This window comes from Phragmites australis, chromosome 22 (assembly GCF_958298935.1).
Source record: "Phragmites australis chromosome 22, lpPhrAust1.1, whole genome shotgun sequence".
NCBI lineage: Eukaryota > Viridiplantae > Streptophyta > Magnoliopsida > Poales > Poaceae > Phragmites > Phragmites australis.
Genome location: NC_084942.1, coordinates 13,005,173 through 13,077,261, shown reverse-complemented (window position 1 = coordinate 13,077,261; position 72,089 = coordinate 13,005,173). Strand labels below are relative to the sequence as shown.

General features: G+C 45.2%; 4 protein-coding genes across 5 annotated transcripts; all 4 read right to left on the bottom strand.

Moving 5' to 3' along the window:
- Positions 1–10,425: 10,425 nt before the first annotated feature.
- On the bottom strand, positions 10,426–11,745 carry LOC133905329 (uncharacterized). Its single transcript, XM_062347097.1, has 2 exons — positions 11,480–11,745; positions 10,426–11,404 (listed from the first exon to the last, which is right to left on the bottom strand). Exon 2 carries the CDS (start codon positions 11,384–11,386, stop codon positions 10,565–10,567), a length of 822 nt encoding a protein of 273 aa, XP_062203081.1. The 5' UTR covers positions 11,387–11,404; positions 11,480–11,745; the 3' UTR covers positions 10,426–10,564.
- A 555-nt stretch (positions 11,746–12,300) lies between these two features.
- Positions 12,301–12,979, bottom strand: LOC133904308 (protein MAIN-LIKE 1-like). Its single transcript, XM_062345773.1, has 2 exons — positions 12,654–12,979; positions 12,301–12,578 (listed from the first exon to the last, which is right to left on the bottom strand). Exons 1-2 carry the CDS (start codon positions 12,764–12,766, stop codon positions 12,329–12,331), a joined length of 363 nt encoding a protein of 120 aa, XP_062201757.1. The 5' UTR covers positions 12,767–12,979; the 3' UTR covers positions 12,301–12,328.
- Positions 12,980–16,957: 3,978 nt separating this feature from the next.
- Positions 16,958–32,145, bottom strand: LOC133904835 (E3 ubiquitin-protein ligase UPL1-like). The gene is made up of 17 exons (XM_062346418.1): positions 31,930–32,145; positions 31,647–31,773; positions 29,893–29,988; positions 29,606–29,809; positions 23,007–29,502; positions 21,753–22,834; positions 21,365–21,661; positions 21,062–21,269; positions 20,686–20,939; positions 20,323–20,597; positions 18,882–19,992; positions 18,655–18,801; positions 18,477–18,557; positions 18,170–18,395; positions 17,943–18,082; positions 17,634–17,740; positions 16,958–17,519 (listed from the first exon to the last, which is right to left on the bottom strand). The coding sequence occupies exons 2-17, from the start codon at positions 31,740–31,742 to the stop codon at positions 17,417–17,419; spliced, it is 10,923 nt and encodes a 3,640-aa protein (XP_062202402.1). The 5' UTR covers positions 31,743–31,773; positions 31,930–32,145; the 3' UTR covers positions 16,958–17,416.
- A 20,940-nt stretch (positions 32,146–53,085) lies between these two features.
- LOC133904787 (autophagy-related protein 101-like) lies at positions 53,086–58,710 on the bottom strand. 2 transcript variants are annotated; one of them, XM_062346337.1, is made up of 8 exons: positions 58,369–58,710; positions 58,203–58,247; positions 58,051–58,087; positions 57,399–57,484; positions 54,059–54,154; positions 53,790–53,949; positions 53,542–53,695; positions 53,086–53,428 (listed from the first exon to the last, which is right to left on the bottom strand). In XM_062346337.1, exons 2-8 carry the CDS (start codon positions 58,233–58,235, stop codon positions 53,425–53,427), a joined length of 570 nt encoding a protein of 189 aa, XP_062202321.1. In that variant the 5' UTR covers positions 58,236–58,247; positions 58,369–58,710; the 3' UTR covers positions 53,086–53,424. The 2 variants fall into 2 exon arrangements, with proteins under 2 accessions (XP_062202321.1, XP_062202320.1); XM_062346336.1 differs by having other exon boundaries at positions 53,086–53,398.
- Between the last annotated feature and the right edge of the window lie 13,379 nt (positions 58,711–72,089).

The window sequence follows — 72,089 nt, the reverse complement described above, 5'->3', positions numbered from 1 at the left end:
GATTTTGGGGTCAGTTCCATGTTTAACATTTCAGATTTGAAGCCATATTTGGAAGTAGATGAGCTTGAGTCGAGGACGACTCCAATTCAAGAGGGGGAAGATGATGAGCCCATGGCTCCTTCGTATACGATCAATACCACCAATAATTCTCAAATCATACAAGGTCCAATTATAAGAGCACGTGCACGACAATTAGACCATTAGGTGAACTCGTTCCTTGCTGTTCATGTTTCTTTGGATGGATTACTACTAAATTCTTGTGATATTTTATTGCATAGGAACATGGGAGAAGCACCACAACCTTACTCGAATGTCACTCCTCGTAGGCCAAGTCTACTCGGACTCAAGGATGAGCTCTGGTCATGGTCGTGGTTGTGGTCAAAGTTGTGGTTGTGGTCGAAGTCGAGTTCCAAGACAGCACGTCAGTAAAACGGGCATAACTCTCTCATACTAAGTCCGTTTTAGACAATCTTGGATATTCTGGAAAGCTTACGACGAACCCTTTCCAATGGATATGAGCTTGACCAGATATCTCTTATAATTTAGTCAGAGTCAAAGGAATAAGGTGTTACATCACCGTTTTGAATCCTACTGGGTTTTGTAATCGTGTTGGAGTCGGAGATTAGGTTGTGCATGCCTCTCTACATGGTTGCACAATCCTAGGTCGACCTCCTCACGCCCCCCTATATATACACAGTAGCCGTCGTAGTATAGGCTTAGGTTTTAATACAGTTTCATCGTTTATCGGTTTGTTGAACCCCAAACTTGAGTACTTCATTGGTAATTAGCAATATTCAGATTGCATCTACCTGTTCTTGCTTGTGTTCTCGATTCGCTTGTAGGAAAAGCCTTCTTGGCAAGGTCAACCACATCTTGGCACGGTTGGTAACCACGGAGTAGTGGTGTAGTGGTTGCGAGGGTTCTTGATCTATTCTAATCGGAGAATTTGGATCATCAACGTCGAAACTCCACTAATCGACTTATCATATTACCTTCGGAAGATCGGGAAAATGTGCATAACAGTACCAACGAAAGATGCCTGCAATTGTTACTTTTAAAACTATTTTTAAAAGCTTTGTTACATTTATTTAAAACGGATAAAAGTGGATAATATAACTGGATACTTGCATAAAACCTGCTTTACGCTCAAAACTATATCGTAAAGCCTTATCTTGAAATATTTATTATAAATCTATCAACCCTTTGAAGTAATATAGGACTTGTTGGGTACCTTCCGTACTCAGTCTTGTTTCTTTTAGATTGTTGAGATGGAGATCACTTAACCCAGATGATGTCAAAGAGAAGAAGTCTAAGGTCGCGTCCGCACCCGAGTTGTCTGTGGTATTAGGTTGCATCGTCGTTTCGCTCTGTTGTGCTGTAGGCTCTTCTGCCTGGCTTGGTCTGCTGTGGATTCTTATCCACCAGACCATCTTTTTCGCTTTTCAGGTATTTATTTTACTTTGTTCTATTCGAAGTATGTATTTGATATCATTCTATTGAATTCTGTGCATATCAGCTACTTGATCCAGGGACTGATACAGGAGGCACAGGGGAACCCGGGTTTGGGGTCCTAACATGGAGATGTGGTGGAGGAGGGAAGCTTACAAACGCCGCGAATACGAGTGACATCAGGAGGAACTACGGATGAAGCGGCATGAGGAGGAGCGCATCAGGAACATCGCGAAGGAGAGCGCCGCGGCTCAAACACGCGAAGTAGAGAGGGAAAGGAAATGAGAGAGGGCCTGTCACGCTAAGGCAGAGGGCTCTGATGCCCTGAGAAAGGGCAAATATCCTAGTTGCACTCGGTAGAGAGCATCTATTGTAATCTGGTCTATTTTCATTCATTAAGGCATGTTAGGTTTAACAGCGGCACGCTATTAGGTTAGTCTTTAGGTTTACCGTACATGCCAACATTTATTGTTGTCATTTCTTTATGGTTATGGTCCATTCGCGCAACGACGATAAACCCATATTCCATGTAATGTTACCTGCGTATGTAACCTCCGTGCTGGATACTATGATAATTATGCATCACAACTATTATTGTTCAAAAATTTAGATTTTGTATTCTCTCAATGCTACTTTACTAAAGAAATTACTCACATAATTTTACATCAACTAAATAAAAAAATATCAACAAAATTACATCAAATCAATATTAGAAAATAATGAACCACTCTGTGATGCCGTTTAGACAACTCTTTGAACAACAAACATTTTCGGTCGTTCAACAACAGCGCGTATCATTGCCTCAACCTATGTGTAGCCTTTAATTGCTATTTTCAAAAAACATAACTTTTTTTATAGGATGCATATTGAGTTTTAGTTGTGCATCATTAAATACATGATATTCTCCTTATTATTAATAAAAATCTTTCATTAAATACATGATATTCTCCTAATTATTAATAAAATTTAATTAAAAGAGGTAGTTGCCGCCTGTCGGCACACCTTTATCGGTGTCTACCCAGATACATGTCAGCACGCAGAATACTGATAGACCTTTCGTCTGCATTCCGCGTGCCGACAGGCCTCCGAGCCTAGTGCCACGTAGGCTGTCGACATGTAGATTCCACGTGTCGACAAGCATCTATTCTTGTAATTTTTTTAATTTAGATATTAGTTTTGCAATTTTTCAATAAATTAATATTATTAAAAAATTCATAGACCACCAGGGGAACATATCAGGTGCAAATGCATCAAAAGTTAGAAATGTAAAAAGTCCAATCTTAGCCATTGAATCATACACCTACGCTCAGGATGCAGTCCAATCCCCTCCCATCATGTGCACAGTACTTTGTACGTTGCCCTGGAACTGTCAGACTGTTTTGCAGATAACCCCCATAACGTTCTTTTCTCTTGGACTTTTGGACTGAAGCATACTGATCACAGTATACCTTGGAACTTGACTCATGCTGATTATATTCTGTACAAACATACGGACACTGTACAACATTGTCAGGTATTTTTTTTCTCATGGAATGCACTTTATAATCTTTCAAGTATTGCACTGTACAAAAAATCTCAGGTCTGCTAAACAATAGTATCGTGTATTGTAATGTAGAAATATGCATACACGTTGTATACATCAAACCATGGAAAATTTGGGAATTTAGACAATATACACGACCGTATTTGCGAAACTAGACAACATGTCGACGTATTTGTAAATCTAGCACTCGTATTCGGTAACTCAAATTCCAAAACGTTGTTTACGGTAACTCAAATTCCGAAAACACTGAATTCGGCAACTGAGGTGCCGAATACGGCACTGTGGGCCGTATTTGTGATGAACCGTCCAAACAGTATTCTAATTAATCATTAGGAGGATCATTATTCATAATCACAAACTCAGTGATTAACCAGAATACCATTCCGGTAGTCCCGGCACGTGTTTATGCCCAAGATCGGAACACATGCCTTTCCAACAAGCATACCACAACATAGCTTAAGAAAGAGCGAGTAATTAAAGTTATATTACAAGTTCTTAAGTATGCAACCATTTGCAACAGTTTACACAAATGGAAACTACGCAGCGGAAAAAGAAACCTTAGCAACAACAAAAGGAGAGTGGAACCATATGCCCTTAGGCTCCACCTCAAAAGCTACGCCTCACCAGAGTAGGATGGACTACTCTTGCCCACCACCTGCATCGGCGGGCACGAAGTAGCCAAACAACGCATCACCCTCACCAGCAGAACCTGAAAGCGCAGGCATGAGTACGAAGGTACTCGCAAGACTTAATCCATATAGAGCACATATACTTAGCTCGACTCCAAGGATTATGCATTGAGCTGTTAGCAAGAGTAGGCCACAAAGTTAAGTAAAACATATGCGGTAAGCAACCTAGACACATATGTGTGAGCAGCTATACTTAACTCCAAGAACAACTACCTGTCTACTCTGTAGACCACAACTTGAACATGTATGTATAGTAACCATGGTACCTCATCGACAAACCACCAACCAAAACCATCATACCATAACCTTATCCCACATTCGTAAACTCTACGACCGATACAAATGAAATAATAGCATGCTCATGACCGAGAGCGCGGCAATTCGAATTGTTCTTACATCCTGCAGGGGGGGTACAACTTTACCCACACGACTTGAGGACCATTCGGCTTGTGCTACTCACGAAAGCACACACAAGGGGGTACTCGAGTCAACCTTTCTCATACCCGGAACCACCCACTTGCAATGCCCCTATGGCACCGGGGTTACCGCGAACGTGTCCCGGACACCTCCAGCTCCCCGCCACCTTGCTTCTCCTTTTCTTTTTCTCTTACGCGTCATAGAGCCGCAAGGCAAGTGTCGGCACGGCATAAGATAATCGGCTTACCTTACCATTAGATCAGCATGTGGTGAGTACGGTAAGTGCTAGAGCCAACTGTACCGACGGACGGCCTTAAACGATACAAGCGGTCTATGGCATCCGGGTTCCTCTCCCGAACTACCCAGAGGACTCCTCCTGGGCAGAAGATACCCCTAACACCGCCCACATCTCGTCTCAATCTCACATCTCAACCATTCATCTTAACCTTATCTTTGCATCTGTAAACAGTGATTGAGCCCTAAGCTCGCGAACAACGGCAGCACCGTCGCTCGACTTCTACCGAGGACCTAAGCTTTGCTAAGCATTTCGAATAAACCTTGAAGCTAGACACCGACTATATCATCAAGGCTACAAGGATAAGGATTTATCAAAAAGTCAAGGTAGAGATAATGCATCAACATAGGTTCTACCCATATTAATCCGACACTGGACTCAACACATGCAAACATATATAAAGCATAATTTATCAATTTTAGACTCCATTTAATTTGAACAAAGGGTGCAGTATGCTTAGATGCTTGCCTTTCTGCTCTGGAGTTCGCCTGATACTTCCCGAACAGAACTCGCAGAAGTGGGGTGCCTCTGTGTTACCTTCGATCACACTCGCGTCACGCTCCGATTCTTCGTTCACTACTGAAGAACGCATGCAATGATGAGCACGAATGACATGCAATGAAGGATGCTCCACAGTGCATGACAAGGTGGAGATGAATTGCATCATGACATGAGTTCAAAGCCTCAAGATTTTCTTCACTTGGATTAATGTTAAGCATCTACTCATTTCCTGGATTAATTAAGCCTAACACAAAGCTTAACCCTAATTAGGTATTTAATCATGTCTAACACGAGGGTGATTATTTTTAATGAGCAGGGAATCAATTAATAAGATTTACCAAATTGATTTCATCAATTTTGGAGTTACCAATATTTAGTTATGAATTAATGAGGCTTTAAACACATTACCTTAATTAAGGAAATTCCAGCACATATTTCATGGTCACTAATAATTTTAACATGTAGAGCATGAGCATATAAAGCTAACAAAATTTGTTTCACAATTTTTGGAGCAGTATTTATTTTTCTACACATTAAACAATGTCTCAGCCGATTTATCAACTGAACAACAAATCTATTTCGCGATTTTTGAATTAACCGGATTATTAAATGCTCTAAATCTTTTTTTTTTTTACCCACGGTGAGCTAGCCACAGCCATAACTAGTGGGGTCGGACTAGTTGACTCCGGTCAATCATGACCTTTAGGCCATGGCGCACGGCCGACTAGCTCGGCTGGCTTCGCCGGCGGCGAATGGCGGCGCTATCGGCTGGCCGAGGACTCCAACACGACCAACGCGTGATGACGAATCTGATTGGATAAGGCTCGGCTAGTGGGCTCGTCGGAGCATGGCCGGCGGCGAGAGGCCACGGGCGGCGGCGCTCGGTCCGCGCGGACTGCCACGTTGTAAACAGGCCAACCATGAACTAGCGCGGGCAAAAGTGCAAGGAGGGTCCCAAGAAGCTCACCGTGCTCTCGGTTGGCTGGGGGATGCACTGCGGTGGCGGATCGACATGCGACCGAATCTTGCTTGCCGGAGTTGGAGAAGATGACGGCGGTTCGGGCTCACATAGGCGATGGAGGAGCTCTGCTGCGGCACTGGGCTATGGGAAGAAGGTCTCTAGTCCAGGCTGCACGCATTGGCTTGAGAGGAGGAGCGGCAGCGAAGCTCTCTGTGTTGATGCCGGGCGCGGGGAAGACGAGCGCACGCGCGGTGGTTGCGGAGCTGCGCGCCGAGGCCTGGGCGTCAGAGCTAGACGGGAGCATGGACGTGAGGGAGCCGTAGGTGCTGCTCTAAGCTTAGCTAATGGAGGAGCAGAAGCTCTGCTGCTACTGGTTGGATGAGAGAGAGCACGAGAGAGTGAGCTATGGCTGCTGCTGCTGCTGCTGCTCTCTGTGCTGTGCTCGGCTAAGAAGAGAGAGAGATAGCATGCTGCACATGCTGTGCAAGAAAACATGAGAGAGAGAGAGAGAGAGATATCCGGCAGCCGGCTGGGCTTAAAGTCAAGGAAAACGGCACCGTCCATGAGGTGGCCGAATCCACTGGAAGGAAGGTCAGTGGCAGCCGGGATGAAGTCGCTCGAAGAACAGCCGTAGCCATGAACAGTAACCAAGAAAGAAGAAAGCTAGCAAAGTTTTGTGTTAGTTTGTACTAGTGTCTTCATTTTCTCATTTGTTTTCTCGAATTTCTCTAATGGCCGAAAAGTCATTGTAAAATTCGAGGATCAATTTTGCTGGATTCTATAATTCATGTGCAACCCATTTTAACTTGTTTAACCCATAATGCCTGAGCCAATTTCAAACTAAAATTCCCCAAACATGCTAGCTTTTCTAACTTGTGTTAATTTTCATGCCTTCAAAATAATTCCCAAAAATTTGGGAAAATTCATTTATATTCTTCGCATACCATGGAATAATTTCTAAAATTATTTCCAGCTCTATGTTGTATAGTAATATTGTGAGTTCCTTAACAATGCACCAATTAACATTGATTTTCACAATTATGTTTAACTGAAAATGCAAGCTCATAAATCACCAAAACAATTAAGCATGATGCCAATGATGTTTATGATGCTTAATGACATGATTAAGTCTTTTGGGCTGTTACAGTATTCGGCACCTCAGTTGCCGAATTCAGTGCATCATGTCACGTCACGTCGTGTCGATACTTTCGGTGTGTGCGTGCCAGCGGGGGTTGATGCTGCTTTTACGCTTAATAAAATGCCCTGGCTCGCAGAAGAGAGAAGGGAGAAGAGAGAAGAGAGCAGCAGAGGAGAGAAGGGAGAAGAGAAGAGAGCAGGAGTGGAGAGAAGAGAGCAGCAGCGGAGCAACGCTAGGAGAAGCAGCTCGAGCAGAGGGGGCAGCCGGAGAGGATCAACGTGAGCAGCAGCCACGCTCAATTTCCTTAAGGTAAGTTCTTAGATTACGTAGTTAATTAGTAATTGTAATTAGATTTTTCTTAGTTCGTTCAGAAGTATATTAGTCATTTCGTCAGTATATTGATAAATTCATTCAAGTACATTTGATTAATTATATTATTTTGATAAATTAGAGTATTCAAATTATGATTTAGTTGGGTTATATAAATTTTATTAGTAAGTGTGATTAGATTCTTTACTTAATATAGTAACATGAATTTACATGATTTAATCTAGGTAATTAGTTTTATTACAGTAATATAATTAATCAATTAACTTGATTAATTAGTTTAATCACTTAGGTTTGGTAGAACCGTAGAAGATAGTGTCCAGTAGCAACAAAGATGCATATTAGTTGTATATTGCACTATTTAATTAGTATTATTTTTGTACTTATTATTTATTACATGTACATTTATTTAGGAGATACGGTATGATTTTCCATATTTATTATGGAGAATGTCCCACAGTTTTGCACGGGAGACTTGTAACAATTCAGAACTGCCAGCACATAGAGAGTTCGGTTGAGGTACCTATTGATCTAAATGGCATGAAATCACATGTTATGCGCCTTTTGCGTGTGAACCAGCAGTCCCATACTGTTGTCCTAGAGGGTGTACGGCCGCGGCTTGTTCCAAATAGATCGGTCGTTGTCCATACGTTGTTCAAGATGAGTAGGAACAACGCATGGGCTTTGTACTCACGCAAGGCATTGGAGGAGAACTTTGATATGGCGGTGTACGTAAACATAGTGTCACGACTGGTGCAAGGTGATGCAGTGACCACTGTGGAAGGCTCAATCCAGCAGGTGATGCATGAAGAGGATGGAGGGCATGTCGGGGAGGGCAGTTCCAGTAGAGAGGGAGGTAGAGTGGACCCTTGTGAGGTCGATGCAGGATGCATGGATAATGAAGACGGTGGTAGCGGGGATGAAGAAGCTGCTGACAATGATGACCCGGTCCCGGTGATCCAGTACTTTCGTGGTACTGGGCTCCTGGAGTGTGTCGTCGTTGAGTATAACACCTTATCTAACTGGGGATACCAGAATAGCGACATTCAGGTCGGGCAACAGTTTCGTAACAGAGGGGAGGTCATCCACTTTATTAGCAACTATGCTGTAATAACAAAAAGGGACCACAAGTGCGCCCGGTCTAACCCTACGGAGTATGAGGTAAGGTGTACCAAGCACCCGAATTGCCCTTACTTCATACGAGCACATCAGCCGAAATATGATAACTATTTTGTGATCAGTAGACACACCCCACATACATGCAGCGAAGAGGCTATTAGGAATGTGAGCCACGCCGTTGATGCGAGGTTCGTAGCCCAACTCCTCATCACGCTTATTGGCACGGAAATTTGTTTGTCGCCAAAATCGATTATGGGGGAGGTGCACACTAAGACTGGTATGCTTATCAATTACCACACCGCGTGGCGAGCGAAGCAGAAGGCGTTGAAGATGCTGTTTGGAAGCTTCGAAGAGTCATACAACAATGCTCCGAGGCTGCTGCAGAAGATTGCCATGACGAATCCAGGGACTCAGTGGGCCAGGGCGGATGAGCCGATCAGGCTAGATGATGGGTCATATAGCACCACTGACCGATACCTCATTAGGTTATTCTGGTCCTTTGGACAATGCATCGAAGCATTCAGGCATTGCAGGCCGGTTGTATGCATGGATGCCACATTTCTGAGCGGCAAGTTCCATGGTACCCTTATGACAGCAATGGCGGCGGATGCAAATAATCAGATCATTCCTCTCACCTTTGCAATGGTTGAGAGTGAAAACAATGATAGTTGGCTGTGGTTCCTCACCTTGGTGAGGACACATGTCATGGGAAATAGGGAACGAGTTTACGTCATCTCAGAAATGGTTTGTATTGTAAAATATTATTCACCCGTTAGTTGTACTACTTATTTTGCATTATGTGGTTTGCACTGTACCGCTTTAGACAAGAAGTGACCACACGGCTCTGCTTGAACTATGAAATGACAACACCTCTAGCAACAACCATTGTATTGTAAATGTAATTTTATTTATTTATTTCGTGTTTCTTAAATATTCATGGATCCGTGTTTTGATGCAGAGACAGAGCGTTATAGTCAGTGAGCAATAAATCTATGGCAGGATCCTCTAGTACAGGCTTTCCATGGACACCTTCAACGATCGCTATAGCACTTAATGCCTCCTTACAGGTTGTGCGTGAAGGAAACGATGATCCCTTAAAGGAGAACAACATAATCCAAGCCGTGGCAAAATTGCATGCAAGACCCATATGTTCCAGGTTAACCGCGCCGCTCCAATGTGTAACCACCGAGGACCTTAGGGCCCTCTTGTATCACCGGCGTCAAATGTATCTGAGGGTCCGTGAACTGGCCAACCATCCTTCTGTGATAGGTTTCTCTAGGAGGCACAGAACGATAGTAATGTCGTCGGACCAGTATGCATCCCATATTCAGGTATGTCATATAAACATTTGGTCACCCTACTTATCTTATTTCCGTTGATTCGAATGGTCCTCTTCTGCGTCAGGCTTTCCCGGAAGACGAACAGTTGATCAACAAAGAAATCTCACACTTCTTGGCGATGTATATGCTCTTCGGCGGGGGTGTGATGTCTGGTTCGCGTAGAAGACGACGACAGTCAGCGAACCAAAGGGGTACAGAGGCGACCTCTACGAATCATCCAGATAATGACGAGGACGAAGACAATGACGATTTCATGCCCCCCATGCCTAGACGTTCCAACAAAAATACAGGAGAAGGTTCTAGGAACACTGCAAGAGGACGTTCACGCACAACATCGAGATGCCATACTTCAGAGAAACCTCAAGATGATGATGACGACGACGATTTCATGCCACAACGACCCCGCCCTCCGAGGCTTCCATCTCCGGAGGACACCGATGACCCTGAAAATGATGATGGATTTGCTCGTACTCATTTTTACAACTTCCCAGAACCACCTCGGAGACGACAACCATCTTACCCAGATAGCTTTGACCATCACACCTGGCATTCTTACGCTAATTTGCGTCGCCACTTTCCTTCGCCCTAAGCATCTATTGTAACCCTGTATATTTTATTCCCTTAAGGCATGTACCGGGTTCCATGCTACTTATGCTTTACAACTACTATTGTTTCCTCTGTACTGAGAATTTCTTACATTAACAATACAGTGAATAGGACATAATCGGGATGACCTCGACATTAAAATCAATAATACATGTGTCATGACAAATTGCACTGGCTACTCAACGGCGACGATGCCTCACACAATCCCCAGGAGTGTAAGCGTCTGGCGGGTGTGTGGCTCTCATCCCAGCAGCCTGCGCAGGCCCCTGCCTTGCGTGCCCTTGGTCGTCTTCATCATCATCTGCATGCCCTATGGGAACCCCACCGAACGTGTATCCCGCCCCGCTAACTCGGCCCTGCATGTACCATGCCGAAGGATCCTCGTGCGGAAGTGTGGACGGCCCTAGAACATGCTCAGATGGAGTCCAGTGGGCCGAAGGCTCGCCATGCTGGTACCAATGTGACCTTCCAGGTTCATCGAGATCTTGGGAGGACTGTCCGCCGAGTAGATCAGTGAAGGTGGCGGACGCTTGCATTGCACCAGCCCAGTCAAAAGCATTAGTGTCGCTCCAGCAAGGGGTCTGCTGCGTGCAGTCAACGACGTCCTCCTGATGAGTAGATGCTGCAGCCGGAGGTGTCATCGTAGCCGGAGGTGCTAGTGAACCCAGTGTAAACTGCTCAGGCGCAGGAGGCTGCGTGCACTCCTCGGCCTCATCACCGGAACATGACACATGACGCGCCGAAGCTGAAGATCTATGTAGTGATTGTGACCAGACAGGTTCGTCACGGGCACTGGATGAGCGCCTGCTGTGGGAGGCACGGGATGGGTCCATGGCAGGTTGTTCGTACCCCCTCCATTGCGGGGCACACCCACCTAGACCACGTATAGCATTTAGGAAGCGGGATCCTCTAGTCCTCATGTACTCCCAGAGAGGGTTACGATCCCTCTGCGATGATGACCTGGTTGGTTCCCCACAGGCTTGATCCGCTTGCGTATGCATCACATACGCCTCTTCAATCTGTATAAGATGACAGACATGTCAGTAATACATAGATTTTCCAAAGAAAACCATTATAAGTAACGTATCACTTACCACAACATGAAGTAGGCGGGCACGATCCTCGGGGAAGGGTCTGGGGCCCGGCTGTACAGGTCCGTTGAGTAAAGTGGCACGCGTGCGGGGACGGTACCAAGCAAGGTAGTCCCAGTACGTGGCCTCAACGTATTGTCCAGCAGTAATGATGACATCAACCGCAGCTGACTCCGTCCACCTCCGTATGTACTCGGCATTCTTGGATGCCCAGTCCTGCGTGCCTCCGCCCCCCTGTGAGCTCCTCCTGTACGTGACATAAACAGTTATAATTTGTTAACATGGATAACCAATGTACTAAGGCAACATACAATAACACACTTACTCGTGCGCTCGTCTGGCGTCTCGTGGTGCTGGAACTGGCACCACCTGTCGGTACCCGAACTGCCTCTGTACACGTTCTGGAGAATATACTTTCACGCAGTTCATGTACAACAAGAAGCATGTGGTCAACCATAAGTCTGCGTCACGGCTACAAGAGGATGCTAGGAGTCCACCATCTGCAATTTCTTTTACTCGTGCCATACGCCATGGATCCCAATCCACTAGATCAGTGCTGAGGACGTCCAGGTCACTTATCACCCTGGAGTAGTTACCATGGTCTTGCTGCTGACTCCATCTTAGCCTGGCATGAATCCACCGATACCCCATCGTTGGCCTTATGTCATCTGCAATGCCATCAGAGATGTGGACTGGGTAGTAGCACTTGAGGACCCAAGGTCTGGAAATCGGGAGGTACTCCCAACTCCATAGCTGTAAGAGATGTAAGCACCCTGTAATAGTTGCCTTCATCTTTGTTCGTTGGGTTGCATCACACAATCCTCTGTAGGTTGCAGCCAACACTGCAGATCCTCAACTGTAAGATGTAGGCTCATAAGGATGTGACGCGAGGTGGGCTGCTAACCATACAATATGTGGGACGACATAATCGCCTGCCGTGTTGCAGAACATGATGCCTCCGAGCAGGACGTATAAGTACACCTTATAGTGTTGCATAAGTGTATTCTCGTCCGCATCCAGTGGGCATGGACCGAACTGTGTCAGCCCATGAACCCAGGACATGGAGAGGCCAGCATCCTTCCTGTCGTATTGCACACCAAACCTATAAGATGCAGATGGTCAATGACGCTTTAATAGCACTGTAATATTTTAAGTGCATTACATAACAAATAATTACCTATCCGCAACATAACCCTTCCACTGCTCCCTTGCGGGTCGCGAAACTATTAACGGGGCACCCCTGATTGGCAGCCCGGTCAGCATGGCCACGTCCCTCAGTGTTACTGCCATCTCACCAAAAGGAAAGTGGAAAGTGTGCACCTCAGGACGCTAGCGGTCGACGAGAACTGTGAGCAGTGCCTCATCAATTGCCGGCAGAGGTGTCCTACCACCGACCTCCATGGGAGCTCCGGCCATCATGAGAGCGAAAGGTAGTAGTCCCGCCCGTGCGAGTGGCTCGTGGAATCGAGGGTCCAACTCCTTAATCTTGTGCACACTCCGGGCTCGTAACGGACCAACTGCATGAGTTATCCAATACATGTACAGCGTTAGTTCAAAATTATCGTAGCAATGAAATAGCACATATAAACGTGGTACCTGCTGTCCCGTGAATATCATCCTTCCCCTATGGTTCTCGTCGTACCGCTGCTGAAGAAGCTCGGGAAGACCACCATGAGCCATGATAATGATTTAAAGCTTCATGGTTCAACAAATAGGTGAACAACAGATTAGAATAAACTAAGTACTCTAATTAAACAAACTAAGTACTCTAATAAAATAATCTAAGTAATCTAATAACGTAATTAAATAATCTAATTTGTATAATCTAAGTACTCTAATTAAATAAACTAAGTACTCTAATTAAATAATCTAAGTAATATAATAACATAATTAAATAATCTAATTTGTATAATCTAAGTACTCTAATTAAATAAACTAAGTACTCTAATTAAATAATCTAAGTAATATAATAACGTAATTAAATAATCTAATTTGTATAATCTAAGTACTCTAATTAAATAAACTAATATAATTAAATAAATGTAATTGAACGGATTAAACAATCTACTTCCGAAAGAACTAATCTACTTCGAAACGGACTAACCAAATAAGCTAATTACTCTAAATACTATTACTAACCTAAGTATTAAATAGGTAATCTAATAACTAACCGGTACGAAAGTGAGTGCTCTCGAAGTATTAAACTGCCGCTGCTGCTGCTCGCGTTGCTCCTCTTCTGCTGCTTTCTATACTCGAGCTGCTGCTCCTCTGCCGCTCCTCGCATTCCTCCTCTGCTGCTCCCTTCTCTGCTCTGCTGCTGCTCTCTTCTCCTCTAGCGACCTCAATTTATTCACCTCTCCGCGGGCCGCGCTAAAACATGCATGCATCAATAATTCACCGGCCGAACGTATCACGGGATGGAAAAAATGAATGACGTGACGTGAAAATGATTGATGTGACGCAGCAAAAAGAAGGATGGGATGCTGGCCGGCTGCTTTCGGCAACTTAGGTGCCGAATACGGCACTGTGCACCGTATTCGGCACCTCAGTTGCCGAATACAGGGTGTTTTCGGCAACTGAGGTGCCGAATGCGGTGCACAGTGCCGTATTCGGCACCTGAGTTGCCGAAATAAGTGGGCCCGGGGTGTTTTCGGAATTTGAGTTACCGAATACGAGTGCTAGATTTACAAATACGCCAACATGTTGTCTAATTTCGCAAATACGGTCGCGTATATTGTCTAAATTCCCAAATTTGCCACAAACCATCCAAGTATAAATGGGTACCTACATACACACGAAAAACAGACGGCAGATTTTACAGCAAGGAGCGATCTTATCTTTATAACCGAAACCTGAACAGAAAACTCAGCCTGCATTATGCCACGTCAGCAAAAAAGGGCGCCGGCCATGAGATCAAGCTGGTGAGGGAGGAAAACCATCCGTTCGTAAACAGTGAGCCGCCTTCAGAGTGTTCCGCCCGCAGCCCTGGTCCTTCCTCCTCTCTGCAAAACCAACCTTCTCGATTTCCCTTTCCCTGTCGATGTCGTCTCCTCTCTATTCCCGGAGCACACTCGTCGCAACAGCCACCTCTGCTCCACTCATCCCCGCCATCGCACCGCCTCTGGCATAGCAACTTCGCAGTCGCCGCCACCACCACTATCGTATTGGACCAGAGTCTCCTGATTCTTCTCCTCTTAGCTCCTCTGGAACCACAAAGCGCCACACCCTACCGAAGTCGATTCTACGCCCCTAAGCTCTAAAAGGCCTCGAGACCATCCCCCTAGCACTACAAGTGCCCCCGCCTCATTTCCCCCCTCTCTCTCTCTCTCGAGCCAGAGCACCACCCAACAGCTCTATCGCCAAGCTCCATCCGCCGTCATGCCCCATCACCGTTGCCAGGTCACCTCTCTGCTCTCCGTCGCCAACACGTCCCTCAAACGGTATTGCCATCACACCAGGATATTTTCCCATCACTCATCGTTGACCACCGAGCAGCACATCGTCGTCTCCGCCTCTTTCCAATGATCCTCCGCAGCCCTTAGCCAGCGCTAAGCCACTCCAAGCTGCCCTGACGTTGACATGTACACCCAATGAACTCGCCGTACCGTAGCCCTGGGGCGCTCTACCACTACTCGCAGGACCTCCTCTACCACTGCGATGAGCTTTTTCGCCAACTCCGGCGAGCGCGCCACCGCGGGAATCGCCACCATCATCGTCGAGCCGCCGAAGAAGAGTTACGAATAACCCCTGTCGTCCGATCTCACAGCAATGGCTAGGATTAAATCGTGAATACCCCTTTGGACGAAGCCCAGTCAGCGTCTCCTAATCCATGTCAGCGCACCACATGGACATTTTTGTATAGCCATGTCAGCACCACCAGCCAAGTTAGCACCACGTGAGCTTTTCTTTTCCTATTTTTCTTTCAATTCCTCTGCTGACATCAGCTGCACAATAATTCCCTTTTTCTTTAGGACAATAAATCATAAAATCTAAAAAAGCTTTTTATTTATAAGTGAAATTAGGAAAAAAAAACTTTATTAATTCTATTAATCTTTTATATATAATTTCCAATAATAAAAAATAGTTCACATATGATTTAGGGTTAAAAATAATAAATAAAATTGTAGAAAATGTTTTAATAAATATTTTAATGTTTAAAAATGTTTCTTCAATTTTAATTCTGGAAAAATAGAAAAATAATTATATAAAAACAATAAATGAGTTTTAATTCCCAACAAATGCTAACAAATCTAGAAAAATCCCTGAAAATACCAATAACCTCCAGAAAATCCCATAAAAATTCCTACGCTCTTCTTTCACCCTTCAAATATTTATTTTTATTATTAAATAATGTTTTAATAAAACTAACTAAGTTTTTATATCTATAAAAATAGGAAATAATTAATATAATTTAGAAAATAAGTTTTTTAGTTGTAAAATAATTTCTAATACTCTGTTTAAATTATTTAATTTTTTCTTTAATTAAGAAAAACCTTTTTAATTCCTAAAATATGCTAGAAAATCCTAGAAATTCCCATAAAATACCAGGAGCCTCCAGAAAATCCCAAGAAAATTTCGTCGCCTTACTTTCACCCTTTCCAATCCATATCTCCATCGTCGCAACTCCGATCTAATCGTTTACTTCACCAAAAATATAAATAATAAATCAAATATGAAATTGCACTTCTATATTTTGATTCCTTTGTTGCAACTAGCAAAGCTACAAGGAATATGGTGATGGGTTGTCTAATTTCTTAGCATTGGTCAGGACTATCAAAAAAATACAGCACATGTTCTTAGATGATGTTGACTACCTTGTAGGAGGAAACGATAGATGATGTATACTTATATTCTGAGCTGGATATGGAATCTTTGAAAGGCCACTTTTGAGGATAATTTCGAAGAGTAAGATATTCAAAAGGCAGCTTATGGGAAAATGGCAGAACAATAAACTCAAGTTTGGAACAAATTGCTTAGTTTGATAAGGGTGCTAAAATAGAATCAGATAGAGATGATAGTAACTAATGAGAAAACCAGGTGAATCTTCTGTGAAGCATGGTAAATTAGTTCATAGTTATTTGTTAATTTTGTGTGATTCATGGTCTACAATCATCTTTTAAAGCTTCCTTAGACAATGAAAAGTGTGATGTGGTGTTTTACATAGAAGATTGTCATGTGCAACAACTATCTAGTTCTAAACTTTCGTCCAAAGATGCAAAGTTGCCCTACGTAAAAAGCCGAGTGTCCGGTGAAATCGACCATGTAATATGCCATAACAAAAATATCAATTTCTTGATTTGTATCATGATTTATAATTGAATCGTATTGATTTGCTAGGTCCACAAGCACCAAATATTTCAGAAGGCTCGCTTCTATATTTGTTATCTCAACAAATGGATCCTACTACCTATAACAACAATAATAACGCTGGCCATCTCCGTCAGCATGCACTCGTGCTATGGCGTCAACGACGCACCAGTCTTCTAATTCTCACCCAATAAAGGCGCATCGATTTGACAGAAAACTTGCATTCTACATAATCTTCAGTTACACCTGTCTATGCCCCCAAGACAAACTTGAAAATAACAAGGTATAACAAAAATCCTTAGGAGCCAAGTCCAATGTAACATGGTGAAAACTATTAATGGGGCAACGGCCGGAAACGACCAAAAAGGGAAAATCAATATTATCAACATCAATAGTTGCCATCTTTCGACACTGCAGCGCCCCCCCGCATATATTTCAATCCTCGGCGTGTTCCATCACGGACGTTTCTCAACAATTGTAAGAGCCGCGGGGCCAGAGCCAACGCTTCGTGTTGGTAGCCAGTGGAATCCAGAACATGGAAAAGGTCAGCGCACTTCCTGCTCGCCAATTGCAACTCTCACAGTATCTGTACAGACTCCCCAACAGGGCATGCACAAGCGCAAGAATGGCCGATTAACCAAATCCAAAACCTTCATTTGCTTCATGAATAGCCAATAGTAACCTCTCCTGGAGCTGCTCTTTGGATGTGTACTCAGGCAAGTCAAGTTGGTTAAAGCTGCAGTAAGAGATGAACATAACAGAGCTGATGTCAGTAAACTAGATAAATTATGGTGCCTGCCGAGTATCTTTCATATTAAAGTGGAACGAAGCAAAAGAGCAGATTGGTTACCAAGTATGAGCTGAAGGCAGGTGGTTGGTGCTGCCGTAGGCCTTGTGTATCTGAAACCGTTGTGGCCCAGAGATTCCTTGGAGTGCACTGAAACCCTCAAGAGGTACCTACAGTTCAACTCAAGCGTAAGCAACAACATGGATGCAGGACCAAAGATTCCAAACATCACGTTTATACTTCTGTTTGGTACTTAAAATATTGGGCAGTCCAGAAGTCATAAGTCAAACTAGAGGTGCAGACTGGAGGGTTATCCAGAAATTGCATTAGAACCGAACAGGTAAGGAATCAGGGACTTGCTATCAGCAATACCTTTGAAGTGCCAGTCACAAACTGGAGGAATCGAGCTTTGTCTTCCTTGCTGAACCCTTGGACGATTTCCCAGAACCACTGAATGACCGGAGAAGCTATGCTGTAGCCAGAATATTCTGTATTTGCTTTTAAATCATCCACTGAACGAAAAACATACAAAAAGGTAAATTAGGTCCAATACAAAACTACATTATTCAACAACCCTGAATCATATTTGTAAAACTCACAGTCAATATCTGGAAGACCACTGATTAGAAGTTCAAGCTCTTTGTCGTTAAAGATAGATATCAGCTCCCTTGGAACTAGTTCATCAAATCCTTCCATGAATGCATTAATCTGAGGCCTAATTGCAGTGGTCAAACGATGTTCTGCTACCCGGTTCACATATTCGTGCTTATTCTCCTCGGTTACCCTGATGTTACGCCCTCCAGGAATCAACTCACAATCAGTGACCTGCAAAGATGACCTAGGACTTAGATTAAAGAAAAGAGTGGCACGGGCGCAACACGCACACACACACACAGAGGCCAATACCTCTGCCTTCTCATACAATATCCGCTTCTCTTCGTCTGCATCCATGGTGAAGTTGACATCCAAAACATCACTTATGTCATTCTGTACACAGAAGACATAGAACAGGTCACATCTGAATGATTAACTGTCGATAAGAAACAAGCTAAATAATAACCAGGGTACGCAGAGAAAAGCATACCTCAAGCATCCATTTCAAATTCTTGTAGTACGCAGGATCAATGGCTTCAATGTCATGGTATGTAACCTTGACACCAAGTATGTGTTTGTAGAAAGATCTAGTAAAATGGGCATCCAAAAGCTGACAATCGAAGAGAGCTTTGCCAACCTAGTGGAAAATAAATTTTAGAAACAAGACAATATACACATAAAGTAATAAGCGTATAACTAGGAGCATCATCAACTAACCACTCGTCCAACAAATTTGAAGTAAGAGAGGTGCTCAGTTTGATATACAGAGTTAGGATTCGGTTGAAATGTCAAATCATTCCCCACCGTTGTAAATAGAAGGGCACCCTTGTCGAAAATCACTCGTGATAGCAACTGATACCACTCTCTTGTGAGCCCACCAGCATCAATTCCTTCTTCTCCTTGAAAATGAACAGTGAGCCTACCCTTCAACTCCTGAGGTGAGCGCATCCTAAGCTGATTATAGGAGTCCTCAAGAATGTATGCACGGCGCACAGAAATTCTCATAGGACTATGATGATGATGATCATGTTGATGCTTGATTTTAGACCGGAAATATGCACGTTTGTTGTCAAAATCAATCAGGCGAGGGATTTTCAACATTAGTGAGAATGACTTTTCCAGCAACCCAGGGTTTTGGCGGATGAATGCGTTCAACAGTCTTCTGTGTTTCTCTGAGAATTTTACAAAAGCATTGTGCTTCTCATCAAGACTGGCTTGACCACCAGATGATCTCTGCCCACCACTAGATGTTGAAGCATCTTCCATATCAGAAGTTGAAGCCTCTTGTACAGCATCAGGTTGTCCAGGACGCAACTTCTCACATGTCACGAAAAATGATTCTATATATGGTAATATGTTCTGGGTTCCAGCGGGCAATGGAGGTGCTACACCTGTTGTTAAGGAAGCTGCATTTGCAGAAGTGGGACTTAGATTTAACATGTATTCCGAAGAGCTTTCTATTTTGCTTATGCAGTTGCTCAGCTCCAACCACAAATCATCCAATGCTGTGTTAATTTCAGAGATCTGGGAAACTGCATCTGAATGGTCCTTTTCAGCAGGAAGTTCTGGATCCTTTTTCACTTGAAGAGTGGTGACAAGAGAACTCAAAGCCTGCACAACTCTAAGAATTGCAGTTCCATTGGCCGATGAAGAGCTAAGAAGAGCCTTTTCAGAATTCTCGTACAAGCGAAGCTCCTTCATTGCACAAAGTGTCAAATTTTGCATTGAACGTGCAAGCTCATTTATGAAATGGCAACAGAAGAAAGGGGCCAGAGCTACAATCTTTTTCAAAACTTCTGCTACAAGGAGATATGCATTGTCTGACAATCTGAAAAGACAAAATGGCAATCCATTACCACGTTAGATAATAAATAAAGATTACAAGGAAAAAAAGAACTGATACAGTATATAGTTACTGGTTATCCAAGAAAAGCAGGTTAAAAGAACATAAGAAAGTGTACAGCTAGCAGCATAGTTCTCATATTTTTCAGGAACGGCGTAAAGGAAGTAGAATGGTAGTATAGCAGCCAGTAAGGAAAAGAAAGAATTCTATGGACCACTGAAGAAATTCACCAAAGTTAGATTATGACAATATAGCAGCCAACAAGGAAAAGAACTAATTGTATGAATCACTGAAGAAATTCGCCAAAGTACATACCCATCATGTGCAAGCAATGAACATAGCAATCGAAGCTCTGGTTGGGGAAGACTTTGCAAAACGGCTTGCAGGTTATTTTCGTTATCAACAATAGGGGCTTTAATACTATCCTCAGCATTTGAATTTGATCCAGATGATCCAGAAACGTTGGCATCATCTTGGGCATCTTGTACTGCATTCTCAGGTCCAGATGGTTTCTCAGATGATGCTTCCAACTTAGCTTGATTAATTTCATTCTCGGCATTAAGCATAACAACTTCAAGAAGGTTTAGTAACTGCACAGGTTACAAAAGGCTAAGGAAAGTGAGGGTAGAAAAAATAAATTAAATATACACGACGAAAAACCAAGAAAAAATTGCTCGCCTGTTCAAGATGCGCTACACTCCTCATATAAAGTGGCTGATTCAACAGAGTTAACAGCAGAACAAGAGCAAAGGCCTTCTGTCCTTCACCTTCTATAAGAACAGCCTTGCCGGGCCTCTGATCAAGTGCTTCAATATGACATCTTGATGGACAAGGGAATTCGAGAAACAGCAAGAGTTTAGCAACATTTGGATGACTTCTTGCCAAGTATGTCAAAGTTTCAAGCACACGACGTGAGACTAATGGAGGCACACCTATTTGCAGCAACAAAGAGAATCCATTTAATATACAATCAAATGCCTTTTAAACTCAGAAATTTAGCACATATCAAGAACACCAACTGCCTAAAAAACTGAAAAAAGGTTAATTTATTTACCATCTGAAGATTGAGGACGTGAATATGTGATATTTGCACGGCACCCATATAACCTAAAAGGCGGCTCAGTTGCATCTATTGATTTCTTTGAAGAACCCTGCAGATCAAGCATAAGCATGTCCACCAGAATTTTAACCAATGACTTTCTGCTTTCCCGGTGAGCACAAAGGTTCAAGAGAAGCCTCTGCAGTTGACCCTTGTATAGAGGCTGTAAATAATAAGAAGAAGAGCGAAGACCATTACATGAAGTGTTCCCAGCACACCAAAACAATATAGAACTCACAGAAGAAACAGTGATATTACCTGAACAACTCGAAGCAAACGAATAAGAGCTTTAAGGGCATCCTCGTCAACTAGTGATGCACCTTCAGTCTCAATTGGCTTGCTAGTTGATCGGGAGGAATCACCACCATTTCTATCAAGGCCTGCTCCCATGATTTCACCACGTCGGGAGGACTCACCTCTCCTGCTCCTGGAGTTCATGCCAAAAAGTGAGCCACTATGGTACCGATGAGCAAATCTCTCCCTCAACATGTTGGCTTCAGCAACTAGAGCAGGTGTCAGTGTAGCTAGTAGAGTGTCCGGAGATGTCAAAAGCACCTGCAATTAGAATCAATATGTAAAGAGAATGAGAAACAGTTAGAGCAAAACGTTCAGAAATGAGAGAGAGAGAGATCAAAACCAACTATACCTCTTCACGAATTTCTGAGGGAAACGTCGCAATAATTGAAACAGCATCCATTTCAACTGGCTGTCCTTCTAGTTCATGTGATTGTTGCAACCTTTGGGCACGTTGTTGAGCTAGAACCTCTTCTCGTATATCAGGGGGAAGTGCAGCAAGGAATTCAGGATCAATATCGTCATCATTCTGAGGTTGCTCATTAGAAGCCTGAACCACTTGATTTTGACGTGAAGAAAGAACTTCAGCTCGCAAGTCCTCTGGAAGGGCCTCCAAAAATGTAGGATCAATTGAGTCAGTGTCTGCAGCTCTATTAGGCTCTTGATTCCCCTCGTTAGCATTCTGATCAGATTCTTGGATTGGATTTTGAGGTACCTCACTAACACTCCCCAGAGATACATCCCTGCTGCTTACTGGCACAGCACTTCCAGACAGCCTCCGTGATCGAGCAGCTGCCTGCATATCACCCAAAGGTAGCCGATCTGAAGCCCCATGGCGGTCGCCATCATCATGCCCCTCAACACTTCCTATTTCAACTTCTAAACTTCTGAGGCTCTCCCCTAAAGTAGCACCACTGCCACTGCTTGCTTGGCTGACTGCTTCCACATCACGTGCACCTGCATCACTACGCTCATACTGCATCTCTGTAGCATGCTCACTTGCATTGGACACATCTCTTTGAAGTGCATCACTGTGAGGAGGTGCAGGGCCAGCACTTTCTGAGCCATCTAGCCCAGACCTTACTACAGGATTAACTGCATTTTCGTTGTTTTCATTTTGTTCTGCTGGTGCTGCTTCCCTTGCCTCAGCTTCTGATCCATTGTTGGGCTGGTCATTTTCTTGATCAACACCGGCAGGTGTTCTCTGGCCATCAGGTTGTTCAGGAGTGGGCCGCCTCAAATGAGAGATCAGTAACTCTTCAATGCCTTCAGGTACTGCAGGGAGAGCAGACCCACTGCGTTGAGGATTGTCATCTAGCCACATATTAAAACGGTGTCCATTCCGTCCACTTCGCAAGCTACGGAATATAGCATCCAGACGGGAGGAGCTACTTTCATGATTTCGATCAGAGAAAGCCATCTCAACTAGATTTTCTGAAAAAATAAATAATAATGTGAATTAGTCATGTATGCCAGACTGGACACCATATATGTAACAGGCTAGGAGGATTAAGTACATAACAATCTAGCAGGTTTCTATTCTAGTTTACCAATGGCAAAAAGCAAATTCGTGGAAAGGGGTGGACTGTAATGGAGTAAGAGATACCTGGTTGCCCTTGATGTGGAAGGTGCAACATCGAAGAAGGCTCTTCCAAAAGTGGGTGGTCAAGAACACCATGATCGCTTGCTCTTCCAAGAAGATTGTATATGGATGTACTACGGCCTTGCCGTCTTGTACCAAAAATGTCCAAAGGCATCACACGCAGTGTATCCCCAGACAAATTGTTGCTCCCTCCAAAAACTTCAATGTGGTCGAACACATTAATTCCGTTAATCCCCTCCTCCAGGCGAAGGATGACACCTTCCTCATCCTCATCTTCATCGTCATCTTCTTCTAACAGATCCTCATCAAATTCTTCTTCATCCATTTCATGGTCATCCTGATCTGTGTCAGGATGAGACATCTGACGGGCATCATCTTCCTCCAGGTTGTTATTCTCCTCATCTTCATCATCTTCATCAACCTCCTCACCATCATCTCCTGACATATCTTCATCAGTGTCTTCATCATCATCAGCCATATCCTCCTCTCTATTGCGTGGAATTTCAAATCTGATTTCCATTGTGGATTCATTACCAGTTCCATCTTCAGTCATGTCATGCATAAAATCATCTGCACCGTCACGAACAAACCCTCCATCCATATCACGGTCATGATCCATCTCATCTGCCACTGAATCTGAACTTTGTGACGTTTGAACAGCATTCAATGTTACCCTGTGATCAGTAACCATTGCAGTGGGCTGAGAAGTTGAGTCAAGAGCCTGGAACCTATTAGATGACGAATCTACATTATTGTTGTCAGAGGCAATCTTTGATGAGTTCTCTCCTTTGGCATTAAAATCTGATGAATGAACATGTTCCTTAGTGACCACCTCCAGGGCCTTAACAATAGCAGTAACAATCTTGGCTGAATCAGGGTGATCCAAATCAAGAACTTGAAGGGTTCTTGATAGAGATTGAACAAGACCAACTTCAACAAATGTAACCGCAGATTCTGCTGTCAGCGAGGAGCCAGTTGGTGACCGGGCTGTCAGAATATCATTCAGCAAATCAACATACACATTCATCCTTGAAATTGGGGCTTTGTAAGCCATAGAAGAGTCAGTGAAGTTAACAAATATACTGCAGATTTCAGAAAAAATCCTTTTTCGACCCTCTGCAGAACGAATAGACGATGCCACCAAGAACTGACTAGCCCTTGTTGCCAATTTATACCTCCAATCCCCATCAGTTTTCTTCTCTTTCTTTTGCTTTATAGCATAAGGAAGGAAATGCTGCAAGATACGATTAAAGATTCCACCACTGCTTAAATCAGTACTTGCCCGATTAGAGCCATGCATGCTGCTCAACTCAGCATCATGGCGAAGGACAATTTGAATGGATGACGCATAAGTCAACAATACATCTGTCAGCAGCTTAAGGACGGATGCATTTTTAGCAAGGGATGCAGTAACCTCTTGGATGGCATGCTTGCTCTCTTCAGGCGTCACAGCCACAGCTTTCCCTTTCCCTTTTGCAGAACTGCAGTCAATATCCATGTCTGAGGATGAGGCAACACCAGAGACAACATCAGGTTGATCCTCTGCTCGGGGTGGTGGAACAAAGGACATAACCAGATTTAAGAGATGCTCTATAACGGTGACAAAGCTTTGTTGTGGCTTGCGGTGAGATTTCACATTCCTTGCATTCAAATCAGGCTGTTTCCCTTGAGCACTTGAAGGAGATACTGCAGCCATGACCCCTGATGTTACCTTTGTGACAGCACCTGTTGCCTTATCAGCTGACTTGTCCTTCTCTTTCTCCTTGCTCTTTTCTTTCTCGCGATCCTTCAACAGAACATATGGTCTATCTCCAACCATCTCAATCTGGCACACAGCTTGGGCAGCTTTCATAAATATCACTGGGTCCCTACATACAACAAATGCCAAATTCTGGACAAAATTGCGTGGGGTAACCCTGGGATTTGCATGCCGGTTAGCAGCCGTGACAAGACTGTGACGTATCTCCAATTCCATTGCTTGCTGAAGGGTGTGGGGATCCTCCAAAATATGACGAATGATTGTAGAAGACACGTTGTTGAATCCAGAAAACAAGCTACTTGGCGGCAAAGATAGCAACGCATTCAGACCACTGGACTCAAGAAAACAAATAGCAGCAGCATGAACTTTTGTCAGTGTAGCACAAAGCTGAAGAACAGCATGCATAGTAGCAGAAGGCAACTGCTTTTGAATACATTTGCAACAGATCTTCAAAAGTTGCTTCTGGTCCTCCAATTCCAATAGGCCAACACTTGACAAGGATTCTGAATCCTTTTTCTTGCTGTCATCAATCACAACTGATGTTTTCATATTTGAATTATCCTTTTTCAGGACATCAAGCTCTGTAACATCTGGCAACTTCGGATCCAACTGAAGCATCCTATCAACAGAAAGAAAACAGGAAGTCACCCAATTTGGAACCTCAGTTATCTCACTTTCCATAGGCTCCAACTCCCAGCTGCAAAGCAGACCCAAAGCAACCTTCACAAGACCTGCCTTTGAGGCGACTTCCCGGGCAGCAGTATCTCCATGGAAAATCAAAGCAAGAACATGAAAAAGAGCAGATAATGCTGTATCTTTTAAAGGCTCAGATGCTATCACACACTGTTTCAGATTATCAATCAAATATGTAATCACCTTTACTCGGTTTTGGCCATCATTCTGTGAGCTGATAGTCACAAGCATGTCCCTGACCGGGAAAGCTAATGTTTCCTTTGTCTGAAGCAGTCGGAGACATGAATATAATATTTCATCTATGGGAGGAAGCTGAACTGTTTCTTCTTCCAGCTCAAGATCGTTGGACTTACTATCTTCGTCTTGTGTTGATGTATCAGAATTCCCAAGAGACATTGCAAGAGCCCGAGCAAGTTCATCCTCCTCCTCTTGTGGTTCCTCTGGGTGTGAGAATAACCAATCAGTTGCTATTTCGACACTGTTTGTTCCAACTTGTCTTAATGCTTCTTCAGCCCTGGCACGAGAAAAACCCATCTCTACAATCAGTGAAATTGCATTCTCATCAGGGGGTGGACCAGTCAAACGGGCACCACCATTGGCAACAGTGTTTTTCACTTCCACCCCAGAGCAAACATGTCTCATTATGGATGTGATTGAACTGATCAACTCAACGTTGCATTCTGGAAAGTGGGGATGAGCCCAGATGGGAAGAACTGTCTTCAACACCTTTGACTGAAGCAACTTCATGAACCTCTCAGCATCTTGTGGAAACCTGACAATTCCATTAAAAATAGGCTGCTCAAGTAATTGTCTAGTTGATGAAGAGAGAATAAATGATGAAGTCACAAGATGGTCCATAATTGCTCCATAGCTGGAGAGGGGACCATAAATCCATGAAGAATCCGTCTCCTTTCCTTCCTTCACAGTTTTACTATCTGTCTCCATAGGTGATGACGGTGGCCTGCTCATCGTGAAGAGCAACTCACTGGTAGCTTGAAACGTGGTTAGGATGGCCTGAATGACACCACGGCTATAAAATGATTTCACCATAATTGGATTACAAGATTCCGGCCTATCTAATAGTATTCCATCAATGAACTCAACCACCTTCCCGAGGTATCGGCACTTTGTGGTAACAGTAATCTCCCTCTCAGAACTGATTGTGTGCCCTTCAAAATTGAGGTGCTCCAACACAATAGAAGCAATATTGCCAGCAACAGATATAACAGATGGGGATAAATTTACAGGACTGTTTTCTCGACGAGATGTGAGCAGCATTGCTTTCCCAAGCTCCGTAAAAAGATGGTTGATATGGTACGAGAGAGACCTCATCATGTCACAGCAGGACGAATGCTCAGATCTTTTCTTGTCATCTTCTGATCTTGTGCTAGCATTTGCATCAGATGAACTGGAAGACTGGTCCTGGGAACTTGAGGGCAACCCTAAACTAGAATACCTATCGGTACCAGCTCTCTGAGAGTCACTAGCTGCACGGCCAATGTCACGATAGATATTAATGAGGTCAGACACCTGAGACTCTATGTTCCACCCAGAACCCCTTCGCCTTAAAAGTGGATCAAGATATTGCCTGAAAGAAGTGTATCTGTTATCATCAATGTCGCTGACAGACGAGTCAGGTTGCTGGGCTTCGTTTGCTGAAGAAGATGAACTGGCTTCAGAGTCGATCTTCTTTTCTTCAAAAAGTGAAATTTGCCAAAGTACTTCTCGGTGAACTCGTCCAACATCTTCCAGGACCTCCCTGCTGGCATCTCCAAATTCTGATAGCAAAGCATTGATCCAACGATTATCTTTTGAGGCAGCTAGGAATAGCAAAAATTCAACAACGAACAGAGATGGGATGGCTCCTTTTTCTAACTTGGTCATTTCAATTGAACTATAAACTTCATCAAGTTCCTGCAATGCATTCTTCAAATGCTCTCTTAAAGAGGAGCAAAATGCACGTGCAAGCGGAGTAGAGTGATGCTGTGTAAAGCCCTTGAATACCATCGTGCTATGCAAAGCAATAGGCATCCCTCCAGATGACTGTGTGATGCTAGGCCTCAACAAGAGTGTCAACAGAGCCTGTAGACCTCCCTTTTCAACAAATAACCGGCATGTTTCAGAGTTTTCCATTGTCCGGTGCACCAATACCATCACATGGAAAATGCTAAAATGAGAAAACTGCTCATCATTAGTGCCCACCAAACTGGAATCCATAGCACTTACTAAATCACGACCTTCAGCATCAGTTTCCATATCTGTTTTTTCTTCAGAGGTGGCTGTTTCATTGCTTTTATCTTCCTGAGATGAACGAAGTTTGCTGATTATTTCGATAATTATGTCAACTCCAGTACTCCTCAGGGATTGCACATGACGAAGAAGCTCCTCCACTGCATGAGCTAAAAGGACCACACCCTCATTCATTGGTATCAAGTATTTCCTGCTAGTGAAGATGTCTACAAGATAACGTAGTGCTGCAGTTTCCCTGACAGCCTCGAGCCCTTGGTTATTGAGGCAGATTGCACCCAGGCCATTAGGAACACAAATAAGAGCTTTACAAGATGGTATTACACCAGCAGTCACTGATGACAGAAAAGCATCTGGAAGGCCAAGCTCCTTCAAAGCAGGAAAGCATGTAGGATCCTTATGAATTATCTCGCTCATAACAGTAACTGCTGAAAAATAAATGTCGCCTCCAAACTTCTCTACATTCTGAAATATAAGGGAAAGTGAGACAGGCAATGAATTATCTTGGGAGCTTTGAGAACGTGCAGGATTTCCAGGAGAATATGTAGCAGATCCCAATGCCTTGAGCAAAGCTTTAATCAATCGCTTCTGGGAGTACAGTTGGTCCTCTTCTGATTTCACTGCATCATTGGTAACCATTGAATTATGACCATCAGTAGTACCAATAACACGCTGCACTTCTACATGTAGCCTCTGCGACAAAAGCTCTACACCACCCAAATCTTTAAACAGAGAAACAGCAGGGCTGCTGTACTCCATCAGCTTCTGGAGAGTCTTTACTGCCAAACAGACAAGATGAATGTGAGAAGGATCATTATCTTGCAGGAGGGGCAAGAGGGGAGGAACCATCCCTGAACCTCTAATGGTAGTCCCAGAACTTGATGAAGACAGTACATGGAGCAGAAAAAATTGAAGAAGGGCATCAACAATTAGAGGAGATGAGGTATCATTAGGACTATTGAGTGATGATATTGCTTTCTGCAGGACACTGAGCAAGACCATACGATTTCCACCAGCAGAGATGATACTTGATCCACTCAGTATCCTAGCACGCTCATGAGATGATGCATATGCTGCTAGCTGTGCTCCCAGCGCCAGCATAGCCAGTGCACGAATGGGCCCAGGAACAAAATCTTCTGACCGAACAAGCCTGATTAATTCATTTATGTACTCTGGCTCATTTGTAAAGAAAGATGTGAGTTCGTCATGAGCATCACTGGATTGCACCAGAACAATGAAGGAAAGAAGACTTATTCGGCTATAAAGCCTGCATGTCCCTACAGAATTGAAGGCATGGGCATATCGTATCCTTGTAAACAATGCAAACCTGTGCTCTGGAGGCACATTGAACTTATCCATACATTGCTTCAGTATGCTCAAGTCATCCTCCTTCCGAAGATGCATGTCTGGAATATGTATCACACACAAACTAGATGAGTTGCTCTTGTCACTAGTTTGGTCAGGATCTTGGGCAGGACCCAAATTATACTCAAAATGAAGAGTCGAACCAGGACGATGCTGTGTGCCATCATATTTGTTCTCCATGTCTGCTGGGAATAAGCATAAACCCTCCTGCTGATTTCGCTCATTTGCCACAACACAAGAATATAAGCCTAGACCTTCCTCCTTGCTGCCCCATCCTTGGGCCAATGATAGAAGGTGGCTGTTTATAGCTCCGCAGCTTATTAGCTTTCCATTCATATGCAACTTTGAAGGATTTATTTTCACCAGTGTAGCAAGAGTTTCCAAAGCCACCACAACTATCTCAGGGTCTGACGATGCCAGGAGAAGCTTAAAATACTGATAGAAAAGGACAATGAATTAACACGAGCCAAATAAAAAATCATGGGCTCTTAAAATTTTCAAAGAACAGGAAGAGATAACAGCACAAAGAAAAGCTCACCTCAAGACCAGCAAAAGAACTTTTATTCTGGCAATTATCCAAAACAATCTGCATAACTCTTAAAATTTTCAAGATGGTATTTTTTGGCAAAGGATCAGCCTCGTCCATATCATCAGATAAAAGAAGATCCTTCCTAGAAGAAATGTATGTCTTGAAATATTCGTCGAAATGCATAAATAAAGGCTTCCAGTGGTGAAAATTTCCCTGTGACCAAGTGTCAAAAGTAAGCAACTACAGGAAAGTAAGGAGGTGCAAATATAAAATAGGGAGCTTTTTTAGAAAGACACCTTATTGAACTCCCAACGGAAGCCTGACAGTGGTATCGCAATGTCATGTAGCGGAAGATTGATTACTCGATCAATAAATGCTTTAACATTTGCAGGCTGCAATGCAAACGTGTACATTATTTATCAGCAAAGAATCGTTTTCACAGGTGCACCAAGGATAAGATTTATAAGAAATTTTGCAAAAAGTTCAGACAGACAGCACAAGAAACTGGTAGAGTTTCAAGAAACAAGCATATTGAAATAACAATATAAGGAATGCCCTTATGTTAAACCACTTGATCCGGAAAAAGCAATGTGTAAAATACACATATTTGTTACAATAGAGTACACTGTATTTGCATTATCTATGCGCTACAGTGGTTATGCTAGTTCCTTGAGGTGAACATAACATGGAAGTTTGCCAGAATGGTGACTATGCTGGCTCCTTAAGAGGTGAATAGACCATTACAGTTTTTTAGTAATGAAAGGAACAAGTGTCTCTTAAACAACAACCAAAGCTCACTGTACAATGAACAAACCACCTCACACTAGGCTGTAAATCAGGTATAACATTAACACATGATCCATATTTCCGTATTTTACCTTTCAAAGCCAGTACAACAATAACAAAAGTTACGAGTCACTAACAAGAATATGGAACCAAAAAGCAGAACCTTCCATAATAAGTGCTAACAGTAAGTAGAATTGTAGGAATAACCAAATCTCCTTACCCAAAGCTACAAAATCAGGTGAAGTACCAACAATCACTGTATGGAACGTGCTATTCGGTGTCTTACAACTACTATGTCATAATGCTGGTCATTATTCAAAACAAATCAGGTGTCCAAATCACAAGCATAAACAGCCACATCGGCTAAGAACAACCCAAAATAACATGTGGCAAAAATTGATAAGCCTCATCACGGAATCATAACAAGATGCAACAGTAATATAGCAAAAAAAAGGCGTCAAGCAGTGTGTGAAATTATCAAACTGTGACATGACAAGTACGAGACTAATTTGCAATTGTCCTGCAAATCTACTGCAAGTACAAAGTACTGGCCTCAACCAGGCCCATAAAGCCCTAAACCATACAAGTTGCAGGATGCGACGTTCTGTTGTGACTCATAAATTTTGGGTCTGGAACAACTAAATGACTAAGAAAAACAGAAATACTAGACCCAGAAAACAACAGCTCCAGCAAAGAGGCCACGTGGATTGGCCTGGGTCTTCTTTGGCTAATGAGACCTCGATCCCAAAGCAAACACATAAAGCAGACAAAAGCACATCCATCAAAAACATTTGCCCCTGCTTCCACCACACGGCACCAGATATGAGATATTATACCAGTGAGAATGTGATACTAAAACTCCTTAATCCTACAGACAGCAGCAACCAAAGCACCATGTGCAAGAACGCAACACACTTAAGCAGCAAACTAACACTAGAGGGTATAGTTATAACACCACCACAGCAGCACAACGGAACATGCATGAGAACCGAAGACATGACAGGACTGAAGCACCATAGATTCTACCGTCGCTACCCAGTCTCAAAAATGGGATATCATCAAACAGCATGAACTAAACACAACACCTACGCCACAGCACAGCACAGCAACAGCAGCGCACGATAAAAACCCTAGCCCAGGACCCAGCGACAATCCCCCAAAAGCAGCAACAAGGCCGCATCGCATCAACGAGTCCCGATCAAAACCCTAGGACGAAACGACGGCAAGCAGCCCGGATGTAGACGGGAGCGCGCGGAGGACTCACCGGGTCGGACTCGACCTTGATCGCGGGCGAGACGGCGCGGCTCCCGGACAGGATCTGCTGCAGGCGCAGCGGGAAGCTGGCCCTGTGCGCCGCCATCTCCGATCGGGAACCCTCACCTGCGCCTCACCTGCAGAACCCACCACCGACAGAGTCAGTAAGGACGCGAGAAAACCTCCGCTCGAAATCCCGAGAAAACCCTAGCCCGGCCGGCCCGATCGCGCGGGAGGGGGCCCCGCTCGGGTCAGGGAGCGGTGGCTGGGGGAGGGAGGGCGAGTACCCTTACCGGTAGGGCTTTGGACCGGCAAGGCACACACATCGGACGCGGCCGGCGGCGGAGGACGAGGGGTGGGGGATTCAGAGGCGGCGACGAGAGGAGGGAGAAGATTGCGGTGTTTGTTTTGGGGTGTGAAGAGGAAGGTGAGGAAACTTGGAGGAGGGTTTGGTTGCTTCGCTTTTTCTTCTGAGGAAAGGAGGCGCACGCACTGGCGCTGGCGCAGCACGGTAGGTCACGGGCCCGGCGCGTGACGGCAAGCAGGGCTGACTTGGATTGGATCGGTGGCGGTTTCGGTTCATGAGTCTTCTTCTATTTCCCATTTCCATTTGGGAGGCTTCGGGAGGTTTCTTTGCTGCAAAGGCTTCAGGGGGCAAACAGAGAGAGAGACTGGGCTGGGCTGGGCTGGGCTGGGCTGGGGCTGGGGCTTCAAAAGAGCAAAGCCCATTCTCTTGGGCCAGGATCCAAAGAGAGAGTAGGATTCAGAGTTTGATACATTGAAAGCGAGGGACGAAACAGAGGTTGGATTTGCATGGTTCGGGTCTTAGGCCATCTCCAGCAGTTACCTTAAATTTTCATCCTCAAAAATATTATTACAACATCCATTATCACTATTACAGCATCTCTTATTTTTTCATCTCCAGCAGTTACCCTATTTTCTACCTTCTACTACTCTTCTGCACAGACTTAGCCCTCGGCTAAGGTGAAAATCCCAAGAAGAAGCCAAGCTTCAGCTTCCACCTCAGCAACTGTCATAGTAGTTCCAGAGAACAAATAACGTAAGAAAATGGCAGGATATTGAAGGTTAATAAAAAGTAGGCCAAGAAACATACTAAGTTTTCCCCTAAAATCAAGCTAGGGGCGGTAGAGTCCTTCTGTCCCCTTCGAGCCGAAGGCTGGGATGGTCCACCCTTCGCTTAGTGGCCATACCCCAGCAGTGACGAACTCTTCAACGAGGTCGCGAGTACATAGGTGCTTCACACACCTTGTGAAAGCTTCGAAGGCCGCCCGTTGGGAGTCCTTCATCGACACATTTGGGGCTTGGTTCCCGTTGTACTCTTGGCACTTTGACATAAGGTACCCCTTTTATCTACTTTGTGGTAAAACCACCACTGTGTCCAGTCCTTTGGCCATTTATTTTTTTGTAGGCCATGGTGGGTGTGGTCAAGCCACCTCGGTAAGTAAAGTTCATGCAGCTATAGTGGGCTTTGCATTGTACGTTGTCCGTGAAAACTGGCTTCGACTGGTTTTGGAGTTGATGAGCAGTAATGAAGGCTTTGCTGAGGCCTTCACTCCTTCTAACCTTGCCACCCATGCGAAAAGGCTAAGCCAAACAATGGTGTTGAACATTAGCTGATGGAGATAGACCTCAAACATCTTGAGGACCTTCATCACCATCTCGTTGCAAGGTAGGCAAAGTCTAGCTCTGAAGTAATCCACGAAGACAAGAGCTTCGTCATCTTATGGCATTGGAGTCTCCTGGTCTTTGGGCAGCCTAACCTTCGAAATATCGCTTACCAACCTTTCTTTCTTAAGACTGGACAAGACTCCTTCGTCGACTTTCAACCTCTTGTTCTACTAGGTCTTCAGCCTACCAGTTTTGCTTTTTAGAGCCATCAGGTCAACCTACCTTGGCTTCGATTCAAAGTGCGAAGGGAGGAGAATGGCTTCAAGCAGATCGTAGAGTATGAGCGCGTAGGCTTGAATGCAGAGGCTTGGTAAAAACAAATGAACAGCGGGGTAGGCTATATATAGTGGTCAAAATGCCATCTCAAGAGTAGTTGAGAGGGCGTGCGCCGCAAATTGAACCGTCACATTAATGGCAGTTAAGACAAATGAATAGTAATTGATGTTCGAAATTTGAACCGTCTCTCCAAAATAAAATCGTCACACATAGAAAAGTTAGACCCTTCGGGTGAACATGGGGTGGGGGGGCTATCTAGCAGAAGGTAACTCACACAGCAAGAGGCCTTCGACGGGCCAAAGGGGATGGCGTTCGATGATACCATCTAATTGACATGTTAAACAAATCATGGGGGAACCTATAGCGAACATGGTCGTTTTAGGGCATGTATGTGATTTTAGTGATTAATGACAATATAGTCAATGGAACTAACATGTTTGTCAAATATATGCTTTAGTAGGTCTCATGAATGCTATACATGAAGAAGTCGCTAAAGCTGAACTCAAGAAAGTTTGAATTGGACGAGTTCAGAGAAAAATTGCACTCACCGGATGGTCCAGTGCTCAAACAAGTATACACGCCGAAGTGTTTTGACACAGAAGAAAAAGTTGAAGAACACACTGGATGGTCTGATGTTGAGGTGACGTACACACCGGAGCATTTTCTAGGAGGTGCATTTCTATAGAAGAGGAGTTGTATACATCGAATGGTCCGTCGATGAAGAGGAGCGTACACTAGAGGTTTCACCGGAGCATTTTCTAGAAGGTTTTCAGTGAAGAGAGGAGTTGTATACACCGGATAGTCCGGTGATCACAAGATTATATACATCGGACAAACGCATAGTAAGAAGTGGCTCGGTTGGCTCAAGTATACACACCGGATAGTCTGGTGATGGAGTTCAAGGTTACATTTGAACATCCGGTGTTCATAATGAGTTTGAGTGTGAGTCCAACGGCTAATTCCAACGACTAGTTTCTACTGTTGTACACGCCGGATGGCCTGGTATTTGTACTGATGTTAACGCTGAATCATTCGACGTTCACAATTTTTTTGACCATTGGAGCAACGACTGGTCGTAAGTTTAAGGCTATAAATACCCCCCCTACTTAGCCATTTGAGTGTGCTAGAATCCATAGAAGCTCATAGACACTTGAGAAGACATCCAAGTCACTAAAGTGCTAAAAGTGATCATCTAAGGTAATTAAGCACAAGTTAGGGAGTGATTAGTGCTAATAGGCCTAGAGAGAGATGTTGCTAGGTGTTGCTGCCTAGAGAGGGGATCAAGGAATGATCCTATATTGTACCAAGTGGTATGTCAGCACCTTAGAGTCTTGGTGACTCATTGGCACCGTGAGCCTTGGTGGCTCAAGCTTGTTGACCTTCCGACTTGATGTGGAGCGATGACAAGAAGCTTATACGGGGACGTGGAGACACTTGCCTTGGTGGCTCAAGCTCCAAAGTGAAGACATGACAAGTAACCGGAAGAGAGTCTTGTGGTGAGGCCTTGCCTGTGGCTTGGTGGCTCAACCTACTTGATGCCTAGGTGGCTCAAAGGTCGTGATTGGGTGCCCTCCGAGACCTATAGCTTAAGTGGCTGCTCCAACGTGGACTAGGGGTGGCGCTTATACCATTGATACTACGAGATAAAAATCCCTTATGCCGAGTTTGCTCTCTCTACCTTCTTTACATTTCCGCATTTACATTCTTGCAATCTACCTTTGCATTTTTACCTTCCTAGAATAGTTTGCCTAGGTTGCAAATCTTTTTGAATGGTGGAAGTCCTTAGGAGCAAATTCGAGAATATGCGCATGCAGAGGAGGAAAAACTCCACCGTAGGCGCTCACGAGCTACCGAGACTTCCCGGGTCGACCTAGAGAAGTCACCCTTGGAGGCAGGACCATCACACATGCCCTCTCCTCCAGCGAAAAGGGGCCCCGAGGAGGTTCATACCTCTGGTCCCCAAAGGGGGCGGCAACGGCAACGCCGAAACATCAATAATATCAGCCCCAAACAAAAACCACCCCAGGGGGCATGGCCAAGGATGCCTCGGAGGCATCCCGGAGCGAGGCCATGATCTAAACTGGCACTTCGGGGAGGAATCCTGGTGCACTCTACACAACGCGGGACGGGGACACAACACCGACAACTATCAGACCCTCACTACTTTCCGAGAAGAATACCTCGGAAGGCATGCGACCTTCGCCTCAATTGAGGGGGCCACCCAGGAGCAGTTTGAAGATTGCAGGCCACCGGCCGGCCGGTCGGCGGGTTGATCATCTAACCTTGCAGAACCCTCTGCAACTGGCCCTACCTTCTCTGCCCCGGTCATCTGCAGGGCGATACAATGATGAGGGGGCACAGGACAAACAGATGATCCTCGCTATAACCGGCAAAGGGAGCTCAAGCTGCGCTTCAAAATGGTAGCGATGAGACTATGCACCCGGGGTGTACCACATTGGAGCAACCAGCATCCATCGACAGGCCCCCGAGTGGACTGACGCCTCCGTAACATTCACCATCGACGAATCTGAGGGGGTGAAATTTCCCCACTCCGACGCCCTGGTCATCTCGACCAACATCGCCGAAGTTGAGGTCCGGTGAGTACTGGTCGAAGGAGGTAGCTCGGCGGACCTCCTATTCATACATGCCTTCGACTAGCTCCGAATCCCGTGAAGCTGGCTCTCGCCAAGCCACAGACCCCTCTAGGGGTTCAATGGGGCCCCCTTGATGCCTTAGGCCAGATAAAACTCCCAATCATCTTCGACGAAGGCCCTATAACACGAATAGAAGTAGTCACCTTCGACGTTGTGGACATACCCTACACCTACAACGCCATCCTGGGACGAGGAACCTTGAACAAATTCAGATCTGTGCCCCATCACAATTACCTTTGCTTGAAAATGCCCGGACCCCAGGGACTAATAGCTGTCCACGACGGCCAAGACCTGGCTAGGTGCATCGAGTACGAGCACCCCGCTCCACTCTCCGGTCACCACATCCATGCGGTAACCCAGGAGGGCTCCAAGGACCATCCACCGGCATATCCAGGGCACCACAGCCCTCTGAGGCCACAACAAGAGGGAGATATAAAGCGTGTCCCCCATACACCCAGACCAACCTAACTGGGCCTTCCAAATAGGGGCAGATCTCACCCCCGAGCAGGAAGCCTAACTCCTAGCCGTCCTACAGGGTAACCTCGACACATTCGCGTGGTCACCACAACATCTCCCAGGAGTTGACCGCCGCATTATCGAACACTCTCTCTAGGTCGACCCGAAGGCCCATCCCGTACGCTAGGGGCTTTGCAAACTCTCCCCAGAGCGGACAAAGACCACAAAGGAGGAGGTCTAGAAGCTCCTTAAGGCCGGCGTTATCCAAGAGGTAATCCACTTCGACTGGCTCTCCAATGCTGTCCTAGTCAAGAAACACAACGGGAAGTGGCGCATGTGTATTGATTTCACATCGCTAAACAAGGTGTGCCCTCGGGACCCATACCCCCTTCCCCGCATCGACCAGCTAGTAGATTCCATCGCCGGCTGTGAACTGCTAAGTTTCCTGGACGCCTACTCCGGGTACCACCAGGTGTGGATGGCGATAAAGGATGAGAGTAAGACCAGCTTCATTACCCCCTTCGGGGTATACTGCTACATCCGGATGCCTTTCGGCCTTCGAAATGCTGGGGCCACCTTCTCTCACCTAATACACAAGGTACTGCAACAACAACTGGGCCGTAATGTTGAAGCCTACGTAGACAATATCGTGGTGAAAAGCTGACTCAAAACAAACCACGACGCCGACCTGCAAGAAACGTTTGATAGCCTCTGGGCTTCAAGCATACGGCTGAACCTGGAGAAATGCATCTTCGGCACCAAGGCAGGAAAAATGTTGGGATATCTCATCTCCTGGAGAGGCATCGAGGCCAACCCCAGCAAGATTCGAGCCATCGTAGAGATTTCACCTCCCACCAATCCAAAAGAAGTACAACGCTTGGCTGGCCACCTCGTAGCCCTCAGTCGCTTCCTCGCCAAATCCGCCGAGCATAGCCTCCCATTCTTCAAAATGTTGAGGGGCTCCAAACCGTTCAGCTGGACTCCAGAGTGCTAGGCGGCATTTGAGGCCCTCAAGACCCACCTTTCCCACCTCGAGACACTTGCAATGCCCCTCCCCGGCGAAGGGCTGCTCCTATACCTGTCTGTCTCTGCCTCTGCTGTCAGCACCGCCCTGGTACGGGAGGAAAAGAGTGGCAACCACTCTGCTCAAAAGGCCATATACTGTGTCTCGGAAGCCTTAGCGGGGCCAAGACACACTACACCGAGCTTGAAAAAATAGCATACGCCCTACTGATGGCCTCACGCAAACTTTGACACTACTTCCTCGCCTACGACATCAATATCCCAACCTTGTACCCACTTGGCGATATGTTTCACAACTGGGAGGTGAAGGAATGCATTGGTAAATGGGCGGTAGAGCTAGCCCCCTTCGTAGTAAGGTTTGTGGCCCGCACCGCTATCAAATCACAAATCTTAGCAGACTTCATCATCAAATGGACTCTGGTGCCCACCGGACCTACCACTACCCCTCCCTAAGACATCTGGACTATCTACACTGATGGAGCATATGGCTCCATGGACACCGGAGTCGGCACGGTCCTCATCTCCCCCACAGGCTAGTAGGTCCAGTTCGCTGCTCACCTGGACTTCAAGACAACTAACAAGATAGCCGAGTACGAAGCTGTCCTCTTAGGCCTCCGAAAAGCCGGAGCATTGGGGGCAGCCAGAGTCATCATCTGGACCGACTCTCAAATCGTCGCCAGCCACATCGACAAAAGCTTCCAAGTTCGACATCCAGACATAGCAAGATACCTCGAAGCCATTCGCAAAGCTGAAGCACACTTCCATGGTATATCAATATGCAACATACCATGAACGGACAACGGCCAGGTAGATGTCTTGGCAAAAGCTGCTGCCACGGGTAAAGACCCACTATTGGGCACCTTCCTCGAGACTCCACACCAACCAGCTGCTACAACTCTTGACGAGATGACCGCCACCATCCTCCCCATCGAAACCACCGATTGGAGAACTCCCCTCTTATCCTTACTCAGTGGAACAGAAGAGCTGGATGACCTGGTTGCGCTCCACTGCATTTAGCACCGCGCTAGGGGCTACCGTCTATTAGAAGGTGCCCTTTAGAAAACAAGTGTCTGCGCCCCCCTCCTTTGCTGCATCGCCAGACAAGAAGGGGCCAACCTCATCCGAGAGATACATGAGGGCCTTTGTGGTAACCATTTGGAGCCTAGCGCCCTAGCCAGCAAGGCACTCCTCCAGGGGCTCTACTGGCCCACAATCATGTCCGATGCAGAAGATCTCGTCTACACCTGCCAATAATACCAATGGATGGGATGATGAAGCCCCCGACCCCCGGCTCCCCTACAGCAAATCGCTCTTGTCTGGCCCCTGGCTCATTGGGGCATGGACCTAATCAGCCCATTCCCCCGTGCCAAAGGCAACCTTAAGTACACGGTGGTAGCATTGGAGTACTTCTTCAAATGGATCGAGGCCAAACCCCTCATGATGATCACATCGAAGAATGTCCAAAAGTTCTTCTGGAAAAACATAATCTGCCACTTCAGCGTCCCACGATAGCTCAGGGTTGACAACGGCACACAATTCGATTCTGGGCCTTTCAGACAATTCTGCGATGACCTCGGCATCGAATTATGCTTCGCCGCAGTCCGACACCCTTAGTCCAATGGGGTTGTCGAACGGGCCAACGGCAACATTCTTTCTGACTTAAACCGTCGACTCATCGGCCTGGCTCGGGGCCTATGGGTCGAGGAACTCCCTAAGGTTTTATGGTCCCTCCACACCACTATCACGCAAGGCACATGGTTCACCTCTTTCCACCTCCTATATGGCGACGAAGCCATGACCCCCACTGAGGTCAAGGGAACCTTGCTATGGATACAACTCCCACAATCTACCGGAGAAAGAGAATTCTCCCTTGATGTCACTGAAGGAACGCGGCTCCGTGCCATCTGGAACCTCGATCACTACATCGCGAAAACCAAAGCCTGGTATGATCCTAAGGTGGCACCCCGAAGCTTTGAACCCGATGACCTAGTACTTGACGTGCCCTAGCTCTGGAGAAACTGCACAACAAATGGGAAGGCCCGTACCTGGTCCTCAGATCTAACAGACCCGAATCCTACCGCCTAGCCAACATAGAAGGAACCCCCTACCACATAGTTGGAACACGGAGACCCTCCGCAAATACTATGTTTAAGGGCCCCCAGGCTCCGCCCTCTCCAAAAGTCCAAAAAAAAAAACAAATAAAACCATAGATTACCACCCACAAATAACCACCTTACCTAGAGGTATCACCTCCAAGAAAACACCTACCCCACCAAAACAAACCCACACAGAGTCTGCTACACCCTCCAGCATCATGAAGGCACTGCCTCCATGCTGAAGGGTAAGACCCTCCAGCATCTTGAAGGCACTGCCTCTGTGCTGAAGGGGTAAGATCCTCCCGCATCTTGAAGGCACTGCCTCCATGCCGGAGAAGTAAATCCTCTGGCATCTTGAAGGCAGTGCCTCCATGCCGGAGAAGTATATCCCTCTGCCATCTTTAAGGCCATGCTAACCTACGTGGCGGAGAGGCAAAGACTACTCCAGCATCTTGAAGGCTTAAGCCTTCGTGCTGGACAGGCATTTATCCCTCCGCCATCTTTAAGGTCTAGCTAACCTACATGGCTGAGAGGCAAACACCGCTCCATCATCTTAAAGGCATTGCCTCCTTGCCGGACAGGCATAAGACCCTTCGTCATTTTTAAGGCCTGGCTGACCTACGTGACGAAGGGATAACCTTCCCGGCATCTTGAAGGCCTAACTTCCGTGCCAAAAAAGATTCGTACAAAGTACTGATCCTCCGACACCTTGAAGACTAAAAGTCTCCGTGCCAAACTCATCTCACCCCTACGATATTTCCTGCTCACACCTAACGCTATGCTATACCCCTCAGATATCGCACCCCGCAGCCGGTAACAATCGCAAAGTACGAAGGGGCTGGGATAGGGGGAATAGGCGAAATGTTGATACGATATCAAAGCATTGATGCGATAAAATTATAAAAACAAAGCTAACACAACGTAAGCTCATTCATACATGGCATACAAAGAATCTGCACTCAGCTAATCAATGTACATCGAATCTATGCCTAGCAAACTCGCTAACCTATCACGCCTCCTCAGAACACTACGGGAGGACGAGGGCGCTCGATCGCCATGCCTTCTAGAAACGCCACGGGACCTGGAGGATGGAGCATGGTAACTGCGCACAAGGGGCCGATGCGAATCCCCTCCACGAAGGGTGGAACCACTGCCTAAAGCAGATCCCCCATGGCCTCAAGAAGACGAAGGGCCTGGTGGGAAGGGATACGAGTCAAAGGCTGAGAAATCCAACTCATCCTCCTCCTGCTCTTTCGACGGGGACTCCGCATCCTGCATCTCCTCCACCTTCACCTCGGCCAGGATAGACTCAAGAAGTTCCAAAGATACCCTTCCATCAGGATCCCGAGCGAGGACAAGGCGTTGAAAGAAGCGTGAACCAGCAACCTCCTGTGATGTTTGAGCTGTACACTAGTTGTCCTTTACAACAAAACATACATCCAAGCTAGATACAAGGGGGTCCTCTGGCTCGACCTTAACCAAGACATTGGCGGCCACCATCGGATCCATGTGCCCCTTGGAATCACGGGGCATAACAAAGCAACTCCACCATCGGGCAGACGGAGTGGCCCCGGATGCTTCGGACACACTTGATCCCTCCCCAGAGGCACCATCTTGGATCCTAGTGAGGCCCCTCCGGCTTCAGGCCGCCACACCTATACACACAGATCGGACTCCATTTAGCCTCAAAGGTACGAACACTCCAGAACAACACAGGCGAACCATAAGAAGATAGACATGATTCCGTTTATATAAGAAAAAGCCCAAATACATAAAGCAGAAGGGGGTGGTCAACATACTAAGACCTTGACCCCCTTCGGAAAGAAAGAAAGCAAAAAACAGATGGCCTGCAGCAGAGCTACACCTCCAGGGCATCTACGCACGAAGACTGCTCCTGCGGGGCAACGACGCGAAGCGAAGGGCCTCTAGAGGGCCGTGGCGCGCCTGCCGGCTTCAGATGAGGGGCCGAACCCCCCCGACGAAGAACCCGGATGAAGACCTCCTGGGGCACCCAGAGTCACCTGAACTGCCATGTAGCGCAACGTCATGCCTCGACCGTACCTTGCCCACAAGTTATGCCGGAAGTTCTCCAGAGCCACGCGGATCTCCACCCGAGGTGCCTCAAGCCGAAAACCCTCCATCACGGAGCCCGGCACCGGCTGCTCCAGTACTTCGAGAGGACCAACCCTTGTTTGGAGCAGCAGGGTTAACTGGAGTGCCACGGCCACGCATGCGCTAGACCTCGCATATGCCTCCACCGACCTAACAATTACCTTCACAGCAGACCAAAGCCAGAACAGCGGCATCACCGATGCCTCTGAGTTAAAAGGGAGTGGCGGACACCTGGCCCTAAGGTCGCTCAGGGCATTGGAGGTGATCCAAGCAATCTCTGATGCAAGTGCAGCTAACCACTGGCACTCCGAGCGCAGTGCTCCCTCCGATGCCTGAGCCTTCTCTAGCTCTTGCCGCACCTCGCCCACCGTGGCCCGAAGGGTCTCAGCATCACCTTCGGCCGACACCCAGCCGCGTTGGCCACATCAGCTAACTCCTTGGCCTCTCGAAGGTCTTCAGTAGCCTTCCACGCCTCAGCCTCCGCGCGCTCCCGCTTCAAAGCTTCCTCTCGAATATGACCCTCTGAAGACTCTGCCGCCTCTGGGCCTCCTCCAAGGCTTGACGAAGGCCGTCAACCTCACCACGGGTAGTGACAAGGGCCTGGTGCCCCCGTCGCCCAGTGCCCTCATCAAAATTACTTGCTACAACGCACAACAGAAGAAGGGCCAAATAAGCTACTCAGAATAAGGCACCGGACCCGGTAAATCGCGATTAAACCACTAAACCTGTAGGGCCACCGCTACCAGACACACCTCCACTTCCTTCAAGTTGCACTAAGCCAAGGATCACTCGATCTCTCCACTCTGGAGAAGAGAGGAGGCCACCATGAAGCCCTTTGACGCCTTCGGGCGCAGCGTAAAGTCATCCAAAGTCAATATCCCAAGGCCGGGCCCCCCTCAGCCATCGCGGAGGGAGCCCCGCCGGAGGGCAAGGTGCCTCAAGCACCGATCGCCTGGGCTAGGTCACCAACTGGCTCGGGGCTCCACGAAGATGAGGCCATGTCCCCCAAGGTGACCTTCGGGGACACCCCCGGAGAAGTCCCTGACCTCTGTCGGAGCTCCCCAACCTCCGAGGGGGAGTCAAAGATACATTCACCTCGATGGCCGCTAAGAAATACCATGAAACACAACATCAAGATCCTGGTACATGACCCAAATGGAAATATAGCTAACGAAGAAACAACGCCTCACCAAGTCCCCCAAGCCCTCTCATAGAAGGGCCCGTGATGTCATCAGCATCCGAACTAGCAAACCCAAAATCATATTCCACGGAGGCCACACCTCCTCTCTGGCTCTGGACGTGGCCAGCAATATCCGGAGAGGCCAGGCCCTTCCCCTACTCATGACCACTGAACTGACCCTCACCTCCTGATAGGTCAGCCGCACTCCCGGCCCGCCTCTGACGCTTCTTGCGGAGTAGCGGCACCTCGGATAACTCGGCCGTCGAGCCAGTTTGCGAACCTCTAGAGACAGAAGGCCGTCAGGCCCAGAGCGGCTTCACATGGATCGTAGGAGTGGCACGTGTTCATTTCCCGGCAGCCTTAGGCTTCGGCAGATCCCGCCACGTTAGAGCCTTCACCCTGAGATAACAGCAAACGCGGTTGTACCGCTCCCAGCTCTGCGTCAGAGCCACCCACCGCTCCTGCTCCGCGTGAGTAGGTGGGCCCAGGATCACCTCGGCAATCTCCACCGCACGCTCCAGCGGAAGACAGCTCTCTAAAAGAAAAGGTAGCTCACATCTACGAATCAAGAAACCAGACAACAAAGAAGACTCAGAAGAGCTGACCGGGGGGGGGGGGTGGGAGTACACCCTCGACCACTCTTCCGCACCTTGCTCAAAGGCATAGTCCCAGCCCATCTGAAGGGGCCGAATACGTAACATGGTGAACTCCTCTACGAGATCACGCATGCTCATCCTTTCAGCCACCCTCCAGAGAAGGGCCAACCACAAAGCGAACTGGTCGTCTGTGATCCCTGTCTCCGGCTTTGGGACATACGTGATATCTCGGTTGGAGGAGCGAAAGGGGGACGCGAGGCCAACATTGTAGTAGAACCACCGCTGCAACCAGTCGGTATACCATCGACCGTTAATAGCCTTCGCCGGAAAGGCATTGTGGTACTGCGGGCGTATCTGGAAATTAACACTGCCAAAGCTGAGGGGCCTCTTCGTCCCCTCACTATTGACCATCTTCAGTTGACAGCTAGCAAAGTGAAGGGCCGCGAAGAAATCCGCCCTCCCTTCGCACCCCTCTGCCCACATGGCCCACTGAAGGTGGCCAAGAGGGCGATGGCATTGGCATGGAGCTGCGAAAGCTCCACATAGTAGTGGCGGAGCACCTGCTCGAGCAACAGCGTCGACGGAAAGCCCAGGCCCGCTTCAAAGAAAGCCTCGAACACTACGACTTCGTGGGCTAGAGGCTCTGGGACCTCCTCGTCCAGCGAAGGTAAAACGACGGCTCTGGAGGGAATCTTCCCCTCCCAGACCATCTGGTCAAGCTCCTCATCATCGATGGCGGACACCCCCAGCACGATGGTCTGCTGGGGATGACTCTTGCTGACGCGGCGGAGCTCCACCCTGGGCGATGGCCACATCAATAATGGGTGACCCGGTGCCACCTGAGGGCCCCCCGTCGCGGCCGCAACGGCGGTTTCGCTAGTCGCCAGAGTTCCTACTCCACACGTGGAACTCGAGCCAGCCATACGGAGCACAGGAATACGGCGAAAGGTGCTAGGCAGCAGAGAAGAAAGAAGAGCAACAATCGATAGACACTCGCACAAAGCAAGGACAGATGGAGGCCAAGGCAGACGAGAACACGGCGTGGGCGAAAAGGCAGCTCAGGGAAATCCCTCCCCTTATAAAGGTAAGGGAGAGATTACCCCCTCGCCTAGAAAAAATGAGCGTATACCCTATCCCTTGACCTGACAGGCCACGATCGCAGGGAAGAGGAACCGCCCCCCGCGACCCTATAACCATAGGACGCCATGCGTCCCACATCCGCCTGACAAGGAGAAGTCACGCCCTTCTCATAGGGCACATTCAATGCCCCTTGTCATCAGCGTAATCGGGCAGGCCATTCAGATCAAGTGGGTCGACTCTTCCCAAGCAAGCCAAGCTATATTAGGGATCAAGAGTCATCGTTAGCAAGCCAGGGATCGCCGGAGGCCCTGCTCCGAAGAATCGTGAGCCCAACCGCTCCACTGGCCATCCTCGCGAGAGGCTACTGTTGGGGGTCGTTGTTAAGAACCCCCGACAGCCCCATGGCTTCCCTGGCCCATGCCCATGGGCCCGTGCCTCCTGAAGGTCGCTTTCTGACTTCCAGGCTTCGGAGTAACTACCTCCTGGAGCCATGCCTCTCGAAGCCTCCATCTCCCGGAGCCATGCTTCCTCCTGGATTCCCCGTCTCTGGGGCTCGAGCAGGCTTCCCGAAGGCTACGGGGTAGGCCATCAGGCTCCAAGAAAGATCTGCCAAGAGAGGAACGTCGGTCATCCTTTGACTGCAAGGAAGTGACCAGCATTAATTAACTAGGCTAGTGGGTGCCGTCCCGACACCCTAGTATAGTAGGGGTTATCCTGACACCCCTGACATCACTGCGTCAGGCTGCAATTGGCTACCGGCTCACCTCTCTGGATACAGACACCCCAACAATTACCATGGTAGATATCTATCTCCTATTGTAGGGTAAAAAGTAGCTATTCAGGATAAGACCATGTAACTCGATCTTATCCTGGATATTTTACACATAGCGGTAACTTACATGCTAAGCTACGTCCAACCCTATAAATAAAGGGCCCTGACCGTCTTAGCAGGATGACACGCTCAACACAGTACGGAGGAGCATAATCACAAAGTTTTTTTTATACTCCCCCTAGCTCAGTCCATATCTTTACGATCAATATATTCGTGGTGGTTTTTCCTCTCAAACCTCGTCTCCAAACTTGAGTCTTTTTCTAAGAAGAAACTCTCGCCGTAATTGCTAGAGCAAAACGATCTCTTACGCCAACAATATCATTTCTAGCTGCTATGGTTAAAAAAGTTCAAAAACTATCTCTAAAATATCAAGAATTACCGTTTTCATTTTCATCCCTAATGCTAGCATACTTCATCGGAATACATGCGTTGAGAAAGGATTTGGCAATGCATGTCTCATTCTTGTCACTCCGTGGTTGCATTACACTGGATCGGGGCAGCATCATGAGAAGTGACGATTCGTGGCTTTGGTACAGTGACACTACTGCGCCATCCATGCTTCATGACTGATGAGCACGCACCCTGGAACAATTCAAGAGGACACGTATAACATGAATTAACACATGTACTATTATTTGAGTTGGAAGTAGCGGTGCTGCAGGGGCACCTAGATGGGGAATGGATTCTTGGCCGGTTATCGCCAGGAAATCCGATTTCTCGGGATTACCGGTGGGTATCGGTAAACTGATAAACCGGTCAATAATAAGCAGTTGAACCCAAATTATAGTTAGATGACTTTCGAATGGAGCTCGTGTCACTACCAAAGTCATGGTTAATGCTGAGCTCCTGAATGTTAAATGCAAAACCGCCTTATGTCTAAGCAGAGTAGCTCAGGTTGAGCTCGTGGATGTCATCCAAGATCGGAGAGAACTCGACCCGGACCGCACCCTGATCCGCCCACGCATTAATGAGCCCATAAGAATCCAATTCCACCTCAAGTGCCCCAAGGAAGCCGAATTCCAAATTCGCAAGCAATGGCCTCAGCATTTAGATCTCGAAACGGCCCCTGATCATCACATATGGCCACTCCACTGCACCTGCTCATTTCCCTTCCTGAGCATAGCATGCACCATGGACATGAAAATCAGGTCTTTAAACTTAATCCAACCAGAATCCGCAGTTCAAGCATATGCCATCACCTTTTATTGAAACCCAACATGAAGTTCAAGGCTGCACTATATGCACACAACTAACCAAAACACAAATCGGCTGGTACTTCACAGATCACAAGCACAGATAAACATTGGAGAAAGGAAGGATGTTCCATGACAGTAAAAAACGAGGTCTCATTCACACCACGGTATATCATGTTGTAAATAATAGTGCGATAATACGAGCATAGATATTATACCATATGTCAAAAAATAAGAGTATAGCCAAAAAGTATTCATTACACATGACTTTAGAACAAAAGACAGCAAGTTATAAGAACCAGTAGCCACTATCATGTGTTCAACTAGAATTAGACAGCAAGTAGAAAACAGTTATATAAGTGCTCTTATAAATAATATAATAGTTGGCCCCAGGACATTTAAGGTCCTGCTTCATAACTATTCTATTGTAAGTATCACTGACTGGCATATTTTTAAGGTAACAATTAGTTCTAAAACCTAAACAGATTCTCTAGATTGAAACCATCATCAAGAACAGTGCTGTTGTCCCAAACAGAGAATACACATTCTAACCAGGAAAAGCGAAATATAGCAAATATAGAGACAAAACTGAATAACTAAATCAGCTACCAAATCTAGAATCAAAAGCATGCATACTCTATAATAACAGCAACACTGTCCCAGGAATCTCCAAACTGGCATCCCCTAGAGTACCAAATAAAAATATGTTTCTCACTGTAAAGAACAGATCAGATATATATACACCGACTAGAACATCCAAGGGCTACTAGATATAGTCGAGAGACTAGAGAATGCATAGGTCTAACTAGTTTACTAAAAAACATGCCTAGTCTCAGCACAATTATTCATCATCGAACAATAACGTGAAGCTACCTGAACTATCCAGAACAAAGAAAGACGAGCAATACTCACAGCATGATCCGTTGAAACGCATTGTCAATTGAGGCAATGCACGACTCAAAAGTCGTTGATCCAGAAATCCAATCGTCCGTCATTGCCGCCGGTGAGAAGGAGAACAAAGATACAAAGCCTCAACCGCACTGCAACAGCACGTGCGAGCGAGCCTCGACGTCCATAGCTCCGACCACCACCAACACAGGAGCTCCAAAACTCAATCTCTCCAAGCGTTGAAGCACCAGAGCCAAGATTCGAGCTCTCTCGAGTCCAGCTCAAAGATGACAACCAAAATCGAGAGAGATCAAAGGTGAAACAATAAAGGAGGAAACAGAGTTTTTCTCCTTTCTTGCTAGGGATCGGGAGCCGTCATACAAATAGACATGATGACGACGCCTTCCAGCCCCATGACCCCTAGGGAATCAGAGGTGGTTGTGCCGCCCCCGCCCTACCTCCCGCTGCCAGCCCTTGCTCTCCCTTCACTTGAATTTTCCCCGCTCCCCTTTACCCTAGCAGACCAACACATCACCCTTGAACTCACCATCGCATGGGCTCGGGCCACTGTGAAGCAAATGGGCAGTCGGTCCAAAAGAAAAGGGGCCCAGGAAAAACATTAAAATTCAAGAATTTCTCAACAGTCCTCACTAAATTTTAATATCGGAGTTATTTGGTTTGATATACAGGGTTGAATTAATTATACCTTTCGGGTTTGAACAAATTACCTAATTGCATAAAAATTAGCTCACATAGGATAAGGAGGACTAAACCTTGATCCTCAGCCTTGGTGCGAGAGCCTTCTCATATACATTGACTTGTATATGGTTGTTTTTGCCTTAGCTCTTGGGTTGGATGTTACGGTCATGTTCATGTACCTTTATTCATGAGTGCCACCTAGAGAAGTACCGATTTCTTTATGATTGTGACCCCACAATCACACTCACATAGGTGAATTCTCCTAGATGTCCTGTAGGACGACATCTATTGCCATACATCATTGAATTCATTAAGAGCTAGCAGCTCAACCTCTCCTATAGAAGAGCAAAGCAGCAAATGAGATTGATTTGCTCTTGTGCTCACACAGCTTGTTTTCCTAGAGCTAGTTCACGGGATCTCCGATCTCCTAGGAGAGGTTACCACCGAACCTTATCAGTGGGTAGTAGTTCCATTCCTCTAGATGTTGCCTAAATGATCTTTCTAGCCATTCCTTTTGTGAAAGGATCAGCAAGGTTCCTTTCAGAATGAATATAATCCATAACGATTATACCCGTCTCTGATGCATCTGATGCACAAGGAAATTATGCGACGCTGCCATTGCAAAGAGCACGGGGATAGTGGGCAATCTGGCAACAGGAGAATACGTATAAAAAAGTCCTCAACTTCCTTTTGCGTAAAAACCCTTAGCCACTAATTAGGCCTTGTACTTTTCTATAGTACCATCAGGTCCACGCTTTCTCTTGAAGATCCATTTGCAGTCGACCGGCTTGCAGCTAATTAGGAGGTCTACTAACTCCCAGGTTCCATTAGTGATGATTGAATACATCTCACTACGGACTGCTTCCTTCCAGTACTCCACTTCTGAAGAAGCGTATGCCTCTCAAAGGTTTCGTGGTTCATCATCCACCACAAAGGAAACAAATTCATCTCCCAGTGATTTTTCAGTTCTTTGCCTCTTACTCCTCCTTAGTTCCAATTCAGGAACCATGTCAATGACACTATGAGGAGCAGGATCATTAACTAAAAGATCATTAATATCAGCCTCCTTCGCTCGCATAGGAAAGATATGCTTAAAGAATGTCACATCCCGAGACTCCATTATCGAGTTGACGGTAATGTCTGAGACCTCAGAGCGGACCACTAGGAATCTATAGGTGACACTCTGGTGTGCGTACCCTAGGAAGACACAATCGACAATCTTTGATCCTAATTTAATTTTCTTCGGCAGAGGAACATGAACTTTGGCTAAACAGCCCCTAAGAAGAAAGGGCAGATTTAGTTTTTTCCCCTTCCATCCTTCATAAGGGGATGCCTTGCGGTTTTGAGACGCGACCCTGTTCAGGACAAAGTTAACTATGAGAACAGCCTCACCCCACCATAAGTTAGCTATATTAGAACTTTTTAATAAGGCATTAATCAAGTCACAAATCATTCGGTTCTTTCTCTCGGCTACTCCGTTCACTTATGGTGAGTATGGTGGCGTAAACTCATGGATTATGCCACCTTTTTCCGCAGAACTCAGAGAAATTCCTGGGAATATATTCCCCACTTCTATCAGACCTCAATCTCTTTATTGTCTTTCCCAGCTGGTTTTTCACCTCGGTCTTATAGATCTTAAAATGTTATAATGCTTCATCTTTTGTTCTAAGAAAATAAACATAGCAGAACCTAGTAGCATCATCTATAAGGATAAAAAAGTATCTTTTGCCACGCTTAGTTAAAATTACATTCATCTCATAAAGATCAGAATGGATCAGCTTAAGTAATGTGGTGCTTCTCCCCTCATCCGAGTGAAACAGTTTGCGGGGCTACTTAGCTTTTACACACACCTCGTGCTTATGACTCTTGTCATAATTATATGAGGGAATCGGATCCATCTTTCTCAAACACACAATTGCTTCATTATTAACATGACAAAGATGAGAATGTCATATATCAATTTTCTTATTAGAATATGAAGAATAGAAAGTGTTTGCGAAACTATCAAAAATAGAAATACGAAACATGCCTATGCAATCATAGCATTTTTCTACAAACAACCCACACCTGGTCATCACTACTTAATTTGACTTGAAGACTATCTTTATTCCTTACCGATACAACATTGACTCGCTGAGTAAATTACGGGTCATGACAGGCATAAACAGCACGTCCTTTAGGACAAGAGTCTTGCCAGAAGTTAACTTCAGGCTCACTTGTCCTACTCCACATAATGCTATCGAGATCCTATTTCCCATCAATACAGATCCACAATCTGTGCCTTGTAGAGAAGTAAAATACATCTAATCAGCACAAATATGCCTTTTAGCACCTGTATCAACCCACCAACTTACTGGTGAATTTGCCATATAGGCCTCAGATACATACCCACTAGTGGAGTTACCTTTGTCGGTATCATCGACTGTTGCAACTGCCACATGCACTTGGGCTTTGGCTGCCTTCTGCTACTCAGGCATTGGCCCTTTGCCCTTACGATTGTGGCATCTGTTGGCCTTGTGGTCCAACCCACCGCAGATGTAGCAGACAATCTCGGACTTCTTTTTCTTCTTCATAGCATTAGCCTTTGGTCCTAAAGTTCCATGCTTGGTCTTCTCTTTCTCCACATTCCATAGGCTCGACAAGATTAGCTTTAACGAGCGTCTTCACTCTACCATAGCCTGCCTTAGACTTCTCCTCAACATTTATAGAAGCAATGAGCCCATTAAAAGTCAATCGCTGCTTTAAGTGCCGATGTGCAGTGACAAAGTCATGCCAAGAAGTGGGCAGCTTGGCTAGGATGGCATTAACCTGAAAACTCTTAGGGAGGACACAACCATGTTGACCTAAGTCTTGCACAATCAGCTGCAACTTATGGATCTGTTCCATGACTGATCTGCCATCTCCCATACGAAAATTCAGGTAACTAGCCAATGTGAAGGATTAATTGCTATTGTCACTTTCAGCATACTTGTCATTCAGCTCTGACCATACATTTCATGCTTCCCCGAACCCCATGTAAACATTGAAGAGCCTGTTCGATAGGATAGCCAAGAGACGTGTTAGGGCTGAGGCATTAGCCTTCTCCCAACGGGCCATTAACGTGTTGAGACACGTTCTTTTGACCTCGTCTTACACGTTTTTCCCCAGAGGAGTAGACGGCTCTTTGGTGAGGATCTAGAAAAGTCCGAGCTCTATCAACCATAGCCTCGTCTGGGCCTGTCAGGGCTTAAAGCCGATCCCATCGAAGTTCTCAGGCTTAATCGCGTTCGAGGACGACGGTGGTAGAACAGAGGAGCTAGAACTAGCCATCGCAGAAGCAGTTGGACTTCTGGATTGTTGTAAATAATAGTGCGATAATAAGAGCATGGATATTATACCACATGTCAAAAACATAAGAGTATAGCCAAAAGATTTTCATTACACATGACCATGGAACAAAAGACAGTAAGTTATAAGAACCAGTACCCACCATCATGTGTTCAACTAGAATTAGGCAGCAGGTAGAAAACAATTATATAAGTGCTCTCAGAAATAATATAGTAGTTGGCCCTAGGACATTTAAGGTCCTACTCCCTAACTGTCCTATTGTAAATATCACTTACCGAGCAGATTTCTAAGATAACAACTAGTTCTAAAACCTAAATAAATTCTCTAGATTTAAACCATCATAAAAAACAGTGCTGCTGTCCCAAAAAGAGAATACACATTCTGACCAGGAGAAGCGAAATATAGCAAATACAGAGACAAAACTGAATAGCTAAATCAGCTACCAAATCTAGAATCAAAAGCAAGCATACTCTGTACTAACAACAACACTATCCTAGGAATCACCAAACAGGCAGCACCCTGGAGTACTAAATAAAAATATGTTTCTCGATGTACAAGAATAGATCAGATATATATAGACCGACTAGAACATCCAGTGGGCCGAGAGACTAGAGAATGCACATGTCTAACTAGTGTATAAAAAACATGCCCAGTCTCAACACAATTATTTATCATTGAGCAATAACGTGAAACTACCTGAATGGTCCAGAACAAAGAAAGATGAGCAATACTCACATCGTGATCCGCTGAAACACACTATCATTCGAGGCAATGCAGACTCAAAAGTCACTAACCAAAATATCCAACCGCCCGTCGTTGCGATTGGCGAGAAGGAGAATAGAGATACAAAACCTCAACTGCATTGCAACAACACATGCGAGCAAGCTTCAACATCCACAACTCTGACCACCACCAACACAGGAGCTCCAAAACTCAATCTCTCCAAGCGTCGAAGCACCAGAGCCAAGATTTAAGCTCCCTCAAGTTCAGCTCAAAGATGACAACCAAAACTGAAAGAGATCAGTGAAGAAAAAATAAAAGATGAAAGAGAGTTTTTCTCCTTTCTTGCTAGGAAGAGAGCCACCATACAAATAGACACGACGATAACAACATCTAGCCCCACGACCCCAAAGGGAATCGAAGACAGTTATGCCACTGCCACCACAGCCCTACCGGCTGTCACCAGCCCTTGCTCTCCCTTTACTTGAATTTTCCTTGCTCCCCTTTGCCTTGGCAGACCGATGCTTCACCCTTGAACCCACCATCGCATGGGCTCAGGCCACTGTGAAGCAAATGGGCCAGTCGGTCCAAAAGAAAAGGGGCCAAGAAAAACATTAAAATTCAAAAATGTCTCAACAAAGCATATTTGATAGCGTATTAAGTATCTGGTTATCCAGCAAGCAACATTGTTCAAAATAGAAAAAATTAATTTTGCACATAAATATTTACAGGCCAGATGACCTTGCTCTCTGGACAGCATACATGGATTATGTACACAACACTAGTTCTCCGTAAGCACCTTCCACACCGGATGGTTAGCAAAGCACCTTCCACACCGGATGGCGGCATCGGTCGTCTTCAGCTAAAGTGAGTACGGGTGCCCACTATTCAACACTCTCCGAAGAACGTCGGTGTTCCATCCAAACACAGAATCCGAGGAACTGTCAACACGTCCAACGAAAAGGGGTCACCTGGAGATCCAGATATATGTAGAGAATCTCAACAAAAAAATATTTGGGCCAACTAAGGATAACTCTTATCATACATTATGCATCCTTGCGTCCATACCAAATATAACACTAACCTTGGGATCATGATCTCATGATTGAATATTCTATCAGGGATCGCAGGAATATGGTCTTTTTTCTTGTTGGCGAAGTTTATGATCTGGAATAGTACTTCATGAATGGATGACTCCAATGCAGCACGCCTTGAGCTAGTCTCCTCCAAGGTGTTCTCTAAGAGCATGTTGCGTCACATGTTACTGTTACACTGTTCCATGGGACTAGGATGGCTTTATGAAGACCGTGAAAGTTTAATTAACAAAATTACCTCCAATATTTGTGAGCCCTTTGGAGCTATTTGATTTGCTATATCCTTTTGGGTTCATGACATGCAAATTGATGAACCATTGTTCCCAATAAATGCGCTCTGTTTTGTTTACAAACCAACCTGGGTGTTTGTTTTTCTCATCGAAAAAGTAGAGGCATACCTGAGATATTCAGGTCAAACGCTAATTAAAATTGGAACAAAGATAATACAGGTTCAACAAAGAAAGTAAACTGAAGAAGAATATCAAAATGACCAAATGTAGTTCACACCTGGCTTCTGCGATTTGGATGCTTCTCTACCCAAGCAATGAACTGGTCAATCTTTCCATCAACTTCTTTTTCTAATTCGGGTAGTCCACACTGCACCTATACACACCCAAAAACAAAAGTAAAAGCGTAATCGAAAAAGAAAGAAGCACAAAAGTAAGCAACAACAAAGAAAATGAAATCAAAATTCGTAGTCACAATGTTGCTGGCAGGCTCCTAGTATTCGGTCAGGTTGTAAGAAATGAAAGTTGGTAAAATACAGCTCTACAAATAGTACAGCTTTGAAGCTTGATTTTCTGTTGAAATGCAAGCAACCTTGCCTGAAAACTCACAGAAAAACATATTACTAAATACTGACTGCCAGCTGCAGCTAATAAGTAACCATTGTCCAGGGTTTCGTTAATATTGATCAGGCATGTTGCCTGGGTGATTTCTGGTTGTAAACGAGCCATATGCGGATATGAGCTGTTAATGTAGCAGTTGGTGGTTAGACTTGGGATTCAACAATGTTTAGCTAAATAAAAAATTTGGGGCCATACAGCATGAGCTGGCCTTTGACAGGTTTTTGACTTTTGGATCAAACATAGGCCATCAGCTGAAGACATATATGCAGGTGTCCAGAATGTTGCTTGATGGACCTAGGAATTTGAGAGATTTTTTTGGGATGACATGCACATGGATCCACGGGACAGACATAGGGCTGAGTTTACTGGCAACTTGGGATCCACTGTTTCATTTGCCTGGACCAGTGAGAGTTCTTTGGGATGTATATGCGGTTTCAGGGTCATAGAGTTCTAATGCAGTGAACAACATTCGACCTTATTCAGAACCAGGTCATATGCAATGAATGATGCAATGACATCTGCATGACTGCATCTTATGACTGATGCAATGAATGACGGGAATTTAAGACTAAATCTGTTTTGTGTTTAGCAAGTACAGAGAAGGCGTTTGATGGATCAGCTATTAGGTCAGCAAAAATTGTACTAGATTGGTTTACCCTAAACATTTTACAGAATTCTTTAGTGAGTTAAATGAAAAATCATTTGATAAATACAAAGCATAACTTAATAATGAAGGTCATGCATTAATAGAATTTGTTACAAGCTATTCACGATATTTTCTGGTCAACTCTCCATATTCTTCAGAAGCTCATTGACTACCAAAAGCTGATTACATAAAAAAAGGGACATGAATGTGACAATGTATTTCCTGTAACCGGGATATAAAATCGTATTAGTTTCTCGGTAGATTTTGGTGGTAGAATGTTCATTATGGAAGAAAAGGCCTCCCATCCTCCCTCCTCGGCGCTCACCCCGACTCCAGGCCACACTGGCGCCACCCATGAGACCGGCAGCCACCAACGCGGGCGATGCCACTCCAGCGTGGTCGACCGACACTGGAGTCCTCCAAATCGTGCTCACAATCTCTCCCTCGTGGGCCGACGCCAGAGATCTCTTCAAGCCGGAAGCCGCATCCACAACCCCCGAGGAAGAAGGTCGACGGTCACACGCCCCGCGGTAATACTTTGGCCATGACACCCAGGGCCTTGCATTGGCGCTCGACGCTCACGACATGGCCTCAACCATCTCTTTTTTATAGGTTCTATGGATCAATGCCTCCGTAAAAAAGAGGTATAGATATACAGCCATTGACAACGGTCCTACCCTATCACGCCTCCTCTACCTTCGTCCTCGGTGGCTGATCTAGCTCTAGTCCCGACGCAGGAACCCCTTATGTGGCTGAGGATCTATCCAGCGAGCAGTGGCACCAAGGCCACCCCGCCCGTTGCCCTTGGCGAGAGCTTTGCATTCTGGGTAGGTCCAATCGCATCACTGTGGCGGAAGAGCTTCGCCACGCGGTGGTGCTCATTGTGGTGCGGCTTCATCAACTACCGATATGCATGAGGTGCTTGAGGCAATCGCGCAGCGCTTTCGAATGCACTTTTGTCTATCTACTAGTGCCGGCAGGAGGAATTCCTCATCCTGCTGCTCGTTCCTGACACAGTGGCACGCATTCTGGCTAAGAGCAAAGTTGTCCGCACACCACGGCATCGCATTCTGATATAGCCATGGATGAGGCGGATGCACACTAAGACTCATTTGCTCCTATACCATGTCAAGCATGCCATGGATGGGATCTTGTCACATGCCTAGGAGTTCGACACGACGGAGAAGCTCCTCGGCTCTTGTTGTTGGGAGGAGAGCTCGCACCCAGATATGGTGGCGTGCTCAAACATGTTGAAGTTCTGGTTGACGACGTGGACATTCCACCCGGAGATCATCCCCCAGATCAAGGAACTGCTCATGATTGAGACCTTGGATTTCGAGCCAGACGACGAACATGCACCTGACACCAGAGTCCCTCATGTTGCCGGGGAAGCAGACCTTGCAGTACACCATCTACATTTGGCTAGAGAAGTTGTAGGACTTTCAACCCGATTTTGCCTCCTTGTCAGAAGATCCTAACCCACCAAGCGACGACGACGATGATCACCTTCACCTCCGCTGGAGCTCAAGGGCTGGGTTGAGGTGCTCTTGGTTCATCACCAACCCCTGGCGGCTGGACGGCAATATGCGTGTTCGAGATTTTTTTTTACCTAGTTTAGGATCAGTCCCATATGGCTCTTCTGTACCAGCGCGCTTTATATATTACTTATAGTCCACAGTAAATATGCATCATTCGTTGACTTGTTTGTGTCAATTCCAAATATGGTATCATACCTAAACTCTAAATGTCATTACTACACATTAACAGCACTAAGCTCCTATTTTGATCCATGTTTACCAAACAAGATGTAGATCTCACTGTTACTAGCAATAATACTAAACCATGATTCAGGGTGTACAGCTAATAAGCACGAAGACATAACCTGACTACATTGACCATAAAATTACTATGAAATAGACATAGGTATGCATTTGTGTACTTGGGTTTCCAATCATAAAACATGTGAAATGCCAGAAAACACTAGTCACAAATATGAATTCTAAACATATTATAAAGAAACAATCACAAGTCACAAATTATTCTAACTATAGAAAACCAAAGGTCAACTTTTGGATCTTGAAAAATAATATATTTTTAGCTATTTAGAGTTATAACACGAAAATGATATGATTAAGTTTGTCATTGAAAAAATAATTCAACCTTACACTCCATAACATTAGCAATATATTGTGATAACAAATAGTCAAATTTGCATCTAGGAGACCATGAAAGTCAAAGTGTCAAGAATTTCTTGATAGTAGTAATATGTAGATACAATTACTTGTAGTACAATAGCATCAAATGCCTTGGACAAATGAAATGCATCCAGATCTTAATGTACGAGAATACTCACGTAGGTGATCTCAAAGAGTTCACAGTCGACATCTTTGGGCCGAACAAGGCTTAGGGTTCTATGGAAGAATATGGTGTGTAAAATGCCTGCAGCATAGTCATATTTAGCATATCCATCAACAAGGGCTGTGTAGTATAGAGGACACGCTAAAATACTACCTCAAATTCTTATTATTAATCGGAAGGACCCAAAGTTAAGAAAGAGAGGCATCCTCAAGAAACTTCATCAAGTCATCTAAGTAATGAATGTACTTCAGAACTCTACAGGCCCAAACATGTCATAATATGGTCCACAACGGAAAATTCAAAGTTAAGACCCCTACTGCACGATTGGTGTATATCCAATTCTTGTTCAGTTTCCACTTGCATAACCCATGCATCACTCTTTCCCCAAAGGAGAGAACTTGAGTGATTTTAGTTTGTACTCCACAAGTTCAACATGATTTCCGTCGTTAACTTCAGTGAAATTACTCAATTTCAATAATCATTGAACCCTAAACAACAAATAAGCATGTGAAATGTGAAATCCATTACTTGAGAGTTTCGATTTCATGGGACTAGAGACACCCAACTATTTGAAACAAATAAAAGGAAGACTTTTTAACAAGAAACAGAGCTAGGAAGGAAGGAGAAAATTCAATAGACAGACTCACATCGCAGCACATCCCTGATCTCTTTAGGTTCCAGCTCCTGCTGACAAACAACCGGCAAAAAAAGAAAATAATTAAGAAAAGGAATTCACCAAAATTAGCAAACGAGAAAAACCAAAAGAACAGTAAAACCGAGTTAGGGCTTCGGATCGGACCAGCTCCTTCAGCTGACATGTCTCGCAGTTCATCTCTTCTAGCAGCTGCGAAACAAGGGGCAGACGGATGCACAGGCGTCCGGTCAGGGGCGGATCGAGAAAACCATCAGAAACGCAGTCTCTCTCGATCAGCATCAGCGGGGATAGAAGGGGAGCGCTGACGTACCGTTGCGATGGGCGACGCCGACGCGTGCGGAAGGCAGAAATTGTGTCCGGTCAAGTCGGCGGAGGTTTGCCCCAAAAACAAAAATGGCGGAGGGAAGACTACCAGAGCCAAAATTAACTCAACAGGAATCCATCGGAGCAAGCCATGGCTTCCTTACCAGCAGAAGTCCTGACAGATCAGCAGCTGTAGTGCCGGCAGAGGGGAGGACGAGGGCGACGACGGTCAGCAGAGATCAGAAGAAATCGAGGTGTCGTGCTTCGACGGAAGGGGGTTCAGATGTGTTCGGGGGCGGAGGAGTTGGGATTTTTTTTTCTTTTTTAAAGAGACAGCCAGACAGGAGGAGTCGTGACCTGACCTTAAATCAGCAGGAGCACGGGCGTACGACACGAAAATTATGTGTTGGATGGGTCTCGGGGATTTTTCTTTTTTTACATTTTCTACAACTATAAAAATAAACCCTCTTTGTTATATGAAAAAAACCCTCTTTGTTATGTAGAAAAAAAACCTTTTTTTCTTGTTGCGAGACTTAACCAAACACCTTACTACGAGGCCATACACCACTGACGTAGCAGTTTTTTCCCATTTTATTGCATACTGTTGAACTTGTATGTTTATTTCTTTTTTATAAGTACTTACGTTTTTCTTATTTTAATCTTCATTATATATAAAATATAAGCCTTGTCCCACCTCCTCTTGCCCACTCTTCACCTAATAGAAAACCAGCAAAAAGATGGGGCACATGATGGGCGCGTACGGCGACGTTGCGCGTCCGGTGGAGAGCACGGCGGGGGAGACGATGCTGCTATGGGGCCTCGACCAGCCCATGGCGCACTGCAACAACGCCTTGGTCCGCCAGGCCGGGCACTCCTTGGACCTCGATGCCTGCGGTCTGCGGACGCCGCCTCTCCCTGCTGCAGTCCCCCTCGACTCCCAGCAGCTCCTCCGCGCCACCAGAGCGGTCGACCTCGCATAGGGATGCGGATTCGTTGGATGTGTGGCTGCTCTCCGACCTCCCGGACCGCCTCAAGCTGCTCAGGAAGAAGGTCCACCTCAATGTAGCCGGCGATGACCCTCACGTTCCAGGATCCGCTCGGGTCACGGAGCTTGTATAGGGTGACCAACTGCTTGAGCACCCACTGGCCGATCTCGGTATCTGATTGATTCATTTTCTTGTTTCTTGGTTGGACATGTAACTGCTTGCTTGCTGCCCGCCTCTGGTTCATCTTCCTTCCTTCCTTCCGTCCATTGATTTCCGTTTTAATACTCGGCTCCGACGTAATCCACAATGAGGAAGTAGTGGATGACCCTCAACTAGCTCTGCTCTCAGGACAACACACCACAATACTACTAGCTGGACGGTCTTTATCTTCATGTTCCCTTTTGTTTTGGATGTTTGATGAATGAATTAATTGTATCTAATAATCTAGCAGACGCTATGCTGGAGTGCTTCTTGGAGGCAGCAATTGAGGACTTCCTCGTGGAGCAACACCAATGGCACCCTGATTTCCGCAGCAATCGTGTAGCCTTGTTCATCTTGGTCAAGAAACCCACCACCGGGGAAGGGATCGAACACAGCAGCAATCTTGTCTTGTAGAGAAGCAAGATGATTTTTTTCGAGACATAGGGTACCGACGCCTCCTGATCCTTCAGCGCAAGCGGACTAATCTGATTAAGTCCATTATCATATGCCTAGACCGATATCTTCTTCCCTTGCTTTATATGAAGAATAGTGGTTCATCGTATTTCAGAATTTTATTTGGGGTTGATTGGAGCTGGTAGCGTGCAGGACTTGTTACATCACCAACTTGCCATGATTGGATATGGGACCTGATGTATGATGATCTCCGGTAGCAGATGAAGGAGCGGGTGGCCGTTGCCCAGACAATGCCAGCAGCTTCATGGAGAAGCTCGCAAAGAATAGTGCAGAGTGCAAACTATCAGTTTTAAGATTGAAGTATTAAAATATGCCAAAAGTGAAGCTGATTGAAGCTGTTGTCATCAGTTTGGTGATGGTTTCATAAAGATATATCATGTTCCTGTTGGATTGGAAGAAAGTATAGAACAAATCTCTAGCTAATGAAGCATTGGCAAGCAGGTTCTCGAGACTACAAGAAAGCAGCAACAATGAAGCACCGGAATGCTTCAGTTTTGACTTCCGATGAACCGAGTCTTCAATATGTGGCACACAAATGATAATTACAATCATTGTGTGTTTTAGCATGATCCTCTTATGATCACTTTGGCCCATTTTTTTTACGTTGGATTCATGTTCGATAAGAGTGGGATGCAAATAGAATAATGAGTTGGATACATCATTGATAGTTCAGTCTCGTGAAAGAAGTGAAAGAGAGATTGAGTGTAAGTTTTAAGAATTTTTGCGAGGCAGAGTGGAGAGGAGGGAAGGAGGGAAAGATGTGACTACGGCCATGCTAGACATGGAGTTGATGAATGCCATTGGATTAAGTTTTATATGAAAATTCAAGAACCTAAGTGTTGTCTCTAATGTCACTTTTTGTTCATTTGTTTGGGAAAAATAAAATAGAAATTGAGTGTCAGATTCAAAAACCCTTGCAACGCATGAGCATTATACCGATCGGGATCCTCTACAGTTGCTACTGGCAACTGCAGAGGCTACAATGGAGTGCATTAGGAGCACTCCACAACCGTTGATTGGAGATGGATGGATTGGATCAACTGCTACAACAACGCCACAGTACCTGATGCTACAGTTCGGATCCATGCTACAGTAGAATCAAACACTGTATCTGCAGTAATCTGTAGTAAACAGTGATTAATTAATGTCGAGGACTGTAGCAACAGACTCATAGTATTGTACAAACAGTAATCCTCTGTATTAATCATCATTAATGTAGAGGATCCGTGTCCGCATCATACTAGTTACATTAGCACATAAGTACACCTTTTTTCTCAAGCATAAGGCTATCTCCAGCAGATACTCTAAAAAATTCATTCTCTATAACATTATTACAGCATCCCTTAACACTATTACAGCATTCTCTATTTTTTTCATCTCCAGTAGCTACCCTATTTCCTACCTTCTATTACTCTCCTCCTCTCCTTGGACCCACAAGTCAATCTCTCTGAACAGTATTGCGGATCGGCAAAAACGTCTGCAACTTTGCCGGCTCAGTTTCTCTCACCGCAACCCTATTCATCTTGATAAGGGTCATCACTGCCGGCTCAATCTACTAACCGGTAGCGATATCTCTACATAATTACTGGTAGAATATATGAGCCAACAGTAATATTCTCCTCTTCCCCCACCTTCTTCTACCTTGAGCTAACAGAGCCATTTTAGAACTCTCTCCTCCATAAAATCTCCTATGCCAACAACCACTTCATCCCTTCTCCTACATTAATTCCCCCACTACTAAAGCTCAATTTTGATCAAGAAGAAGGTCTAGATGAGCACTCTCTAGCTATCTAAACAAAATCCCTTCTTTCCTCTTCATTTTCTCACTTTCCTTTTCTTTATTTTTTAGAGCAAGTGAACTCTGGATTTTTCCCCAACAACAAGCAAGCTTTTAGTAGGAGCCTCTTGAGGTCAAGTAAGTTGAAATCCCCAAGGTTAATCCTATATTTAGCATTTGAAATCAAAATGTTACTAAAAAATCAAAGTTGATCTTTATTAAATCAAAATTGTTTTAGTGCGCACGCGAAAATAAAACAATTTTTTGCACCCTGCAACACCAGCAATGAAAGAGTTTTCACTACCGGTGGACATATTGGCCGGCAGTGAAACTACTTTCACTGCCGGTGGATTTATTAAGCTGGCAGTGAAGGTACCCTTTCACTGCCGGTGAGCATATTGAGCCGGCAGTGAAAGCCCTCCCCGATAAAATAGCTAGACGCCTGCACCCTCTGATACTTAGAATTTTTTTTCCCTTCCCTCCTATGCCCTCCGATGAAACACCTCCCGACACCGAGGAGCCCACGCCGCCGTAGGACCACGAGCCCGAGCCCGATGTCCCTGTCCTCCTCGATGCCGTCGTCCTCCTCCCCGGCACTTTCGTTGTCCTCCTCCCTGGCCCGTGCTCCTCCCAACTCCGGCCGCCTCCTCCCTGGCCTGTGCTCATCCCCAACCCACGCTCCTCCATGACTCCGGCCACCTCCTCCCTGACAACGACCGCAAAAGCTGTGGTGAGTAACCATCCCCCTCCTGGCCAAGCCATTGTAGCCAGTGCTTCGGGTGAGCCGTGTGATGCCCCTCCCTTATTCTGTGTGATGCTGGCCATCGTGCTACTGTTATGCCCGACCATCGTGCCGCTATGATGCGCAGCCATTGTGCCGCTGTCATGTCGCATTGTGCAATAAGGTGCATTCATATATCACATTTGCTCATATTTTGCCTAAATTGATGGATATTTGTCACTTTGTTCCTAGTGAGATAGAAGGACTTGATTATACAAACTTGAACAGAATGGAGACTAAACTAGCAAAAATAAATTATAGTGGCTTCCTTGCAGAAATTTGACAGCCTTATGGGCTTACATTGGTTTCTTTTTTCTAGTAAGTTGTGGAGATTCTTCTCTAGTTTATTGCTTTGTATGTTTTAGTTGTTTCGAAATGCAGTGAAAATGGCATGTAGATATAGAATTACTGACATGGAGTTGTGCTAGGCACAACTATTTGGATTACCAAGCTTGTCTTTATCCTATTTGGCATAGTTCAACTTCTGTTATGTGTTGTATTAAAAATTGCACTTTTCATACTTGTCTTACTTTTTTGCAAATGATGAAATATGAGAACTATTTACCATACATATGACTGCAAAGCTCAACTCAGATGGTTATTACACATGCACCTTGCACATCTTTTCACTATCCCAATCGAGTTTGTAGTCGTATATAATTATCTTCATAATCTGATGCAGATCAATCAAATAATAGACTTTTTATTAGATGGTGGTTGCATATGATGCTGGTGACTGATTTTTGTTTTTGTTTGTTGCTTTTCTTCTTACACACCCTAATGTACATATAATGATGCTATGCTTATTTTAGTACTGATCAATGCGCTATCATGATGAGTTTGTATGAAAAGTACTACCTAGTATCTCATTTATGCCTATTATCTGAAATTTAGGACTGCTAAGACATGGTATGTTGTCCATCGTGGTCGGCAAAGTGGAGTGTTCTCCACTTGGGAGGAATGACACGCACAAGTTAATGGATTCAAAGGAGCATGTTACAAAGGATACAAGTCCAAACATGAAGCTATTGCAGCATACAACAATCACATCATCCAAACCGAGCTAAAATTGGCAAACTTCGAAAATAAAAAGAAGTGTGATTTCACGTATTAAGATGTCATAATCCTAGTTCTGGTTGTAATCATTATTATTTTGCTATGTAAGATGATGTGACTTATAAGATCAATGTGTCAATTATCAGTACTTTTATGCCTATTTTGCTACATTAGATGTGACTTTTTTTTGTTAAATGTGGTTCTAACGTACTCAATTACAATATTGTATATGTATTCATTCTATCTATCGACTCCTTTATGGTTATCTCACTCTTTCGACATCCTCTCTCCCTCCCTCGTCGGCTTTATCTCTATCTCGCTACTTTCTCAACTCTCCATATGTAGACTACTCAACTATTCATTGTCATTGTATGCAGAACTTTCAGGAAGGAATGGCACTACTAACCACTAATCCGACCCAGTTGGCAGAAAGAGATGTAGTGCCACCGTAAAACATTGAAGAAGGTAGCCCAGCCACTACCTCAACCTAGAACAAACAGACGCCTGTGGAGGTGATGAGGTAATTCATAAGTAGATGAATGCGTATGTTCTACATATTATCGTATAAGTTTTCAATAGTTTTTTCGCTTATGCCTAGGTGCTTGATGCTCCGGAGGGTCATGACAATGAGCAATCCCAGGAGCGGCATCATGTCCGAGGACCCTCAAAGCTAACTACGAGACAATTTGTGATCACGGAGGTCTCACCAGCAAGGGAGCCAACTGCACCTGAGACAGTTCTGGGGCCATACAAGTCAGTCTATGGGATTAGTGTTAAGGATCACATGCCCATCACCTACAGATTGTGGATTGGAAAACAAGGTGATCCGCGCATGGTTCCCGGTTCAATTAAAAAAACATCTTGTGGCCCAAGATATTAGAGAAGTCGATTTCCCTAAAGGGACAGATATGGAAGTAGTTAAGCGTAAGATGCTAATGATCATGGGTATTTCATTTAAGAACTGGAAGGGCACACTGAACAAAACATATGTGCAGAATGGTACAACATTAGATTTTTGCAAGTGGCCGTAACTGGAACATCATTGGTAAGCCTTTGAGGAGTACAAGTCATTGTAAGAAGTACATAGGTTGAGTGCGGTGAAAAAAGTGAACTCAAAGAAGAACCTCTACCCCCACAAAGTCAGCAGTTGTGGGTATATGATGAAAGAATGGTAGTGGCAACAAAAGCTAGATCAAATGCAAGAGAGAGGTGTCATGCCTGAGACAGAGGGCTGGAGCAATCGATCGAGACACTTCTTTCTTAGGAGAGCGAGATGCAGAACGGGAGGCAAAACAAGCTAGGATGCTAAAAATGATGGAACAAGCAGTACAACATCAGAGGGAACATACAGACTAAAAGGTAGTACAAGCGGTATAACAAGCCCTCATTCATGAATGGGCCACCATTGTGAGCGATCAGGAACGGCCTACATCGTCTTCTAATGTTGCATGCTCCAGCCCTGCTGCTTGTCAGAGTAGCTGTGTGTCTACAGGAGTTCCGAGAGTTGACCCATCACTTATCCCATGGACCTCATCACAACACAGACACCGTGTGAACTGCACATTGGTGCTAGGAACATTACAATCAAGGTGGCTTCCGGCGTGGCTTATCCTCGAGGCTCCTGTGAACATTTGCACGGACGTCTGATACCAGAGGGCTACACCATGGTTGAAGTAGATGAGGTAGTTGACCAGTACCATCATGTTGAGGTGGAGTACCCTGCAGAGGAGGGGGAGAATACTATAGAGAGAACGAGCACACATTCATCGCGTGGGGGAAGGCCTACATAGTGTTTTCATCAAGGACAGCTACCGATAATCTCTACTCTCCACTATGCCCCGAGTCACCGTCACCTCAAAGCTCTCCCTCTCCTCAGCTACCTCCCAAAAGAAGTCCACCTTCTTAGCCATCGCCTCGAAGAAGTCCACCGCTCAAGAAGCCAACACCATCAACAAGCTACCCATCAGCTCAGAAAACAAGATCAGGTTCTGCAACATCCAAGCAGATGACATCATCTAAGAAGTCATTGGCATCTAAGAAGTTGGTGGAACCTAAGGATGTCTATTCACTCACTACTGAGGAAACCAAACAGATTATGGACGCCAGTGTCACAACTCATTTCCATCCTCCACCACCTCCACCGAAGCATGTTGTGCCTGAAGATACCATGAAATTTTTTATGAATGACAAATCTAATAGACGGGGGCGGCTTCAAGTAAGTTGTCGAGTGACTATGAACGTATCAGTAAGAAGCAGGCCAAGAGCAAATCAGCTCCAATCGTTCAGGATGCTTCAAGCATTGGGTACTTCTTGGCTACTTCTGGACTATCAGCAGAAGAACTAGCACGATGTACTATGGGAGTGGATATTGCAAAGTTGGATGTTACATGGCCGTTTGAGTTGACCAAACTTTTGATCAAACCAGATATAGAAAGAAACCTTACAACTCAAATGCATCGATTACATTAGTGGTACTTGGAGCAATCCAGGAAGGGTTTACAGGTGTTCCACGTAAGATATATAGATGAATATTTTCTCAACGGGGACGGCTCCTTCTGGGTGTATTTCAAGGACTTGTATGAACTATAAGGAAGATGCCCTCAACGTGGCTATAGTCAAAGCATGGACTCTGTAAGTGACTTATGCATATAAATCACGTTATACGATCATTGTCTTGAACTCACAAAAGAGAGCCCAGTCGACTTACCAAAACCTCATCGACATACTAAACAGGTAAACTTTATCATTTCATCATCTTGATGATTGCATCTAAGTTTAATTGATACTCATATTCACGTATAGGGCGTACACAAGATACCGTAAAAAGTCTTATTCACTTTCCATTCAAGAAGGAGTATAATGTAAAAACCGACTTTCCGGTATGCACAAAATTTTCATGTCTTGCATTTTCTTTTGAATAAAAAGGTTCAATTCATTCCACTGTCAAATCATTTCCTTTTGAAGTGTATGAGGCAGTCACCTGGCAAGAATCTCTACGCGTTTTATGTTCTAAGTTTCATGCACAGATTCAGCCTGGACAGAGACGTTGTCAGGTTCAATGATCTTGAGGTACGAAATAACATATCGATGCGTTCTTTTCAATTTTTACACATGTTCAAGGACTAATTCTTTCGATTCTTCAAACTCAGTGCTCCAAACTATACACAAAAGAGTTACATGCTGTAGAAATAAAAGCCCTTCAAGAACAGATCACTGGGTTCTTCATAGAACATGTTATCAACCCAAACGGCGAGATTCATGAACTGATCATGCCGTCAACCTATGACAAACCTTCAGATTACACCATACCTTTTTAGTACAAAGTATGCGACAAGGAGGTAGTCTACTAGAGGGTTAGACAGCTTATATATCGCCAAATGACACCATTTTAATGAAGGATATTAATTACTATGTATTAATATAGGACATGAATTCCTATGTATTAATGAATGTGTATTTCGGAGTTGGTACCATTGGATGACTCTTCGACAGAATGGTCTTCTAGCGATGATGCGAAGGAGGAGTAAGAAGCAGTGGGCCGTCAGTGCACCCAAGAGGAGGAGGATGAGAGGTTGGCCTGTCAGTTGTGCGCTGTGGAAGAGCAAGAAACAACATCCTGTAAGCGTGCCTAGGAGGAGGATGAGAGAGTGGCCCGTCAGTGCGCTGTGGAGGAGGCCGAATGGTCAAACCGTACTAGCGTTCAGGAGTCGGACTTCGATGTCTTTCACACGCCGGCAAGCCTGAAGCTTAGGCGACGCTACGATCGATTAGGTGTGGCCAGGTCCTCCGCTCCATCACTGTTGGCCTCCTCACATCCCCGCACGTACACACGCCATCAACCTTCCACGCAGAGATGCAGTCCTCATCTCAGGAGAGGTAGAGGGATACTGGACTGACTCAACTCGATCAATTTTTTGGGGGGTGACATGTGAGAACTATTATGTATATATGTGTGACATGAATTACTATGTGTTGATGAAGGTGCCTTTATTATTGATTTACATTACATATTTCTCATTGTATGGATGTATTGAGTGAGAGAGAGATGGAGAGATCGAGGAGAGAGAGGGAGGATAGAGAGGATAGAGAGTGATGACATGGTCGGAGTAGAAGGGGGAAGGCACAAAACTATTGGATGAAGCTTTTAGTTGGTAGTGATGCCTTAGGAATCATTGCCGGCTAAAACCACTAGTCAGTAGTGATACCCGGGGAATCATTGCTGGCCGAATCCTTTAGCCGACAGTGACAACCTCTTTCACTACTGGTCCATGAAGCCAGTAGTGATAGTACCTAACTATCACTGCACGTTAACCACTTTCGGCTCCAAAACTGGCAGTGAAAGGGGTTTTGGAGCCGACAATGATGTACTATTCTGTAGTAGTGTCAAAAACTCAAGTTTTGATACCCTACAAGATTATACTATTGGCGTGCTCAACCTAATCGTTACTTTGAGGGTGAGCTATTGAAGCGAAACAAGTTTTGATGCCAAATTCTCACAGAACAAGATAAAGGTCCCACTTTTGAACTGGCTAGCCTTGTCTGTAATTATTCAATACAGAATTCTAAATCGAGTAATTATGCTCCTCATGAACTTCTTAGCCACTTTTGCAGTTATCTTCCCACGAGTTTGGCCTCGATCCACTTAGTGAACGTGTTGATAGCCACGAATAGGAACTTAGAACCACCTTGGGCCCTTGGGAACGATCCTAGGATATCCAAGCCCCAGATGGAGAAAGATCAAGAAAGAGAAATTGTTTGCAGAGCTTGGGCTGGTCAAGTGGTCTGCCTTCCAAAAAACTGGTAGCTTTCGCACTTTTTTGATCAGCTCGTAAGCATTCTGGAGGGCAGTTGGCCAATAGAATCCTTGGTGGAAAGCTTTTTTGACCAAGGTGTGGTAAGACGCATGATTACCACATATGCTTCCATGGATATCGAGCAATATTTTGGTAAAACTTGTCATCTACCAAAACGTATAGCTTGGACTTACGAGTAATTTTCTCTGTACACGCATCATCGTCAGGGACCTCTCGACCTTCGAGATAGGCTCAGAATAGGGTCATTCAAGTTGGCTTGCGTTCGAGTAGTGCAACTATCATATCTGCAAGTTCTGCCTTACTGACCTAACCAGACTGCTAGTTGAGTTGGATAGCATCTGTTCGTCGAACTGTCGTGATAGATGGTTTGAGGAGTTTCTCAACAAAGACTCCCATGGGCATTGGTGCTCGAGAAGAAGTGAGTCTTGCAAGTTCATCCACACTAGAGTTATCACTCCATTTGATGTGCGGTAGTTCTTGCCCTTTGAACGTTTCCTCAAGCTTTTGCACCTCGTTTAGATAAGCCATCATATTGTCACCCAAGCACTGGTACCCCTTTTGCACCTGGTTTACGACTACCTATGAGTCCTCTTTCACGAGAAGTCGCTAGATTCCAAGTGATGAAGCTATGGAGAGCACATTTACTAGTACTTCGTATTCTGAAACATTGTTGAAAGCTTTAAAATTTAATCGAACAACGTATTTGAGTTTGTCGCTTGTTGGAGATTTAAGTACAATACTAGCCTCCGAGCCCTGAGCGATCCATCAAAGAAGAGCATCCAATGGTCCTCGACCACACTTGGCTTTGTTTCTTCAATGTTTATCCATTAGGCAATGAATTCCGCTAGTACTCTTGACTTAAAGCTTGTTCGCAGTGCATAGTGTATGTCTAACTCATTGAGCTTGACCGCCCATTGTGCTATTAGTCCAGTAGCCTCCCTGATGCGTATGACATCCCTCAGCAGATACATTGTCACAATAGTGACCTTGTGCGCTTGAAAATAGTGTTGTAGCTTTCGGGAAGACATCAAGACTGCATATAGCAACTTCTGCACTTGCGGGTACCGTAGCTTAGCATCGTGTAGGACTTCACTCGCGTAGTAAACATGTTTTTGAACCTTTTCCTTTTTCTTGAGACATTCTCGCTCGACCACCAGGACCGTGCTTACAACTTGTGGGGTTGCTACAATGTATAAAAATAGCTCCTCTTTTTTTGTTAGACAGTGTTAGAATTAACGAAGACGATAAATACCTTTTTACATCATGGAAGGCGTTCTCCGCTTCTTTTATCCACTCAAACTAGTCGTGTTTCTTTAGCAACTTGAAGAAAGGCATCCCTTGCTCACCCATCCTAGAGATGAATAGACTAAGGGCTGCTATGTATCCTATCAATTTTTTAACTTATTTCAGTATTCGAGGTGACCGCATTTGGTTGAGCACCTCGTTTTTATGTGGATTGGCCTCGATGCACTGACTTGACACCAGGAAGCCGAGAAGCTTGCCAGATGGAACGCCGAACAAACACTTCTTGGGATTAAGTATCATAAGATATTTCCTGAGGTTATCGAATGTCTTCTTGAGGTCGTTAATCAACATGCCTTCCGTTATAGACTTGAAAATAATATTATCGATATAAGCTTCAACATTGTATCTAATCTGGGGCTGTAAGCAGTTTTGAATACACCGTTGGTAAGCAGCACTAACATTCTTCAAACTGAAAAGCATATTTACATAACAAAATACACCAAAGGGAGTAACAAAGTAGTTTTCTCCTCGTCCTCTACCTCCATGCTAATTTGGTGATACCCTAAATAGGCATCTAGGGAACACATCAATGCACAACCCGCTATAGAGTCATCGATCTAGTAGATGCGAGGAAGAGGAAAAGGTTCCTTGGGATAGTCTTTGTTGAGGTCGGTAAAGTGGACACACAGTCTCCACCTACCATTGGGTTTCTTCACGAGGACGGGATTTTTGAGCCACATAGGACGACGAACCTCTCGAATGAAGCCCGCCTTCAGGAGTTTGCTGACTTCATCCTGGATAGCTTGCTTCCTATCCTCTACAAACCTTTGTTGTTTCTATACCACAAGTTTGGGGTCGGGTTTCACAACTAGTTGGTTCTCAATCACCTCCCTAGGGACCCCAGGCATATCAGACGGTTGCCATGCGAACACATCTGGTTCGCCCGAGGGAAACTGATGAGCTCGAGTTCCTATTTGGGATTAAAGTCAACCCCTATCTTGACCATCTTAGCTGATTCAGACAGGTCTATTTGAGATTAAGGTCAACTCCTATCTTGACCGTCTTAGCTGATTCAGACAGGTTGAGGGGTATTGCCTTGATACTACCATCAATCTTCTTGTCCAAGGTACTGTCGTTATAATCTCCTTTAGAGGCCTCATTGGACTTGGAAGTGCCAGCAAGACTTACGAGGTTTGGGTTCTTTACCTCAACGATGACTTGATGTTTCTGGCATTTAGACTCTGCACCTTTTGAAGTAGTTTCCGTCTAGCAAAAGTGCTCGACCATATCCAAACTCTACTTATCGCATTTGATTGTTACGTGCTGATCCTCTTTGACAGTTATGGCCCCATTGGGGCTTGGGATCTTGAGTGTTTGATACATGTAGTGCACCACGGCTATGAACTTGACCATCATTGGGTGTCCCAGAATCACATTGTAACCTATCTCAAAATCCACCACATCAAAGGTTAACTTCTCTGTACGAATGTTGTCAGGTTCTCTGAATGTGACTGGTAGCTCAATCTGGCCAAGGGGTATATTGGATGAATTTGGGGTTATACCATGAAAAGGCTCATCTCCTTTCTTAAGCTCCGACCTTGAAATTTGCATCTTGTCTAACATCTTGCCAAAGATGAGATTAAGCGAACTACCCCCATCAACCAAAGTTTGATGTATCTTGATGTTAAGGATAGTAGGCTAGGCCATGACTGGGTATCGACCAAGGTGTGGAACCACAGCTGGGTGGTCAACTTGGTTGAAGGTAATCGAGACCTTTGACCACTTGAGGTGTCGAGTAGGCCATGTTAGAGCCAAGTTGACCTCTCTCTTGACCATTTTATATTGTCTCTTGGACTCGTACGCGAAAGATCCTCCGAAGATGTGTGCCAAGCTCTGATCGGCACTACAAAATTTGGGTTCATTGTCTTTAGCATCCGGCTTGGCTTGTTTGCTGTGATACTCAGCAACAGTGACCTTGAGCTTATCATTGACATTCTTTTTAATGACGTGGCATTCATCAAAGTCCTGTTGGTTGGTCCGATGGATGGGATACCACTTTCCACCACCTCAACTTAGGCCTTTGTTATCCTGGTGTTACACGACTTGCTCCTATGGACCGCAGCTACAGTCGTGTTAGGACCTTTGCACTTGTCACAAGGTTTATTCTTCTTCCACCCATTCTTTTAGGACTTGAGATTGTCCTTGCTAGGCTGAGGGTTTTTGGTATGTGCCTGAGCTTTAGCATGCTTTGCAGACTTATCGACCAATTTGAAGAGCTCTTTGACCATTTGGATCTTTCTAGTAGCTATCTTGCTGAGTAGATATGTGTCCTTGATGCCTTGCTTAAAGGCGATAATGACTGACTCATCGAAGATGTCCGAGATCGTATTGCAC

Coding starts and splice junctions, on each gene's coding strand:
- LOC133904835 (XM_062346418.1), bottom strand. CDS start 31,742: ATGGCGGCGCACAGGGCCAGCTTCCCGCTGCGCCTGCAGCAGATCCTG. Junction 19,993..20,322: donor TCATTGCTTGCACATGATGG/GTATGTACTTTG, acceptor TTGTCTTTTCAG/ATTGTCAGACAATGCATATC. Junction 18,396..18,476: donor TATTGTATGAGAAGGCAGAG/GTATTGGCCTCT, acceptor TCATCTTTGCAG/GTCACTGATTGTGAGTTGAT.
- LOC133904787 (XM_062346336.1), bottom strand. CDS start 58,235: ATGAACTGCGAGACATGTCAGCTGAAGGAGCTG. Junction 57,485..58,050: donor GATCAGGGATGTGCTGCGAT/GTGAGTCTGTCT, acceptor ACTATGCTGCAG/GCATTTTACACACCATATTC. Junction 53,950..54,058: donor ATCCAAATCGCAGAAGCCAG/GTGTGAACTACA, acceptor TGAATATCTCAG/GTATGCCTCTACTTTTTCGA.
- LOC133904308 (XM_062345773.1), bottom strand. CDS start 12,766: ATGGCAGTAACACTGAGGGACGTGGCCATGCTGACCGGGCTGCCAATC. Junction 12,579..12,653: donor AAGGGTTATGTTGCGGATAG/GTAATTATTTGT, acceptor TGCATCTTATAG/GTTTGGTGTGCAATACGACA.
- LOC133905329 (XM_062347097.1), bottom strand. CDS start 11,386: ATGCATACGCAAGCGGATCAAGCCTGTGGGGAACCAACCAGGTCATCA.